At 49.7% G+C, this 60,948-nt stretch overlaps 4 protein-coding genes across 20 annotated transcripts; 2 read left to right on the top strand and 2 right to left on the bottom strand.

Annotated features, from left to right (window-relative positions):
- Nucleotides 1-448: 448 nt before the first annotated feature.
- ECE2 (endothelin converting enzyme 2) lies at nt 449-32,662 on the bottom strand. Of its 7 annotated transcripts, XM_036875360.2 has the most exons (20): nt 32,406-32,662; nt 27,579-27,862; nt 14,156-14,242; nt 13,670-13,805; nt 13,245-13,460; nt 12,661-12,785; nt 12,397-12,543; nt 12,179-12,244; nt 8,442-8,630; nt 7,644-7,786; nt 7,147-7,261; nt 5,731-5,841; nt 4,577-4,675; nt 4,400-4,477; nt 3,817-3,920; nt 3,511-3,621; nt 3,318-3,385; nt 2,984-3,174; nt 2,775-2,870; nt 1,082-2,054 (listed from the first exon to the last, which is right to left on the bottom strand). In XM_036875360.2, exons 1-20 carry the CDS (start codon nt 32,599-32,601, stop codon nt 1,878-1,880), a joined length of 2,739 nt encoding a protein of 912 aa, XP_036731255.2. In that variant the 5' UTR covers nt 32,602-32,662; the 3' UTR covers nt 1,082-1,877. The 7 variants fall into 7 exon arrangements, with proteins under 7 accessions (XP_036731249.2, XP_036731248.2, XP_036731250.2 ...); XM_036875354.2 differs by lacking the exons at nt 27,579-27,862; nt 32,406-32,662 and adding an exon at nt 14,521-14,598 and having other exon boundaries at nt 449-2,054; nt 14,015-14,242; XM_036875353.2 differs by lacking the exons at nt 14,156-14,242; nt 27,579-27,862; nt 32,406-32,662 and adding exons at nt 14,015-14,124; nt 14,521-14,592 and having other exon boundaries at nt 460-2,054.
- CAMK2N2 (calcium/calmodulin dependent protein kinase II inhibitor 2) lies at nt 23,836-25,237 on the top strand. Its single transcript, XM_036875365.2, has 2 exons — nt 23,836-24,223; nt 25,119-25,237. Exons 1-2 carry the CDS (start codon nt 24,055-24,057, stop codon nt 25,187-25,189), a joined length of 240 nt encoding a protein of 79 aa, XP_036731260.1. The 5' UTR covers nt 23,836-24,054; the 3' UTR covers nt 25,190-25,237.
- Nucleotides 32,663-32,784: 122 nt separating the features above from the next.
- ALG3 (ALG3 alpha-1,3- mannosyltransferase) lies at nt 32,785-38,424 on the top strand. Of its 5 annotated transcripts, XM_057500603.1 has the most exons (10): nt 32,849-32,864; nt 32,968-33,068; nt 35,253-35,352; nt 35,434-35,581; nt 35,687-35,847; nt 36,339-36,459; nt 36,858-37,063; nt 37,220-37,297; nt 37,892-38,035; nt 38,174-38,424. In XM_057500603.1, exons 3-10 carry the CDS (start codon nt 35,279-35,281, stop codon nt 38,334-38,336), a joined length of 1,095 nt encoding a protein of 364 aa, XP_057356586.1. In that variant the 5' UTR covers nt 32,849-32,864; nt 32,968-33,068; nt 35,253-35,278; the 3' UTR covers nt 38,337-38,424. The 5 variants fall into 5 exon arrangements, with proteins under 5 accessions (XP_057356581.1, XP_057356586.1, XP_057356574.1 ...); XM_057500598.1 differs by having other exon boundaries at nt 32,785-33,068; XM_057500588.1 differs by lacking the exons at nt 32,849-32,864; nt 32,968-33,068 and adding an exon at nt 33,125-33,571.
- A 142-nt stretch (nt 38,425-38,566) lies between these two features.
- Nucleotides 38,567-50,562, bottom strand: VWA5B2 (von Willebrand factor A domain containing 5B2). Of its 7 annotated transcripts, none has more exons than XM_057500557.1 (21): nt 50,287-50,562; nt 49,802-50,044; nt 49,259-49,404; nt 48,992-49,162; nt 46,889-47,108; nt 46,551-46,708; nt 45,911-46,042; nt 45,550-45,674; nt 45,004-45,159; nt 44,508-44,618; nt 44,219-44,427; nt 44,011-44,122; nt 43,317-43,502; nt 42,294-42,477; nt 41,902-42,218; nt 41,210-41,399; nt 40,754-41,110; nt 39,901-40,038; nt 39,723-39,806; nt 39,406-39,644; nt 38,567-39,319 (listed from the first exon to the last, which is right to left on the bottom strand). In XM_057500557.1, the coding sequence occupies exons 1-21, from the start codon at nt 50,484-50,486 to the stop codon at nt 38,771-38,773; spliced, it is 4,227 nt and encodes a 1,408-aa protein (XP_057356540.1). In that variant the 5' UTR covers nt 50,487-50,562; the 3' UTR covers nt 38,567-38,770. The 7 variants fall into 7 exon arrangements, with proteins under 7 accessions (XP_057356540.1, XP_036731243.2, XP_036731237.2 ...); XM_036875348.2 differs by having other exon boundaries at nt 41,902-42,215; nt 50,287-50,560; XM_036875342.2 differs by having other exon boundaries at nt 41,902-42,477.
- Between the last annotated feature and the right edge of the window lie 10,386 nt (nt 50,563-60,948).

Below are 60,948 nucleotides of genomic sequence, written 5' to 3'. Positions count from 1 at the left end.
TCACTGCCAAAGCTTCACTCTCACCCTTCCAAACTCAACAAACCCACCCCTCCTCACACCTTGGGGAACACTGAGTTTTAAAGAGAACTGAGAAGACTTTTCCACTGTGCTGTTCTGATTCTCATTTTACAGATAAAGAAACTGAGGCTCATTGGAGGTTAGGGAACAGGCCTAAGTGCTTACAGCTATCAGAGTGTCCATTTCAGTCTCTTTGACTGCAGTGAAGTGCTTAGGATTAGATCAATAAAATCAAACAAGAGCACTTATAAAATATGGTTGCTCTGAGGATTAGATGAGCTCATGAAGGTAAAAGTGCCAACAAAAGAGTCACCTAAGAGAAGGAACCATCTTATTCATCTTTGCATCACCAGTGCCTGGCACATTATTGGTTATCAATGCACCTAAAAAATAATCTATGAATGGATAAATTAATAAATGAATGAGTGACTAAAGAAATAAGCCACCTAGCAGAGGGGCCTAGAACACAAGAGGTATTCAGTAAATGCTTCTTTTCCCTCCCTCACTCTGGAGGGTGATGGTCACATTTGCAATTTCTGGTAGGCCTCGATGAGTGTGTGTAGGTGGGATGGGTGACTCTTAGCCCTTGAGGCCATGGGGAAACACACATCTTCTTACTCATAAGCAGAGGCCAGTGGTCCAAGCTCCAGGGAGTGGTGTGCTACCTTGGCCAGGGCTCCCTCCTTTGCAGGGTAAGGGCCACCCATCCTACAAGCCAACCCCAGCCAACCCTGGCCCAACTGTTCCCCAGAATTGGTATTAGGATTGGATGCACACACCAGTGGGGGGCAGCAGCAAATCCCTCTGACAGCCAGAGATGGGGATATGGCTACCAGTGAGCTGAGGGTGTACTTGCCCAGCCAGTCTCAACTTCATTCCATTCCTCCATCCTGTCTCTCTTTCTCTGTCTTCTAGAGGCTTCAAATCTCTGTCCCTGTGTCTAATGAGCAAATGAGTGTCTAGAAGAGTGTCTGGTATATAATAGGTGCTCAATAAATATTGGTGGAATGAATAAATGAGTAAGTGAAAAGGACTGAAGGAAGAGTCAGGCTGGCTAATGCATGTCTATTTATTGGCACAGGATCCTATAGGGCCAAGACCACTCCGCCCCCCCACCCTCTTCCCTGTAAAAATAAACTCTGTCCTTCCCTCTCCCTGCTCCATCTGCTTTCCTGTTTAGTCCAGTAAGAATCAGTCACCCCCTAAGACTTGTACCTCAAACACAGGAACTAGTATCCCCTAACATACACACTTTTCCTCTGAGCCCAGGAAACCAGAAGGCAGCAGGAAGGCTTGTAAAAGCCCTCAGGCCTCCACTAAGAGCGAGCGCAGTAGGCCTGGCATGAGGGTTGGCAGGAGTATTGGAAGCAGCAGCACAAGGAGACGGGGTGGGGGCAAGCCCCTCAGGGAGGGGCTGAGAGGAGCTGAGTCCACTCCCAAGTGGGCACCAAGTGAGCCTCAGGGAGAAGCGTGGGAGGCACATCACCTGGGTCCCGCATGGTCAGAGCGCATCAGGCACAGCAGGCCCTGTGGCCACCAAGCTGAGTGAGCTTGGGACAAGAGGAAGACTCCTTCCTGTAGGAGCGGGTGCCCCCATCCAGGCTGCCTCCAGGCAGGGTGACACAACAGGATGTCACAGTGAATGGTGAGGGCTCTGCTGGAGGCAGGGGCACCCCCCAAAGCAGAGGCACAATGTGGTAGTTGAGGAAGGACGATTGGGACTTATGTCACCTGTGGTGTAGAGGGGCTGGACCCAGCCCAGCTGGCATGTGCCCTCTCCAAACCTTGGAGCAAAGAGCCTTGCTGGGTGAGCTGCCCCAAGGGCTGGAGACAGCCAGCCACTTTCCCCTGATCCAGGTCTACCAAACCTCACACAGCTGCCCTGGGTTCATGGGGGAGCCGACAGGGCAGCCAAAGTGCCTCAAGAAGTCCCGGGAGTTGGAGAGGGTGCCCAGCACGCGGAACCGGGCGGGGCTATGGGGGTCGGTGACCAGTCCCTCATGAGAGCTCTCGGGTGTGCGGACTGAGCACCACACCTGTGGGCCAGGACAGACATGGAGACATATGGTGTCTAGTGCAGGCAGGGCCACAGACTTGGCTGCAGCTGAGCCATCCCAGGGATACAAACCACCGCTGACCCAGCCGTTCAGTCTTTCAAGAGGCCTCAGGAATAAGGATGGTGCTCAGCCCCACATCTCATCCCAACCTTTGCTATCAGCACCCAGGGAGGGGATGTGCCCTCCCCTCCCAAATTCTTTGAAGGTCTTTCAAAGCCGCCCTGGACACTGGGTTGCTCAGGATGGACGTGTCTGAGGGGAAGAAGCACAGCCCCCAGTGGCCACCTGCTGTGGTGCAAAGTGCCTTGAGGAGGTGCTGTCTGGGTGCTTGCTCTGTCACTTAATTTATTCCTGGGTAGCCCTGAATGACGACCCACTTGGTCCTGGAGCTTTAGTTTCCTCCTCCACTGCCACCTCAGGAGTGTGGTGAGGAGCAATCCTACTCCCTGCCCCTCCCCCCCTTAAGCTAGGCAGCCCTGCCCTTTGAGATCTGCAGAAGCCTCCTGAAGAGCTGTCCTTCCTCAGGCCTCCAAATGGACTCTCAGGAGCCCTAGCCAAGAGGCTCTAGGCACAGACCACTTTCTTCCCCTCATCTTCAGTCCCATTTCCCAGGCCCTTTCCTACATGCTCCACACTTGTAACGACACACCCACGAGGGGATGGGAGAGAAAGACCTCAGGCCTCCCAGGAGGGCAATACCTGGGCAAATCCCACAAAGAAGAGCTGATGATTGGTGAGCCCCACGGCTGGCAGCTGCTGCTCCTCCCCATGCTTTCTCAGCCATGTTTTGTAAGCCTAGAGTTGAGCACAGAGGCAGCAAGTTCTTCAGGGCCTGCTCACCATGTCTACCCAGAACCCTTCCACCCCTGGGGTAGGTGGGCCACTGGAGGGCCAGCTGGGCCACTTACATTGTAGGCAGCCTTGAGCCCCCCGTTGTCAGCAATGTTCTCCCCCAGTGTCTGGCGGCCGTTGAGCCTCTCCCCGTTGACCTGGTACTGGCTGTACTGCTCTTCCATGCAGGCTGTGTGATTCTGGAAGGCTGCCAGGGACTCATTCTGCCACCACGGCCGCAGGTTTCCTTCCTTGTCATATTCTCGCCCTGAGGAGAACTAACTTTTGCACCCCATTGACAACAGCCCTCCACCAGCCCCAGGGTCCCTATGGCCTGCTCTCAACATCCCAAGACCTCACAGGAGTCACTGGAAATTCTAGGCTGGAGGGTACAACTCCATGGGCTTCTACCTTGGTCATCAAAGGCGTGTGTCAACTCGTGGCCCATCACCACACCAATGCCACCAAAGTTCAGGGCCCTGGTAGGTGAGAAATGCTGAGTGAGGACATGGTGGGGGGACTTCTGGACCCCACCTACAGCCCTGCACCCAGCTCCCCAACAGGCCCAGGTCCCAGCACCCAGCTGCCCCTGCCTCAGACACACTTGGGGTGGTTGCGGGTGTAGAAGGGGGCCTGCAGGATGCCAGCAGGGAAGACGATTTCATTCTTGGTTGGAAGGTAGTAGGCATTCACTGTCTGCGGGGTCATGCTCCACCTGGGAGAGAGGAAGGGTGAGGCTGAGACTCCTGACTCCTCTGAGGCCCCTGCCAGCCCAGCAGCCTTCACCTCTCTCCTGCGGGGACCTTGCGCCTCTGGTTTGGGATCAGTCTTGCCACCCCTTTCCCTCAAGCCCTGGAAACTTCCCCCACCTCTCCTGTTGCCCCAGGTATCTAGAGCCCCCCATTCTCACTGGTCCCGGCTGGGAGGCTTGCGTAGCTGGTCAGCCATCACCTTAGCAGAGAAGTTGTACAAATTCAACATGTTCTGGAAGAAGGAATCTTCAGAGACTTCATACTGTGGAAATGGTAGGAAGTAGAAAGCAAGAGAACATGTTGGGGAAGAGAACAGTCCCAGTTTGGCCACCAATTATCACCTTTATGAGCCTCAGTTCCCTCAGCTGTAAAGTGGGAGTGAAATATCTAGGAAGTAAGAACCACCAACACTTACAGAGCACTTAGGTTGCAGATGTACTACTGCCTGCTTTTATTCTCACAACAGCCCTTCAAGGTATGTACTAACAAGACTCCCATTTTACAGTTAAGTCGGGGTAGAAACAAGATCTGACTCAGATCCGACTACAAATCTCTCATTAACACTGCTGTCTGGCCCGCAGCCTGGCGCAGAGCCAGCACTTGAGCGATGTCATTGCCTGCACTTGCTTCCGAAGGAAACCAACACCTCCTTCCCTCCCAGTGCTTGAGCCCAAATTACCAAGCCCAGAAAACAGCAGCTCACAGAGCTGCAGTTCAGCAGTGGGGAGAAAAAGTACTCACCCCATCATAAACATCATCCAGCTCTTTGGGCTCCAGAATGAAGTCCGGGAAACCAATCATATCATAGATGGAGTCTGCCTGAAGAGATCAGGTTGAGTTTCCCTCCCCAGGCTCCCTCCAGAACGGTATCCTCCATCCCTACCTCAAGATGGCGCCCCAGCCCTGGCCACGGCTCACTTTCTCCTTGGCTGCCCGGCGGGTCTTCTCATCCATCCAAACCAGCTGTCCCAAGGCCTCCTCAAAGGCAGTCCTGATCTCGCTGATCATCCCCTCTGCCTGGGAGGGAGGGAACACAAGTCAGCTTCCGCACATTCCTGCAACCTTTCTCCCCGTTCACCCTAGTGCCCATCCCTATCCTTCCCGGAACATGTGGGAGTGAGTGCCCAGACTCTTGAAATAAGGCTGAACACCTGGGGAGGACGAGAAGGAAACACAATTTATGGAGGTAGTGGGATGGCAGGCGGCCTTTTTCCTAGTTAATAAAAATTTTTAATTGAAAATAAGTTAATGAATTAATATTATAACTTAATATAGTGCATTGATTTCTTTTTTTTAATTAAAGTATCATTGATATACAACCTTATGAAGGTTTCACATGAGCAACATTGTGGTTTCAACATTCAACCCTATTAAGTCCTCCCCTCTCTTATTGCAGTCACCTTCAGAGTAGTAAGATGATACAGAGTCATTATTTGTCTTCTCCGTGCTGTACTTATAGTGCATTGATTTCTATCTGATTATGGAAGGAAGCCTTTAATAGCAGAAAATTTGGAAAATTGAGGAGAGTTGAAAAAGAAAATAGACCACTTATAATCCCATCACTCAGAGACAACTTCTTTTAACACAGTGTCTGTCCCTGCCCAATATACATACATAATAGGGGATTATGTTGTGCAACATATATATCTTGTAACCTACTTTTGTTTCACTTAGCGATATATCATCAGTTTTAAGGCTGCCTCATAATCCATCCTAACCACAATTTTTTTACAGTCCCCTATGATTAGACATTGAAGCTTCTTTCATTTCCCCTATTATAAATCACACTGCTATAAAAATCCTTATAGATGTTTAAGCACATTTATGATCATCCCCTAATAAAAATATATATATTATTTTCCTAATTATATAGGTAACGTAAACTCATTGTAGAAAATTTGGAAAACATAGAGAACTTTAAAGGACAAAAAATGAACCACATATCTCTAAAGTGATCACTGTTAATTTGTTGATGAATTTCCTTTCAGTTTTTTCCCCATACATGTACACACATACATGAACAGTGGATTTTAACTACAAGGGGTAGTGTTCAAAGAACCTTTAAGACTCACAATTTGCTTGCTTTGCTGGTCAAATGTGGCCTTCACAAAGAGGGCGCCCAAAGCGAAGCCAAGGGCATCATCTGTGCTGGAGATGCAGGTCTGCCACCTTGGTATGCAGGACTGTAAGGACAAAGAGCAAGGTCTCCCAGAGATGGTTCTGTCCTCTGGTCTGAGGGCCTTTCTCTGGCTCAGCTCTGAACGATGAAGGCCTGGGTGCCATCTCTCCCTCGGACTCAAGGAAAATAAAGGGCAGTATGGAAAAGTGCTGGCCACTGCACTGAAACTTCTGGAGGCATGTGTGCACTGCCCACTCTGTTCTCAGCACTCTCCTCCTCTTAAGTCTCTAAGATGCCTATTGGGGTCCAGAAGTTTCTTTGCTCAGCTCCACACCTCAGTCTTATATCCAATCAGTCCCCATGCCAGAAACCGGGGAGTCACTGCTTCCTGGAGCTCCCTCCACCGACATTCTGTCTCTCACCAGTTTCTACTATCTCTACTTAATCATCTCCCCTGTCTACCCTCTCTGCCTTACAACACTGTCATCTCTTGCCTGGAGATCGCAGTTACTCCTAACAAGACACTGACTCCTTTCTCATTCCCCTGCCCATGCCACTCCCCTCCATCTTCCATTTAGCTGCCAGGAAGATCATCCAATACATAAATCTAACCTCTGCTTAAAAACATCCCATGGTTTCCCCATCCCTGAGAGAACCAAGGCCAGACTTCTTCACCCAGCATTCAGGCCCCTTCAGGGATTGCCCCAGATCCTACTTGCCACCCTCAGCGTCTCAGCTGCCCTGTTCTTAAGCCTATACCAGCACACGTGCAAACCCATCACGCTTCTCCTGGCCTCTGGGAACTTGTACCTGTTCCTTCTGCCTGGAATGCCCTTCTCTCTTGCTTTCTTGGTATACTAATTCTTCAAATGTTACCCCTTCATTGAAGCCTTTCCTGATGTTTCCCCATTCCCCCAGAAAGAATGTACTGTCTCCACCTCTGTTCTATAGCACCCAATGTGAGCATTATCACCCCAAAATATGTTTGTTTATCTGTCCACTACCCCCACTTAATGTGGCATCTTAAAACTAAGAACTGCATTTATTCATCTTCTGCTTCACCATCATTATCAAAGCTGAGTGCCTATCCATACCATACACTGGATAGGTGCTCCCTTACATTTACTCAGTCCTCAAGACAATCCTGCAAGATATCCTGTTTTACAAACCAGTAAATGAAGAGCCAGAGGCTGTGTGACATGCCCAAGGTCCCAGAAGCTAAGAAATGGAGTAGTTGAGATTGGAACCCAAGTTAGCTTGATTCCTAATCTTGTGCTCCATGCTGTACCATGAGGCAAATGGTGCTTGACACACAGTAGGTGTGAAGTATCAGCTAGACTGGATCAGAAGCGGGGCAGAGTCAACCCACCTTCTTGGTGCCATAGAGTGTCTCCAGCAGCTTCTCTTGTGCAGACTCAAAGCGGTGGTCCAGGCTTGAGGTTGTCTTCTGCACCAGGTTCCAGATCAGGTAATTGTTCAGGATGCTGGCATCCAGACCAGAACATAAGGAAAAGACAGTTGGGGTGCCATTTCCACCCCAAACCAGCTCCAAAATGTGCAGGCAGCAGGCGTCTTAACAGGCATATGTGGGAGTTGTCCCAGAATCCCTCTTTGTTACCCTGGGACCACACCCCAGCTTGTAGAAATCAGGCTAGAGCAAAGTATGGGAACAGAGATCACGAGTGGGCTCCCTGAAGCCCTGGCCTAGGGGAATAGCCTGCAGACATTTTGTTTGATATTTGGAAGGCTCAGGGCCTTGCCAAATGCTGGTCTATGTCTGGCTGTTCCTGTCACCTCTGCCTGGTCCCTATCTGGGACCTGCACAGAGCCCTGAACCCAACCCCAACACTGGGGCTCCCTTCCAACCTTGGCGCCGTGTGGCTGATGAGCTCGGACACCTGCTGCAAGTAATCTGTCCCATACACCACCACAGGCTCAGAGTCATGCAGCTCCAATGGTGACAACGAGAAAGACAGGAACTCCAGCCAGTCCATGGAGGGTGCCAGGGCCTGTGAGCAAAAACGTCTCAAGCCTCCCTGCTTGCCCACCTGGCTTCCAGTAGACACCCACAACCCACAATTGATATGCTGGAGCCTGGGAGCCCTTCCACTGCCATGGCTACGTCTACTAGCTACTTGATAGCCACTTCTGCAATAATCCTTTTCCAGGCCTGAGTGCTCCTGAAGCCGAGGGCCCAGTCACTTGTTATACAGGGAAAACAACTGTGTGTGATATTCAGCTGGGGCACAGATACTCAAATGTTTTCATAACAGTTGATAAAATACCACTCCCCTGACACCACTGAAGGTCCCTAAATACCTTCTTTACCCAAATTTTCCATAAGCCAGCAACTAAAGGGTTGACACCTGGCACAATGAGAACCCTCTAGATGCGGATACATCATACAGTTGTTATAGATTTTTAACAAAGTCCCTCTACACATCCCCAGGCAATATGAAAGGGATGGCCCAGTGAGAGGTAGTAAAAAATGGACACCACTTTTCTTTCCAGGATAGTAACAATGTAGCTGGGAAGCTCAGAAAAGCAAGGAAATGAGAAAAGGCCTCATTTGGCGTGGAAGGAAAAGGATGGCATAAAAGGAAGCTGGGGTGCTCATGCTGGGGTTGGCCCCTCCCAGCTGTCACTATTTCCTGCCTGCCCCACCTGCAGCTCTGAGATGCTCATTTTGTGATAGATCTTCTCCTCATCCCGCCGCTGGTCCTGGGGCACTGTGATGTTGGCCAGTTGTATCTCCAGCTCTAGCACCTGCTGCATCTGCTCACGTGTGGAGGCTGGCTGTCCACCCAGCAGCACCCCTAGCTCCTCCATGTAGTCCAGGTAGGCGTTAAGTACCTGTCAAGGGCCCCAGTCATCCTCAGAGCCCAGCAACAAGTCCTGCCCAAAGCTGAGAGAGACCACTCTGGCCACCCCCTCTGCTCACCATCTCTTCTCCTGACCCTCCTCACAGAAGCATTCTTGGGCAATCGTGTTTCATTTCTGTCAGACTGTTTACCACTAGTTGTTAGAAACATTTTTATTTCTTTGTGCACTTGTTTATCATCAATTTACAAAAGGAGAAGGTAAGTTCCAGGACCACGCTGTTCCAAGTCACAGCAGCTTGCTCGTTGCTGTATCCCGAAGGCCTGGAACAGTGCCTGGCACAGAGTAAGTGCCCTGTAAATATTTGTCCAGTGCATGGATCTTTTTCCCATACTGCTCTGCCTTCTCATTGCCTAAAGCCCTTCTAGTTTTCCCAGCCCAGCAGTGACCATGTGCCTTCACTTAACAGCTGAGTGGACCCACAGAGCATTTGGTCCACAGTAGCTTTAATTTCCTTCTACCTCCCATCCTACCAAGCCTCAAACTTGCTGCTTTCTCTGTGGCTCACCTCTGGTCTCTAAGGGGAGGAAAAGTACAGAAATGAAATCCTTAGTGACCACATGCATCAGACTCTCTAGGGGGCTTTATATATAATGTGTCTTTTCCCCTCACAGGAACTTTATAAAGTGGGCATTAGATGAGGAAACAAGTGTGGAAAGGTTACATGACTTGACTCATACCACAAACTAGCAGATGGCAGTGTCCGAATGTGAGCCAGGCCTAATGACTCCAGGGCCACAGCCCCAGCACTACCTGGGCTGAGTACAAACTCATATTGCTTCAGCCCCTGCTGGCACTCGAGCTGCATGAGGTAGGGCCTGTTTGGCTCTTGTACACTGTAGGTGCTCAGCAAATATGTGTTGAATGAAGGGATGAAAACCTGCAAATAGCCCCTCAGCACTGCTCAGCACCAGTTCCCTGTAGCCCTCCTCCCAGGGACCACTCCTCACTGTTTCCCTGAAGCCCCACCCTGGGCTCCCATAATTGCCAAAGGCCAGCTCTTCTTCCACTCTACTGAGAGGTTTTAGATCTCTTAATATCCATTCTGTGTACTTCATATTTTCTCTTTTTGCCCTCCTCCACTTTTCTTTGCTGCTAGTGTTGGAAGAAGTTTGAGTACCAATCCCCATCATTTCTGTTCCTAAGGGAGACAGTTAAGCTTAACGAGTCTTCTTGCTCCCACACTCTTGCCCAACTCACTTACCCCTTTCTCTCCTTACCTCTAACTTAAGACTTACTTTCAAGAGCCCTGCACTACCCCTATTTATCCTATTTAAACCTTGTGTGCTACAGATTCCCCTAGATGCTGGCACAGGAGACTTCCTACCCAACAACACGGAACTCACTCAGAGTTGAATTGAGGCTTTCTCCTGCCATTTCCCAAGTGTTGGACCCTGTGGTTCTCTCCTTCATTCTCTAAATTCTCTCCTCCCCAACTCAGATAATATTAAAACCACATCTCTAAGGATCACTCCCTACTTTTGAGTTTCATTTTGAATTCTTTTGCGATAAATGCTAACCTTGATCCACAATGTTCATGCATAATATGAATCTACATACCTGTCCAGAAGGACTTGACCCACTCTCTTCTCCTATTCCTATTCCCCTCTCTGGTCCATTAACAGGTCATCTGCCTTCTTACCTCAGAGCCTTTGCATAAGCTCTTCCCTTTGCCTGAACCCTCTCCTTCACCACAGCCTACCCTTGCCCTAGGACTATGCTGGTTCCTACCACACACAGTCAGAACACCATGCTTCTAACAGTCTCAGCAGCTCTACACAGGATAATTGCACTGAGCCATTTCATGTCTTCTCCCCAACTTAGACAATGGCAGTGTCTTGTTCACCACAGGCCAAGAAAAGGGCCTGGCTGGGGCATGGTTGGTGTTTGAAAATGAATAAAAGAAGGACAAATGACTCCCCTGGTTATTCTATGCCATGACAGTCTCTCATGCCAGCTCTCTCCTGCTGACCTTAATATAGAGAATCGCCTTCTTTCACTTCTCTATTCTTCCCTTTTCTCTCACTTCTCCTAAGCCCTTGACTAGGTTTCTGAGGAGATGCCCTTCAAGCCCTTGGCTCCCTCCAGCCTCATCTTCTCTCCAGGACTGCACCCAGCTTCCACAGCTGCCTGCTGACCTCCCTATAAAGATGGTGCCCGGGTCCCTCAAACTCATACATCTCCAATGAGTGGCTTCTCCTCCCTGAGTTCTGCCACATGCAGGAACTTAAGCTCACATCCTGCCTCCCAAGTAAGCAACCTAGGAGGTAGATGTATGATCCCCATTTGCAGATGAAGAAACAGCCTCAGAGAGCTTAATCAACTTGTACCAAGCTGCACAGATGGGATTAAAACCAAGATCTGACTCCAAAGTCTGCCCTTTTCCTGTGACATACCAGTCTCTTCTTCCACAGTGTGCTCTCAGCAGGGTCCTCCTCCAAGCACTCCTGATTCCCTAAGGGTCCCACCATTCCACCATCATTCAGGCACACAGCCTCAGCTGCCTTTATATCTTCCTCCTACACCTCTCTTCTAACATCCAGTCACCAATAGGTCATGATTTGGGCTTGATGATGTCTCTTGCATCCTTCCCCTCCCAACATTCCCTCTTCACTTCCTGTACTTGGGTCCTTACAGACTCAGAGCCTGGGGTACTGCAGAGACTCTTAACTCATCTCCAGGCTCCCTCTCTTGCATCTCCTTTTCACACCCTAGCCAAACTGGCTTCCCAAAGCACTGCTCACTAGGTCATTCCCTCCCTGCTGTGAAGCATGCAGTGGCTCTCTGAGGCCTGTGCAGTAAACTCTGCATGGTTCCAGGTCTCCTCCATAACTAGTCTCTACTCACCTTTCCAGCCTGTCATCTGCTTTGAGCTCTACATTTTGCTGATCTGAATCTCTTCCCACCGTCCAAAGTAAAGCTTATCTTTTCCTGCTTCAACACTTTTGTTTAAATTCTTGTCTTTGCACAGCATGCCCACACCACTCCTAGATTTCTACAGGGCCCAACTTAAATGAAGTCTTATTAGGAAACCTTCTCTGGCTACCTGAGTCTCTCCTGAGTCTTAGAGACCCTCTTTTGGGCCTCGTTCTCAGCTATCCAGGCCCATCTATGCTGTCTCAGAAATCTGCCACTGCAGTGGGCACACAGTAAGTGCCTATAAAATGTCTTCCTGGAAAAGTAAGAGGAAGGAAAGAAAGAAGGGAAGAAGGGAGGGAGGAAGGAAAGGGAAATAAGTGAAAGAAAGGAGGTACGGAAGCCAAGAAGGAAGGAGAAAGGGAGGGAGGAAGGAAGGAAGGAAAGAAGGAAGGAAGGAAGGAACGAAGGAACGAACCAACAAAAGAACCAACGAAAGAGGGAAGGAAGGAAGGGAGGGAGGGAGGGAGGGAGGGTAGTCAGCTCATTAGGCAACAGGATAGGCTCACCTTCCCCACTCTGACCCTGAACAAAGGGAAAAGTAAACAGAGATCAGCCCAGCTCAACATGGGGGTGGGGGCAGGTGTTCTGAGGGTGCTCCTTACTTTCTCATTGGCAGTCCTGTTTAGGTAGTAATCTCGAGAGGGTAGAAAGAGCCCAGACTGGTCCACCTGAAACAGAAAGGTAAGGAGGTGAGCCCTCCACACAGGCACCTGGACTCTTGTGCAGGAGGTGCTGTCCCAGCCTGCCTGTCATAGGGGTGGGGAATCTGGGCTCAGCAAAGAGGCCATGAGTCCCTCCCGACACTTCCCCAGCCCTGTACCTGGATAACATTGCTATTGGAACTTTTAGAGTCAGCACTGATGTAGACAGTGAAGAAGGGAGTGGCCCTGTAGGTCCCTGCTACTGCCTTCAGCACCTCCATGAAGTTGTCCTGGTCCCAGGGTCCGGTAATGTTCCAACCACCGATCTGAGTAGAGACCATGGTGGAACCTATGGCTCAGGACCCCCCAAAGCTTTCTGGGGCTACATCCTCTCCCAAGGCCTGTCCTATTCCCCCTACCTGCAGCCCACCCAGAGCCCCTACCTTGTCAATGAGGTCTTGTAGGGGCTGGGCTCCCAGCTCCTCAATGCGTTCCACCTGCAGGCAGGAGAGGTAGAAGCGCTGTGTCTTCCGCTCAGCTTCACTGCTGGAGTTGAAAGTGGTGTTTTCTGTGGGGTACAACACAGATCTGGATGGTAACATGCTAACTGCTGCTGAGAGGTGTCCCGGGCCCTTACTTGTTCCCTCTCATTGCCTTCTCAAGGGCAGTCCTCCTAAAGTACACCCAGGAAGACTACTTGTCACAGCAAAGCAAGGCTTTCCCTCCCCTGCCTGAGACCCTCAAAGATCGCTAAGCACTACAGACTCCCTGATGCCTACCACACCTCAACAGTGCTACAGAGTGAAGAGAGGAGTCCTTTCATTATACTCAGAGATCTGGCCCTCTCAAACCCATCTCCACCTCTCTGGAGCCCCCTGCTCTCTGCATCCCCTACCCCAGGAGTGTTCACAGTCGCCTACTTGCTCATTCAGTTGTGGACATTTGTGGAGTGCCTACTAAGTGCCAGGCTCTGTGCTGGGCGTGAGGCATGTACTTGCCACAGCACCTCCCTGACAGGCCCACTCACCAAGCAGGTGCTTCAGTACAGCCTGGTTCTGGTCCCAGAGGCTGTTGAAGGTGTTCCAGCGAGAACGCCCATCAGGCAGGGGGTTCCTCCGAATCCAGCCTCCACAGGAGAACTGGTAAAAATCCTCACAGGGGCTCACTCCACGGTCCAGGGACTCCAGGATTTTTCCAGCCACTCGAATGCAGGCCTCTGTGAGGCAGGTACTGTGGGATGGGTCTGTGGCAAGGGACATGGCCAAGGGGAAGAGGGGACTATCAGTCAGCCTGAAAGAGGCAAAAGTTTTGGGAAGCGCCATGACAACCGGTAAGTTGGAAAGAGAAAGGAAAGCTGGAAGACTCTCCCCAGCCAGAGAAAATCTTAGTGGCCCTTCACCCTCCAGAACCCCCACAGTTAGGAGGTCTGGTGACAGGTGTGGGCCCACCTACCTCTGTGGTACTGAACCCCCAGAGCCACAAAGCAGCCTAGAAGCAGTGCAGCCATCAGTAGAGAGACACCTGCCAAGATCAGCTCCATCTGGGTGTGCGAGCCCAAGAACTGTCTTTTTCTCTTCTGGAATCCCACCTGGGGAACACAGGGTGGCAGCGATTTAGCAAGTGGCAGGTGGGGATCCAAGATCAAGGAAATCCTGCCGGAGATGAGGGCATAGGCAGTTTCCAGAGCAATGGAGCAAAGATGCTGCAAGGGTTAATTTTGGGCGCAGGGGCCATGAGACAGGCTGAGTTGCGCGCTGAGCCTGTTTTGTGCAACGTCATGGCTTAGAATCGCCTCACCATAGTCCTAGCGCAGAGGCCAGAGACCAAGCGGAGGTGGGGACAGATGACTCTCCAGGGCAGCCCAGAGCTCCTGGGTGTGCCAGTCGTCGTCATGCCAGGGCTGGGGCCTGGTGAGAAAGAAAGAACCCCCTTGCCCACCTCCACGGCGTCTGGGGAGGCCCCGCCCTCTACGGGGGTCTCAGGTGCGTCTTCATCCCGCAGCGTGGCCCGTTTGTACTCCACCATCTGCCAGACAGTCGGGGGCGCCAGCCGAGGTCAGGCAGAGAGGGCTGTTGGCCCACGGCCCTGCCCCAATGCCCCTCGCTAACCGGGCCCCTCCTGCCTGCAGTGAGGGCCCCTTCCCTCCTGCCCAGCTCTCCGGCCTAGGGTGCCGCCACCCTCCGCCCTCAAGCACGCAGCCCCTTCTCCCAGAGCGGTAGGCCCTGCCCAACGCCGCCTGCCCCCTCTCCCTCACACCCCTCCACCTGCCCCCCTCCCCACCAAAGCCCGGGGCCCCCACTCACGTTGTCGCCGCCGCTGCCCAACTCCTGCAGCGCGACGTTCATGGTGGAGTCGGGGCAGGCAGCCCCTCAGGGCTCCGGTCCGGCCCCGCCGCCGCCAGCCATCACAGCCGCTGCCACAGCCCCTCGCTCCGCCACAGCCGCCGCCGCTTGCCCCGGCCCCCCTCCTCCGCGGCGCCGCGCCCGAGGAGGGGGTAAAGTTGGGGGGAGGAGCGCGCCCGCCTCTCCCTGCCGTCCGCCGTGCGCCCAGACCAAGCCCGGAGCCCGCCCTGCTGAGCTGAGAGTCCCCTGCCACCCCAGCCGAGCGAGCCGCCTTCCAGAAACGCCGGGGACCCTTTCTCCTCTCCATAGTCAGCGCCCTATACCAGTAACATCCTCTTGCAAACCACCCTTTGACCCAGGCCCAAACCCTGCTGATATTTCTTGGCCCAGTTCCCCAAATTGCAGGCCCTCCCCATCCCTTTTAAATACCTCTGAGAAATTATGTTCACAGGGGGAGCATCTGTCCGCACAACACTCTTCAGCCCCACATACAGAGCGGCACACTGGAGTTGACCCTCATACAGGGTGTTCACGATACCTAACGCAGGAAGCAGCGTCCCAAGGTACAGAGGCAGGCACTCAACCCAACACTGTCCATACATACGCAAAACACAGAATGTACACCCTGAACACTCACACACATACACAAGGCAAAGAGCCAACACATAAACTACAATGTTGTTCTGTAGACACACACAACACACATAAACAGCACACACGCAGCCCATACTCTGACTCCACTCCCACATGTTGCTTCAAGACTATGCTTTTCTACTCCCCAAGATAATTGTTGTCATCAGATCATCTCACAAAGGGAAGATTCCAGATGGTGACAAGTTGGCTGGGAAAAAAACAGCCATGCACAGATATTTAAAGAAAAGGCATGCTAACACTTCTAACTTAAGGAAAGCAAACCATTTTATTTGGGAAGTTTACAAGAAAAAAACCTCCAAGCAATATTTAACTGAAAGGCGGTAGTGTAGCATCTATGTATCTGCCATCTGTCTTCCATATTGTTATTCCTTAATCAGGCCTGGTGGTGTGGCAGTCTGCTGCACTAAGGAGTGCCTAGTGGGGTTTTTTTTTTGCCACCATTTATTAAAAATTGCCTAATTCTCTTCCATCCTCCCCAACAGACTACACAAATTTGACCTGAGAAGGTCTGGAATGGTGGCAAATCCATAATCCATTTCTTGATTCTCACCTCAGTTTTCAGACAGCTTGCTGAAACTGTTTCTACCATGCACTGCTCTTGTGGCTAAGAAAGAGTGGATGGATAATGAATGGATCAGGCTGAGAAATGTTGGATTGCTTTCTTCAGTATTTTCTTTTTTTCTTTCTTTATTTTTTATTTATTTTTTGGGTATCATTTTAAATGAACAACTTTGTGGTTACTAGATTCCCCCCATTATCAAGTCCCCACCACATACCCCATTACAGTTATTGTCCATCAGCGTAATAAGATGCTATAGAATCACTACTTGTCTTCTCTGTGTTGTTGTACAGCCCTCCCTGTGCCCCCACCCACATTATGTGTGCTAATCATAATGCCCCTTTTTCCCCTTATCCCTCCCTTCCCACCCATCCTCCCCAGTCCCTTTCCCTTTGGTAACTGTTAGTCCATTCTTGGGTTCTGTGAGTCTGCTGCTGCTTTGTTCCTTCAGTTTTTTCTTTGTTCTTATACTCCACATATTAGTGAAATCATTTATTTGTCTTTCTCTGCCTGGCTTATTTCACCGAGCATAATATCCTCTTAGCTCCATCCATGTTGTTGCAAATGGTAGCATTTGTTTTCTTCTTATGGCTGAATAATATTCCATTGTGTATATGTACCACATCTTTATCCATTCATCTACTGATGGACACTTAGGTTGCTTCCATTTCTTGGCTATTGTAAATAGGGCTGCGATAAACATAGGGGTGCATATGTCTTTTTCAAACTGGGCTCCTGCATTCTTAGGGTCAATTCCTAGAAGTGGAATTCCTGGGTCAAATGGTATTTGTATTTTGAGTTTTTTGAGGAACCTCCATACTGCTTTCCACAATGGTTGAACTAATTTAAATTCCTACCAGCAGTGTGGGAGGGTTCCCTTTTCTCCACATCCTCTCCAACGTTTGTTGTTGTTTGTCTTTTGGATGTTTGTCTTTTGGATGTTAATTCCATCACACCATCCTAACTGGTGTGAGGTGATATCTCATTGTGGTTTTAATTTGGATTTCTTTGATGATTAGCAATGTGGAGCATCTTTTCATGTGCCTGTGTTGGCCATCTGAATTTCTTCTTTGGAGAAGTGTCTGTTTAGATCCTCTGCCCATTTTTCAGTTGGATTATTGCTTTTTGTTTGTTGAGGTGCATGAGCTCTTTGTATATTTTGGATGTCAACCCCTTATCAGATATGTCATTTATGAATATATTCTCCCATACTGTGGGATGCCTTTTTGTTCACTAATGGTGCCCTTTGCTGTACAGAAGCTTTTTAGTTTGATATTGTCCCACTTGTTCATTTTTGCTTTTGTTTCCCTTGCCAAGGGAGATATGTTCATGAAGAAGTTGCTCATGTTTATGTCCAAGAGAGTTTTGCCTATGTTTTTTTCTAAGAGTTTTATGGTTTCATGACTCACATTCAGGTCTTTGATCCATTTTGAATTTACTTTTATGTATGGGGTAAGACAATGATCCAGTTTCATTCTCTTACATGTAGCTGTCCAGTTTTGCCGACACCGGCTGTTGAAGAGGCTGTCATTTCCCCATTGTATATCTATGGATCCTTTATTGTATATTAATTGACCATATATGTTTGGATTAATATCTGCTTCTTCAGTATTTTCCACCCCAAAAGTGCATGTTCTCAAATAGGAGACAACACAGGGTCATAGTTAGGATGAAAGATTCTGGATTCTGACTCAATTCCCTCACTTGTAAAGTTGAAATAAAAATAGTATCCATGACTAATCTATTTTATAATTTGAAGTTTGTACCTCTTTATTCCCTTTCACTTATTTCACCCATTTCTACCCCACCCCCACCATGGCAACCACCAGGAAGTACAACATAAGGAAGATAGCCAGTAATATTGTAATTTCTTTGTATGTTTCTTATTGTGGTAAGCATTTAGTAATGTATATAATTGTTGAAATGCTATGTTGTGCATCTTAAACAAATATAATACTGTACATCAACTATATTTCAATAAAAAGAAAGAAGAATAGTACCTATTTCAAAGCATGCTTGTGAGAATTAAATGAAACAATAATTATAAGTGCTTAGGACAGTGTCCGGCACATAATGGGCATTCAATGTGTCCACTGCTATTATTATTATTATTATATATATTTTTTAATCCTATAGGTAGAAATAAGCCTGAAGGAAGTAAAGGGAGCCTGAAGGAAGCCTGCTCTATATTCCAGATGGCAGAGTAGGCAGATGGGTTCTAGGTTAGTGAGGGATTCCCTGAGCAAGGAACTTTCACATCCAGCCCTACTAGGATCTGCAGCAACCAGGCCTTGGGATATCCACATGGGACAAGTCGCTGGAATGTTCCTGTTCACTTTGACAACAATGTGCCATTACAGCACTCATCTCTTCTTTCCCCTGCAAAGCTGGATGAAGGGAAACATGGCAGCAGAGTCAGTCTTGTCTTATGGGAAATTCCATCATGACATGTTCAAGAGAGTGTAACCAAAGCTACTGTATAAGGACTTCCTGGCAACAGGCTCATTAAAAATAGTCCCATGGCTGCTACAATGTTGTGTTGGAAATAGCAAGCTTATCCAGCACTTCACTGTGTGCCAGCTGTTTGTTCTAGGTGCTTTACATCTATGTACTCAGTTACCCTCATGGCACTTAGGAAGCCATTTCACAGATGAGGAACCCGAGGCATAGAGAGGCCAAGAGTCACAGAGCCACTAAGTAGCAGAGCAGGGATTCAAATATAGCCAGTATGGCTCCTTTCTGGAGAGCAGTTTGGCAATATGAATCAAAAAGGGGATATAATTCCTCCCAACATTAGTTGCTAGTCTTCTGCCACATACTCTCTGGAAGAATAAGGGGAAACATCAGTTTTTAAGACAGGCAGGTCTAGTCTCAAATCTGAGCTCAATTTTTTATTAGCTTTATGATCTTTATCAAGTTACTTGAAAGGTCTGATCCTTAGTTTTCTTCATCTGTAAAATGGGAACAATCATTTCAGAGAATTGCTGTGAGAATTAAATGCAGTTGCATATGAAAATGCCTGGTACCTAGTTTCACAGCAGTCTCAGTTTCACTAATTTTGATCTAAATGGACATTTCCTTTCCAAGCCTCTTTCATAGCCCAGATCATTTACTAGGGTCATAACTATTTCTGACTACATGTTAAGTATCCTAGTATAAGAGGCTTAGAGGCTGCTCCATTCTATAATTGTGTTTTCCTTCCTCTGTGTTTATCACCTTTGACTCTTTTTACTCTCTCATTCTATTGTTCTTCTGTCTCTTGTCTCATCTTTTCCTACAGGAGTAATTTTTCTTTTGGTTGTTTTTATTCCCCCCTCACCTGATTGTGAATCAAGAGGGAATGGACAATGGTTTATGTGTTAAATTTACAAGGGCAATGTAGTCATGAAGATAACAAGAAACATTAATGTCCAGTGTTGACAAAGATAGGGAATATGGGCACTCACATATTGCTAGTGGCTTATAAATTAATACAATCTTTTGGTGAATCAAAAGGTATGTGTATATATACTCTTTGACCCAGAAGGTCTAATTTTAGGAAATTGTTCCAGGAAATAATCATTTTCCATAGGGTGTTTGTATCAATTAGCTTTTGCTGCATAACCAACCTCTCTTGCAAACTTCATAGATTAAAAGAGCAAAGCATTTTTTAGCTGTGGGTTGGCTGAGTGTTTCCTCAGTCTGGGTCAGCTCAGTAGGAGCTGAATGGTCTAGCTGAATGGCCTCATTTACATGTCTGGACCTCAGCTAGGATGACTGGGTCCTCTGTCTCCACACAGTCTCTATTCCTCCAGTAGAGTAGCCCAGGCTTCTACATATATGGTATAGGATTCCCAGCAACAAAAAATGGGGCAAGACCCCAGTACAAAACCACTTTACAAGCTCTGTTTGCATCACATTTGCTAATGTCTCTATGGGGCACAACAAGTCAGATGGTCAAGTCCAAATTCAGGGATGAAGATATAGACTTTACTTCTTGATTGAGGAGCTACAAAATATTGATAGCTACAACATTTGTCCATCACAGCACTGTCTGTAATCACAACAACAAAGGGTGTTGGTAGTAGTGGAATTCAATGCCTGAGTAGAGGACTTGGAATGCAACATTCATACAATGCATCATCTACAAATTGTGGAAAAGAAGAGTAATGCTATTGGAAATGTTCTTAAATAGAGTTGTAGAAGAGAAAAAGGACTACAAAATCTGTTTGTGAAGCAAAAAAATATAAAAGCACAAGTCAAAATTGGAAGGACATGGAACAAAATGTTAATATGAATATATCTAATGATGAGATTATTTTTAACTTCTTCCTTATGCTTTTGTGTATAATAATAGCTAACAATCTATTGCCCAGAATTTACCTAAGCACTTTATAAAGGTTAACTTATTCAATCCTTTCAATGACCAAGTAAGATAGGGTTTACCAGTATCCTTGTCCACATTTTACAGATAAGGAACCTAAGACACAGGGAAAATTAATAACATCCCCAAAGTTACACATCAGGTAGAAGGCAGATCCTTGATTTGAATCTAAACTCCATGCTTTTAACTACTATTCTCCTAAGTCAATCGATTTGTCTGGGGCCAGAGTGTGATGTTTGGTAAATGGGCTATATCATTGGTCTGAAACTTATTAAAAAAATTAAAACCTTTCTATATAAAAGCAATATACTCCAGAAGTATATAGAGTAAAAAATAAAATTCATTCTGCTGGAGTCCCAGTATCTTCCTCAGAGATAACCATTATTAGCAATTTGCTATGTATCCTTCTAGATCTTTCTTTTATATGCATATTACATACTATGTGTGTGCACATGTGTGCATATGTGTATGCATATATGTGTGTATACTTTCTTCACATATGTGAAATCATACTCTACATTTGTTATTTGGTGACATTTTGGTAGTTCTTAGAGATCTCATCATGTCAATCCACACAGATCTACCTCATTCTTTTTGTGATTTATCAGCCTCTGCTAAATAGAATGAGTCCCAGAAATACCCTCATGGTGTGGGCTACCTTCAAGCGGACAGGGTGAGAGCAAAGGGCCCCCAGAGAGAGTTTAAGAAAGGAGAAACATGGTCATGAGAAATGTAAAAAGATGAGTCAAAAATATTTCTAACAGGATATGTTTGTTTCCTAGGATTGCTATAACTAAGTACCACAAATTGTGTGGCTTAAGACAACAGACCCTTATTCTCCCACAGTTCTAAAGGCAAAAAGTCCAAAATCAAGATATTTGCAGAGCCATACTCCCTTGGAAGGCTCTAGGGAAAAATACTTCTTCGCTTTTTCCAGTTGCCTGTGGCTTTCAGCAATCCTTGTTATTTGGCTTATAGCTGCCTCATTCCTATCTGCTTCCTTACATGGCCTCTGTCCCTGTGTTTATGTGTCTTGTGCATCTGTCCTAATCTTATAAAGACACTGGTTACTGGATTTAGGGTCCACCTTAATCCAGTATGACCTCATTTGATTTAGCTAATAACACCTTACATTATGAGGTTCCAGGTAGACATGAATTTTAGGGAGGATAAAAGTGCCATTATATTATTCAATTGTCAAAAGGCATATTATCCTGTTTGAACTTATGGACCAAGTCCACTAGCTTTTAAGGGACTTTCAACTGAGAAATTCAATGCACTGTCACAAAACTCCAAAGAAACTTTATTTCATTTTAGCTGTGAACATGAATCTTCATCTCATAGGCCAAAATGCAGAACATCAGAATTTTACGCAGAGGATCATAATTTAAAGAACTTCCCCACGATTTTACAACATAGTGAAGCTTATAGATCTCTATATTTCACAATTTTGTACTTAGGACTTTTGCTTTAATCATGATCCAGCATGCACAGCAGAGATGGGACTAAGGTTATTTAAGGAGCTAACCGAATGAATTCCAAGTTGTATAGTTATTCCTCCAAATTCCCTCATTCTGGGGGGAGAAAGAATTATTTCAATTCCCCACCTACTACTCTCATCTCATCCTTGGCAAGTACCCTCATGGCCCCATTAGCACTTTGGGGCATATGGTATTACCTCCTGAGACAACCCATTTCACCACAGGGCAACAGTTTCATCTACAAAACTGTCCTTAAGGTAGGTTTTATCATCTCTATGCTTCAGATTAAAACAAGAAGTCTCAGAGAGGTATGCATAATATGCAAATATATGAGATTGGAAGGATATGTATCAAGGTTTTGTGAGATTTCCCGTATTTTCCTAAAATGTTTTGAATACAATGAATAAACTTTCAAAAACTACAATTATGGGGCCTTCAGCTCAAGGTCACACAAAAGGTGGCAGAGCCAGGATTGGAACCCATTCCTGGCCAACCTCCAGTAGGAGTGTAACTTTCTGGACTCTCTTTCAGTGATCCTGAGCTCCAACCTCTCTTGTTCCAGATTCCAGGGCTCCTCTCAGTCCAGCTGGGCCTCCACGTCCAGTTTTGGCCCATCCCAGAGACTAGTAGGACACCGCAGAAGAGGGTTGGTAAGGATGGACCGCAAGTCTGGTGCCTTGAGCGAGGCTTGCATTGAGGCACTACCCTTTCCCCTCCATCCTGGTCCATGGTTCCTCCACCACTGCATTAGCTTCTATATCCCGGAACTAACACTTTGTGAGGAGTTGGAAGGAGACCCGACACCAGGCAGCCTCACTATGCGGTGATTTGGTGGGTAGGAGATAAAGTGCTTCAAGTAAGTGGAAACCCCTCCGCTTCCAGTTGGGACTGAACTTACGGGGTGATTATTACCCTTATCAGCGCTGTCGTCACTTGTCGCCTAGTGTGATACAACCCCCGCCCCCTTCCCAGGTTGGTGATTGCGCCAGAGCCCCCCCACTCTCTAACCAGCGGGTGACGCCGCGGCTGACGGCAGCTGGGGGAGGGGAAGAAGTAGTAGTGTGTCCCCGTAGGAACTCAGAGAACGGTGCTCGGAGGCAAGAATTATCACGTGATCATCCGCAACGCTGGCAAGGGGCGCCGTCTGCCCCTCCTTCTCTACCTCCGAACACACGCGGGCGCGCGCCGCGTCCTAAGGTGCTCCGGGCTACCCCGCGACACCGGCAGCCACAGCGCCCCCCGCGACGCCACATTCGTTCTTTTTACATAGCTTGCGCAGCGCGGACCTCCGGGCAGGGAGAACCGCGGGGCACCGCAGATGCTTTAAGCCGGAGTTTCCGCTCCAGCAGCAGGGCTGGGGTTGGAAGGGGTCCTACCCTGGTGGGCGCGCGTCGGCCCAGTTACTTAGACCTTTCCTAGAAGAGACCGAGATACAGAGACTCAGGATATAGAAACACAATGGCACGTAGGTAAAGGAGTCAAACACGGAGACAGATGCAGAAGGGCAGACACTTAAGAGAGACATAGAAACCGTGGCACAAGGAGATGTGCGTACAGAAAAGACAGACACTTGGAGGTAGACTGACGTACAGATTGGCAGAGACAGAAACAGAAAGCAGTCAGGGAAACACTGACGAACAGTTTTAAGAGCTGGAGAGCAACCCGATACAACAGCGCGCCAACAGCAGGACCTTCAGCGGGCCTGAGTTATTCTCACATGCAGCGGGTTCGGTCAGTCCTACACACCTCAACCGGTACCAGACCCTCTCTCCGCAGCATTTCCGGTGCACCCCCCCACTCTTGGAACGTCGGCTCAGATCCTGCCTTTCGGCCCCGACCAGCCCCCAGTGCCCAGTCCCAGTTGCTCGCCTCTTGTAGCTCCGTGCCAGACTCTCCTTCCACCCCGCGGTGCTGGGCTCGCTCTCGCCTCCCCCTCCCTGAGTCTCGCATCTTCCCGCCAGATCCTGAACCCATTGGCCCATACTATTTGCCCAGCCCGCACTCCCGCCGGCGGACAGGACCCTCCCACTGCCGCTTCCTACCCTACCCCGAGAGCCTGGCGCGCTCCCGCTACCCCCACACCCCTGACCCGCCTCCCCTCTCTCCCCAGGCCGGTGCCCGCCCCACCTCCACCGCGCCCCGCCCGCCGCGCTCTGCGGCAGTCGGGCGCTCATCGTCATTCCGCTCTCGCCGCCGCCGCCACCCCCGCGCCCGCCCCCAAGCGCACCGCCTCCGCCCCGGTCCCTGTCACCGCCGCCGCCGCCTGTCCAGCGGCCCGGGAGGCGGAGGCGCGGGGGAGGAGGCCCCGCTTGGCTCCGCAGCCCCGGATGCTGCATGACTTCATCTTTCCGCCGGCTTCCCTGCTGAACTAGGGCCGGTCCGGCAGCTAGCGCGCCGCCCGAGCCCCGCCGCAGTCCCGCGCCCACCCCGCGCCCGCCATGTCCGAGATCCTGCCCTACAGTGAGGACAAGATGGGCCGCTTCACCGCCGACCCCGAGGGCTCCGACCTCTCCTTCAGCTGCCGCCTGCAGGACACCAACTCCTTCTTCGCGGGCAATCAAGCCAAGCGACCCCCCAAGCTGGGCCAGATCGGCCGAGCCAAGAGAGGTATGCGGCTGGGGCCCGGAGTAGCCGCTTGACCCAGAAATCCTCCACTGGGCGCCCCTCGGCTGCAGTTCCCCGCCAAGCGCGCTCAGCTCTTGCCGCAGACCAGCGCAGCCAGTCGTTCGCTGGCCGGTGCTTGCTGGGGGCTGGAGGTGACCCCGCTGCAGTGTTGTGTCCCCCTCTTCCCCTCTCCCGGGAGCGCAGTGGCCCGGATTCGATGCTCGCCACCTCTGGAAGTAGAGCCCTGGCACCCGGGCGAGGGGGAGGGGACCGCCCAGGCATTTGGGGCCGCCTGAAAGTGGGAACGTGGGACAACCAGTCGCTTCTTCAGAATCAAACGTTGAATTGGTAGACGCTACGGAAGAACCTTCGGGTGGGGAGGGACGTCCGATTGGAAAGAGAGCAGGGGGAGCCGGGGTTCGGTTGTCCTGATTGTTTGCATGGGGAGGGGAGCTGTTGATACCAGCACTGGGAAAAGGGCTCAAGCTGCAAGAGGGTTAGCTGGGTTGGGGAAAAGGCTGGACAAGCTGGAGATTGTGACTGAGGAGGGGGTTCTGTTGTGAGGTGAGGGTTGAAGAGAGGTAACCGCATAAGCAGAAGGTCCCAGATTAGCTCGGATGGAGGAGAGCTCAGGTGGCGGGAGGGTTTGGACTGGGACGATGAACGGCTGGAGCCTTTGGAAGAAGGGGGCGTTCTTCCACAGGGAGGGGCGGGGAAGGGTCTGTGGGAGCTGGGTTTAGCAGTGGCTTGAGTCAGCATCAGGAGGGCACTGTAGCACGGGGATCCGAGGGGCGTCGCTGGGCCACCAGCAGTAGCTGAGGGGGGTGCGAGGACCCGGGGCCCTTTCTCGCTGCCGCCCCCCGAGGCCGCGCGGCTGACGCGGTTTCTCCCTGCGCAGTGGTGATCGAGGATGACCGGATAGACGACGTGCTGAAAGGGATGGGGGAGAAGCCACCGTCCGGAGTGTAGACGCGCCGGCTCGCGCGGCAGGCTCCGGGCCCAGCCCCGCAGCGGCCACGAGCGCGGGCCGGCGATGCGGCTGTCGGCGCCCCCCCCCCGGCCCAGGCGCCCGCGGGCGGGGGCTGCAGGGCCGCGCAGCCTCCGGGTGAGAGTCGCTGCCGCCGCCGCCAGACACCCCGGAGCTGTCCGCTTCAGCACCACGGCGGCGGCGGTAGCGGCGGCGCGGACCCGCCCGGAGCCCGCCGCCGCGCTCATGCACTTTAGAACTTCGGGCCGCAGCCCGACCCCACGCACCGGAACGGACACGGAGATCCGCGGCCCTCAGCCCCCGGCCCGCCCCCTCCCGCACGGCTCCCTGCCCCGCCCCTCTCCGGCCGTTCTGGTCTGCAGAGCCGGCAGCCTGCAGGTGTCGGACCGCGCACGCAGCCAGGGATGTTTGGCTGCGTATTTTGCATGAGCTTCCCACCCACCTGAGCCCGCTCCTCACCTCCACCCGTCTGGCGTGACCCCAGCCTCAGCCTCTTTCTAAGGGACTTCCTCAGCACATTTGTATTTTTATATCCGATTATTTGTTTACTGGCGCCTCTCATGGTTCGTGCCCTCCCCACATGGTCTCGGCCACACTCTTCTGCGCCTGGCAGATAGGACGGGTGTTGAGGCTGGGATGGGACAAGTCCCTAACATGGTAACCAACCACATGGCCAGTCTGCCCAGGCCTGACCCCCGGCAGCTCTCTGGCAAACCCCTTCTCTCAAGATATCACCTTCCAAGGGCCAGGTCTGATTTTACCTTGGACCCCTTTGTCCTGCCTCTGGGAACCCAAATGGGGACTGCTCTGCACCTCTGGATGACACCTGTGGCCCTGGAGATGTTCTCAACCCAGGGGTGCCCTTTGTAAATGTTCCTCCATCCTCACTGTACCAGGAGTGTGTGAATAAACACAGACCTCCCTGTGTGTGTGTGTGTGTGGCCGCTGCTTTGGTCTGCCCAGAGCCAGGCCAAAGTGGCTCCAATACCTTTTGGGGAAGGGGGCAGGTACTCCGGTGCATGTTGCTGGCAGGGAAGGGTTGCCAAGTAAACACAGACTGGCCAGCCTGGCCATGAACATCGTTATCAATGTAGCCTCCTTGAGTAAATACACACCCTAAGCAGGATAATCACCAGAGTTGGTGAAACTGGGGTCAGAAGCAAAAAGCCATTTTGATTTAAAGTGTGCAGCCTCCTGTGTATAAATCTGGGTTGTGGGGGGAACTGGTCCCAGTGTAGTGGTGTTGATCAGTAACAGGCCCCAGGATGCAGGTCGCTGAGTGTGGTTGACCTGCTGAAGGGTTATGCTGAGTTTTGACCCTGGAAATGAATCACTGTTGATTCAGTATGGTGAGGGAAGAAGTTAAGGAAGCCAGAAACTAGGGATCTGGGATCTAGTTTGAGCTGGCCTGTATTGTTTCATGTGGGATTGCTCCTATCAGCTCTGTGTTGGGCATGAGGTTCCTGGGATGTGAGCACCTTGGACCCAGCCCTAATCCCTGAGTCAGGAATTCCAACTACTTGAGAAGCCCAGGGCAAAAGGCAGAGAGGGCTGGAGGACCACGCTTCTGGCCTCACAGTTGAATGGCACCGAGAAAGTCCTCATGATCTGAGTCCTGGAGGAAGCAAGGTGAGGTGGGAGGTCTGGGGGGTGAGAGGATTTGGGCCCCAAGGGCATGCTGGGCCACACTGAGCTCTTTGCCCTTCTGCATGAGGTAGAGATGGAAGTGGAAACCGCTGCCATAGGTTGCATGCCTCAGAGACCAGCCATAACAGGCTTGGGCATAGTGTCTGGTCCGAAAGTGGGGGGCAGCAGAGGTCAGTGAGATGAAGCGGCCCCCAGTGACCAGCACCCGGCTCACCTGCAAGGCAGACAGAGAAGCCATTGGTGAGGAGTGCATTTCTAGGTTCTCAAAGGTTGGTATTGCCCCAGTTACCCTCCCAGGTACTACTCTACATCCAGTAGTTCAGGCAAAGAGCAGTTCTTTGCCCCTGGTCATTCCATAGGGATAGGGCTATAATTCTAGACAGGTAGGAGCATGGGAGTGATGTCAGGTACAAGAGGCACTGCTTTCCTGCCAACGGCTCACCCTCCCAATCTGCATTACCTGTCTAGAACTTGGCGGCTACTTCATCCCTATGGCAACCCAGTAGCCAATCATCAGCCCCTGTGAACCTGACCACTCCAGCCCCTTATAATCTTGACCCATCTTAAGCCTCTCCTTCCTTCAGGTAACCACAATCCTGAGGGTGACCAACCACCTGCTTCAAATCATGCCTCCTTCTGGCTTCTCAATTCTTTCAATCTCCTGAAACCTCAACCTCTCATCCCTACCTTCTGGTCTGCCCTCCTCTCTCAGAGTTCCCTCACCTCACTCAGCACCTGGTCCACAGTGTGGATGCCTTCAGAAGACACGGTCCAGGGATCTTGTTCTCCAGCCAAAAGAGCATCCAGTGTGCCCTTCTCAAGTACCACATTGAAGGAGCCACTGGGGAAGTCCAGTGCCCGCACATCCATGGTCTCCCAGCGCAGCTTGGGCACGTGGGCATAGCGAGTTCTCATGGCAGCCACCACTACTGATGAGTAGTCCACACTGGTCACATCAGGAAAGCCCCCAAGGAACAGCTCGTAGCTCAGGGCACTGTTCCCACAGCCTGGGATGTGGGGTGGCAAAATGGCTAGGTTAGCTTTGGTTCTCCCCTCTCCAGTTATCCATCCACTCTTGGCCCATTTTCTCTCAGTTCAAACCCTTCTGTACTGAGGAAGAAGTGCTATGGTATAGAAAAGACCATGAGCCTTGGAATCACACAAGCCTGGGTACATGCCTGGCTCTATCATTCCTAGCTGTGTGGACTAGGGCAAGTTGTTTATATACTAGGAATTTGGATTTCCTATTCAGAAAAGTGAAGATAACAATACCTAGCCTACTTGCGAGATGGAGAATAGCTGAAGGAGCTCTGAATTTAGGAGTTCAAAGATCTGAGTTCTGATATTCCTAGTCACATGGCAAGGCATGTGCCATGGCAAGTCATTCAATTCTAAGCCTCAGTTTCCTCAAACTCAGAGTGGGAATAACATTGGCATCAAGAGGACCAAAATTATGAGGATAATACTAGTATTATTCTAATCCCTAGCTTCTCTGAGAACCTCTGACAGTGTCAGCCCTGGGAAGATTCATGTTAGGGGTTATTATCCTACTTTGGTTTCCAAGGCAGACTTAACAAGTGAAGGGGAAATTAGGTGGGGACACAGTAGAGCTGATCCCTTGTAATTCCTTGATGTCTATATTGAGCACTACATATTGGGTTCTGCTGATGAATAACCCCTTTAAGGGGCTCAGGCTTTAGTGGGAGAAACAGATGTGCAATCAGGCAATTGCCATGTAATGGGAGGAGTGTTTTAGTAGGGACAGGCTGTGAGAACACATAGGATGGCCCCTGTCCCCACCTCCAGCAGGTTGGCCAAAGGTTTCAGGGAACCTGACAACAAATCAGAATCTTGAAAAATCCTAACACTCTGGTGGGAGGTGCCTGGAAAGCAGTCCAGAAGAGGGCAGGGTATGGAGAGAGAACTGGTGGCAATTAGAGGAGTGGATGTGGACTCATGGTCCAGTGGGCATGACTTTTTTCAAAGATCTGTTGGCCTCTCCCAGAACCTCTTGTTGTTGGTCTCAGCCTGAGAATGGGGCTGGACAACAGCTCTAGTGGCCCCACTTGGGGATCTCCAGTTCTTGGAATTAGATTACCTTTAATCCCCATTCACCTCCCTAATTGGATCACAAGATCAACTGTTGGGATAGCCCTAATCTAGCAGGGTTTGGCTCAGAGGCTGCAGGCTGGTCCTCAGGCCCTGTGGCTCAGGGAGACTATTATCTCACCTGGGGAAACCAAATACATGCTCCCTCTCACTGGAATAACAAGCTCTGGTAAATACACCACGTGGGATGGGAGGTGAGGGTGGTTGACCAGGAGACCCTAACTCAGTTTGGGCTGAAATCCCATTGGATTTGCTGATCCACAATCCTTTCACCACCCTACACCAGACTTCATATGCCTGGAGAGCTCTGCTCACTGTGGAAAAACCCAAATTTCCTTCCTCTGCTCTCCTTTGTACAAGAATGGCATCTTCCAAGAGACCTTTACTAAGGATAAAGGGAGAACAAAACCTGACCACAGAGCCAGTCATGCTGATAAAGCAGTGGTTTCTGATCATGCTGCCTCAGTGACTTGGGGCTAGCAACTAAGATTGGGCTTGGGAAGGTCACTACATACCTGTGCAGGGCCTTAGGGAAGCAGAGCCCTGGAGAACCCAGCTGGATCCAAGAAGCCATTACATGGGAGCCTGGAGCTATGTGGTTGCTAGCCCAATATCATGAGAATAAGGTATAAGCCAGAATACAAACTCATTTACCACAAGAAAAACAGCCACCATGGGGACTCGACAGTCAGTCCTCTGGTCAGTCCCTTCTTTCTTCTATAGGAAGTAAAAATTGAAGCTAGATTATGAGCACAAGATTCCTACAGAGCATGGAGTCTCTCCTACAGAGAGAACTCAGACACATGTAATAATGGCAAAGCTGGGACAACCATATGCATTTATCTGCTGTGAGGATATTCTAGCCACAGAAATCAGACACACAAGTCCTCAGGCTGGGCACTCTGTTCCTCTGAAAAGTCCTGGGTAAACTGCTTCTCTGACTCCTATTTTCAATAATAAGAATCATAGCTAACATTCATTGAACACTGAGTACTATGCAAGCACTTTATAAGAATTATCTCAATTTAGTTTCATAGTAGCTCCACACAGAAGATACTATTATTACCATTGTTTTTCTAGATGGAGAAATTGCAGCTGCCCTCAGTTGTGGATAAGGAATTTTCCCAAGGTCATATGGTCAGTGGTAGGGCCAGAATTTGGATACAGGCCTCACACCAGAACTAGAGCTCTTAAACCACTATGCTAAACTATCTCCCAGTTTTCAAGAGTCCCACTCACCTTTGGTCATGACATTTTGTCTTTATATTAATATGACCATTAGACCACAATTCTCAGTTAAGTCATTTTATCAGTTTCAACAGTGTGGTGCAGCAGGAGAAATAAAGCTCTGGAGTCAGATGCTACCTTTCTTTCACCTTCCTTGTTGCATGACAGTAGTGGACACTATCAGTGCTCTGACCAGATCACTTGGAGTGTCCCAAGGTTTTGGCATGTGTTTGCTTCTGACAGTTTGCTTCTGTGACTCTACAGGCTGAAACTATCCTCAGGGAAATTTCACCTGTGATCACAATCCTGCTTAGCCTCTTCATCTTCCCTTTCCCTCATTCTCTTACCAGTTTCTCTTGGGAGCACTTCTCTAATAGATAACTGGGATATGAACCCTCATTTTAGGATTTGCTTCTGGGGAACCCAACCTGACACAATGACCTAGAGCAGAGGTCACCAAATCCAGCTTATTGTTATTGTTGTAAATAAAGTTTTACTGGAACACAGCTATTCTCATTCACTTATGTATTGACTGTGGCTGCTTTTTCACTATGACAGCAGTATTGAGTAATTGCAACAAATTATAGAGCCCACAAAGTCTTAAATATTTACTCTTTGGCCATTTTCAGAAAAAGTTTACTGACCCTAATCTAGAATAAATTTCACAATACTTATCACTCACCTCTAGGGGTTGTCATGAGGATTAAATAAATTAGAAAGGTTCCCTAGCACCTACCAGGTGGTCAACTTAGGTTTTTTGAGGTGGAATGTAACATAGGGTACTCTCCAAGATGTGGGTCTTGTTCTTAGAGCTTGGGCATTTTTTCTTTCTGATTTTACACTTTCCTCCTTTCTATACAGAAAAGGATAACTTTCAGTCAGATTTTTTTTAAGGTAGTGTTACTCTGCCAATCACCAGCATGAGAGTCAAGCTGTGGGCTTTTTGAAACTACATATTCCTGAGACCCACTTTAGACTGTACCTAGATTAGAATCTCAGAGTGGGGTCAAGTTTCCAGGTGATTTTGATGGACACTAAAGTTTGAAAAACTCAGATCTATGGTAGAAGAGGTTTGGGGGAACACAGAGAAAACCTTGAATATACATGGGGCTTTTTATTTTGCCAGGCATTGTTCTAGGTATCTTTCATATTCACTCAATCATTTAAAAAACCCAATAAATCAGTACTCTTGTTTTTCTAAGGTTAGGAAATGGAGGCACAAAAATGTTTAAGTATTTTGTCCAGTATTCCACAGCTAAGATTCCAACATAATTAACTGCCTCCAGGGTCCAAATTCTTAAGCACTAAGTTACACTTCCTTTCTAATCCCCAGAATGGTCTATTTCTCAAACTGAGTTGGACACACACATGTGTTAGATTATTTATACCTTACATGTGTGCTGTGTTACAGATGTCTCTTTTATACATATAAAATATTTCACTTGAACATATGCATGCTTTTACAAATACCAAAATAAAAACTATAATTGGAAGAGAATCTGTCGCTCAAACTAATCTTACTAGAGCCCGCAAGGCTGGCAGAGGGAGAGAACCCAGAGAGGGCAGCTGGACCTCTCGGAGCCAAACCTTGCGTCCCCACACTTCTTGTTTGGGTAATCACACCAATCTAGGTTGCGATCTCCCCTACGGCCTCAGAGGACGCTGTCCTCACCCACACTGCCAAGGGGCATAGGACCAAGTTTGAGTTAGGGTGCGAAGAGTAACAATTCTTTCTACGTGCCAATGGCTTCCGGCGCCCAGGGGCGCAAAGAGAAAAGTGCTAGGCATTGTCCCCCAGGTTCCTGCATGTATATTATCCGACATAAGCTCGCAGTCCATTTCCAAGAAGTGCACCTGAAGCTCAGAACAGGTTCTTGACTTACCCTAAGTCACAGTCAACTAGCGTTCAGACTTGGAACTAGGTCCTTTGAGCTCTCCAGTGCTCAAGGCTGCCTCTCAAGGGTCCGGAACGGGATCGTGGGTCACCTACCAAGCTCACACTCAGAGAGACTGTCTTTCTCCAGGGGGTCCCCGGACTAAGACTTTCTTGGCTCCTGTGGCTCTGGCTAAACACTGCCAAGATTCTTCAGGTATTGAGTCTTAACTCCCAACTGGGGCGTTCTCCGAGATGGGCAGACAGACACGGGAAAAGCGGATAGCGCAAGGCCGGTCCCACCAGATCCAGCAGGGCCGGGCAGCGCCGGGACTACCCACCTAGCACCAGGATACGGTCCTCGGGCCGCAGCTCCGGCTCTAGGAGGGCACGGAAGGAGGAGAAGTCGCCGAACCATTCGTAGGGGTCAGAATCAGCCGCGTCCAGGTAGCGTTGGTCCCAGTACTGGACCTCACGGTACCCGCAGTTCTGCTTTGGTAACTCTGGCTGGGGTAACAGGGTACCTGGAGAAGCCATGACTGCAACGGCCGCGCTGTCAGGGCAGAATGCCTCCACCTTTGGGGCTTTATGCCCCTATGCAGCCAATCGGGGTAGTGGCATGTAGGAGGCGTGGTCTTTGTGTCTCCGCCCACCATCTGCAGTTGCTCAACATAAACACGTGGAACTTCCGTCCTCTACTAAGCGTCCTTCTAAGAATCCTCCGGTGGGGAAAACTGTATCGTCCAGACCCTGAATCCTCTGGCTGTACTGCTCAGACACTTCTGATTGCCGCGCTCATGGTGTCAGACTCAACTCGGCTCATCACTTCCCCCTTTCATATTTTCAGTTTGGCTCCTTCCACTACGAAATCTTAAAACTAACGAAAGATTAATTTCTTCCCAGTTTTGAACACCCAGACGGCTCTGAAAGGAGGCGGGACGGGCGCGGACGCAGGTCTTGCCCTCCAGGAGAGAATGGCATGAAACATACTTCATACAAATGAAGTAAGATGCTGGGCGGGCGGAGGCAGAGCACCGGCAGGAAAGTAGCTGTTCTAGGCAAACGTTCTATCCCTATTAGCGTCTGTGTGTCCAAGACTTACTGTGGAGTAAGTCTATTCCTGCTCGTAGGGAGTGTGCAGTATATCAGGTAGGCAGATGTGAAAGAAGTAAATTTAGAGGAGTAAGTAAGGACCCTGGTAACTGTTCGGCGCTCAGTACGCTGGATTGTCTGACGAGGGGGGCGGAACTTAAAGTGCCGATGTGTCGGGCTTCCGGGATAGCGGGCTCCCACCAGCGACGCACCGTCAAGATGGCGGCCGGCCTGCGGAAACGAGGCCGGGCTGGTCCCGCCGTTCGGGCAGCAGGACTCTGCGGGCAGTGGCTGCGGCGTGCCTGGCAAGAGAGGCGTCTGCTGCTGCTAGAGCCTCGCTACACGCTGCTGGTGGCCGCCTGCCTCTGCCTGGCGGAGGTGGGCATCACCTTCTGGGTCATTCACAGGGTGGCATGTGAGTGCGCCGAGGGGTAGGGAGGGTCGGGAAGGGGACCCGAACCCCCTACCCAAACTGGGACCCAGATTTCCAGATGAAACCCAGACCCCAGATCCATTCAGTCATCAGTTGAAGACCCATATCTTTTACCCAAGTTCCAAGCCTACTCTGCAGAAAACCCAATCAGATATTAATCCTTCCCCAGTGACCGAAGGGAAGACCCCAGAGATCGGCAGTCTGCCCCAAACATACATCCTGCCAGGCTAAGAAGGTAAATCAGCCTGGAGGTCAGAAGACTTGGGTCCGAGATGATGTACTGCTGCTGCTGTTTGACTCTGGGGCTTTAGACACATCACTCCCCTTGCTGGGTCTCAATTTTTTTCGACTGTTCAATTCTGAGGTCTTAAAAGTCTTCTCAACAATGGCATTTTGTGACCTCTTGAGTCCATTTGGCATTTTTGGTGGCTGCCTTCCAGACTGCTTTCTAGATACGGCTTAAGGCTTTCTTAGAGATATTAATTCAACACATATTTGTTAAGTGCTTATTATGTGCCTAACAGTGTGTTAGGTGCTGGGGACACTGGTGAAAACGATGGACACATTGAAGTACGAAATGTGCGTGGGACTAGACAAAGATAAATTAGCAAAAAATTATAACATCATATTCATCGTGATGGTATTAAGACAGGATGCTATAAAGGACACAGGAGGTCACTTAAGCTAGACTTGAAGAGTCAGGGAAGACTTCCTAGGGTCCCCCTTGAAAGGTAAGAGCTAGCCAGTTGAGGAAAGAGAAAAGGGAGGAGGAAGACCACTCTAGGCAGAGATGGTCCTGTAACAAAAACCCAGTCCAAAGAGGCCGATTCCTTTGAGGAACTGAAAATTTTTTAGAGCTAGAACATAGAAATGAAGTGAGGGTGATAGTGAGAGATGAGATTGCAGAAATTGAAACTAGACTAAAGGGGTCTAAGCCATGCTAAGGAGATAGTTGTCATGGTGGTTAAGAATTTAGGACTCAATAAATTCCCATCTCAACTTTACCCTATCTAGCTCACTGATCTTTAGCTACTTGTTAATTCATAGATTCCTCTTCTAAGAATGGGAATAATAGAGTTTGATCTTTATCTTAAGGACCTTGGGGAATCGTTGAAGGTTTTCAAGTAGAAAATCTGATAAGATTTCTATTATCAGAAGAGCTGTCCGGGTGCAGGGTGGAAAATATATTATGGTGGGGTGAAAGTAAAAGCTGGGAGCCTAATTAGAAAGCTAGTGCTTCACTGAGGCTAGAGATTATGTTAGACCCAAATTTGAGTATGTAATAGCAGAGAAGGATGAGATAGGAAAGATACTTTGGATGAAGAATAGGCAGGACTTGGTGACTGGCAGTTGGAAATGAGAAGGAAGTATCAAAGATGTTACCTATGTCTGTGACTTGGGCAGCTGGGAGATTCATGGTGTTATTCATGGAACCCAGGAAGGGGAGCAGATTTGGAATGGAAGATTATTAGTTCAGTTACAGACATGTTAAGTTTGAGATGCCTGTGTTCATCCAGAGAATGCAGATAGGCAGTTAGATAAGGTTTTGTGGTGGAAGTCTTGGGCATGAGCTGAAACTCTGCTTTGATGGGCTGGAGGTGTGGGTGGGAGGGCAGACAAATTCTGAACTTGGAAGTAACCACACTGTCCTGTTATTTTCCAGATACAGAGATTGACTGGAAGGCCTACATGGCTGAGGTAGAGGGCGTCATCAATGGCACCTATGACTATACCCAACTGCAGGGTGATACTGGACCACTTGTGTGAGTGGGATGAGGAAGTTCAACAAGGACATAGTAGGCTGGGTAGCCTGACCCAAACTCACATTCCTTCTCATCTTTCAGATACCCAGCTGGCTTTGTGTACATCTTTATGGGGCTATACTATGCTACTGACCGGGGTACTGACATCCGCATGGCCCAGCATATCTTTGCTGTACTCTACCTGGCCACCTTGCTGCTTGTCTTCTTGATCTACCACCAGACCTGCAAGGTGAGTCCCTGCTACCAGGACCAGGGAGCCCTAATTTGGAAGGTCTGGGAAGTGGGGATGGCTCAGGGTTTATGAGCTGACCTTGTTCCCCACTGTGCCTCTCAGGTACCTCCCTTTGTCTTCTTCTTCATGTGCTGCGCCTCTTACCGCGTCCACTCCATCTTTGTGCTGCGGCTCTTCAATGACCCAGTGGCCATGGCACTGCTCTTCCTCAGTATCAATCTCCTGCTGGCCCAGCGTTGGGGCTGGGGCTGCTGCTGTTTCAGGTCAGCACCCCTCCCTTCAGGCCCCCTCTCACTCTGTATTTCCATCGCTTTCTCCCCAGTTTTCTCCAGCAGAGGGAATAAGGGAGTGGCCAGACACTGTGGGTCAGTCAGGGCTCTGTCGGTAGGTCCAGGAGTTCTAGAAAGCATCCAGCCCCTCACTCCCACCATCTTCCCATCCTCTTCCCATCCTCTCTTCCCTCCGGACATCATCTGTTATTGAAGTTGATCCTGGCACATTCTAAATACTCCATATATATTTATTGGCTTAGTCTGAGCATAGAGACTAGGTATCTATACCCACCCCACCCTCCAGCCTCCTTCCAGGCTGTTTTGCCCTCCCTCCAGCACTTCTGAGTGTGGGCCCATCCTGGAACTTGCGGGTGGGGAGGAGAGGAGTTGCTGTGGTGATGTGCAAAGGGGAGGTACACCTTTGGGTGGAGTGCACAGCCCTGAAGCTAATCTTCATCCTTCTTCTCCCCTACCCACCCCAGCCTGGCAGTCTCTGTGAAGATGAACGTGCTACTCTTCGCCCCTGGGTTACTATTCCTTCTCCTCATGCAGTTTGGCCTCCGTGGGGCCCTCCCCAAGCTGGGCATCTGTGCTCTCCTTCAGGTACCTTCTCTCACCCTTTCCCTTTTCTAATAAAGGGGAAGCCACTCTGTCTGACCTTCCATCCTGAGACTTTCTCAAAGCCAAGAGACAGGATTTTGGAGTTGATTCTGGGCTGGGTATCCATTACCTCTGGGCTTTGGTTTCTTTAGCTGTAAAGTAAGGGTGCTGGACTAGATGGTTCCTGTCTAGCCCTGCCCTTTTATGACTTTGGTGAATCCAAACTTAAACCACTGTTACTATCTGCTGCCTCAGCTTCTTTGGCCCCTGGCTCTGATTTGGGTTTGGGGTGGGGATGGGCTAGCTTCCTGCTAGGAATTAGAGAATCTGTGAGACCTACACCCCCCTCAGTGATTAGCATGAAGCCTGGGCAGCTCTGCTGACATCACCCCCATCCTCAGGTGGTGCTGGGGCTGCCCTTCCTACTGGAGAACCCTATCGGCTACCTGTCCCGCTCCTTTGACCTTGGCCGCCAGTTTCTCTTCTGCTGGACAGTGAACTGGCGCTTCCTCCCTGAGGCCCTCTTTCTCCACCGTGCCTTCCACCTGGCACTACTAGCTGCCCACCTTACTCTACTCTTGCTCTTTGCCCTCTGCAGGTGGCACAGGTGAGAAAGGGGAGCAGTGCCATGGGCAGAGCTGGGGGAAGGAATGAAAGACTAGGCCATAGGGGCTGCTTGGGAGAGATGTTGAGCTCCTGTGGTTAAGTCTAGAGCTTGGCCTATGATGGGGGCTTGATAAATGTTTAAATGGCTTCTCCCCAGGACGGGGGAAAGTATCCTGTTGCTGCTGAAGGATCCTTCCAAAAGGAAAGTTCCACCCCAGCCCCTCACACCCAATCATATCCTTTAAATTATGGGATGGTAAGTCTTGACCTCTCCAGGTGCAGGTGGGCCCTGGATGGGTGGTGACCTAGGGAAGGACAAAGGAGGAGGTACCAGTAATAACTACAGGGCCCATTCATGTACTGAAGCCACTCTCTTCACCATTGTACATCAAACACAGTGCTTAGCACTTTGCATAGTAAAGTGCATTTTAGTCTTCTAAATACAATTGAGCTACCATTCTGAGTGCTCATCCTCTGCCTGGTGCTATCTTAAGAGATTTACATACATTCTGACCCTTAAAGCTTACAAGAGACCCTGAGATAGGGAGGTATGTTCATTATCCAGTGTTTATAGATGGCAAAATTAGGACCTTAAGAGATTAAGTAATTACCAAGGTCATACAGCTAGTAAGTGATGGATTCAAACTCACTAGGCCTTACAGCCCTAGGTATTAATGTCTCCACACTGGATTGAGGAGCAGGTCCAGAGAGGTTAAGATACTTGTCTAAAGGTAGGCATCTAGGAATGGCACAGCCAGGGGGCTGTCTGACCAAAAAACTTTTGCCCTTCTGCTTTGGAACCTCCCCTTGGCCTTGACCACCGCATACAGATCATTTCTACCCTCTTCACCTCCAACTTCATTGGCATCTGCTTCAGCCGCTCCCTCCACTACCAGTTCTACGTCTGGTATTTCCACACACTGCCCTACCTCCTGTGGGCCACACCTGCACGCTGGCTCACACACCTGCTCAGGTACTGGCTGGGACAGTGGGAAAGTGGGAAGGGCTAGAGAGCTCCTTGTCCTGAGGCTGACCATGGAGGGGCTGAGGGTGGGCTGAAGGGCTAGGCCTAGAAACTGGACAAAACCTGGAGCTTATTTCTCACCTCCAGATTGTTGGTGCTGGGGCTCATTGAGCTCTCCTGGAACACATACCCATCCACGTCCTGCAGCTCTGTTGCCCTCCACGTATGCCATGCTGTCATCCTGCTACAGCTCTGGCTGGGCCCCCAGCCTTTCCCCAAGAGCATCCAGCACAGCAAGAAAGTGCACTGAGATCCACCTCTTTTCCCATTCAGTTCATTTGCAGGATCCTGGATGGGGATAGATCCTGAACCCTTCCCAATAAACCTTATCAAGTCTGCTTTTGTGCAGCCTGGAAGTGTCTGGACCAAGCTGTGAGGGGCGTGCATGCAGCAGATAAAGAACTCATTCAGGCAATCCTAAGAGGCACTTTATTGCATAGGATTTGGGGACTGTGGCTCTCTCCCCTTCCACTGCAAGGGCTAGGAGGAGAAGGGACATAGGGTGGGAGGAGTGGGAGAGAGCACAGGCAGGCACTTTCAGTGAGGACAGGATTCTCGGAAGGGGATGAGAAGCACTGGGGTCAGGCTGACACCAACCTACTCCTTTCCAGTACTGAGAAGCTAGTCCTGGGTGGCAGTGACTTGAGTGTGCTGTGGGGCTCCAGCCTAAGCAACTGGTGGTGCTTACACGTTTGCTGGGCTATAGCACAGCAGGTGTAGCTGCAGATTTTGGTCCCAGTGGCGTAACAGCAGGAAGAGACCCCGGGCTGCAGCCTTGAGGGCGGCCAGATCAAGGCCATCGGGCAGGTGCTGGGCCTGTAGCCAGCAGTCAGCCTTAGCTGCCGCCAGTTCCCACTCTCCAAAGGCAGCAGCACAGCGGTGCTCCAGCCACGCCAGCGCCACAGCTGTGGCCCAGGTCCGGCCCCGCAAATCAGCGCTGGTTGGCCCATCCCCCCGCTCTGAGGCCTCCGTGTCTGAACCCCGCCCACTGTCCACCTGGCCCAGACCCTCAGAACCCGAGCTGTGAGATGGACTGCAGGAGGCCATGGTGCTGTTGCCCTGGCCAACACCCTGGCCCAGAAGTGCCCAGGGAGATGAGGCTGAGGTGGGGCTGAGGCTGGCACGATGCACAGCAAAGGGTGAGGCTCGGCACAGACGCTCCTGTGGGATGTGCACTGCTGCACAAAAGGGTGCATCCAGACAGAAGGAGCCAGGTGCCTCCTGCAGCCGCACCTGAGGAGAGAGGAGGTGGGGGGAGAAGTGAGCTGAGACAGCGCCCTGGCTCTGGCAGTGCCACCCTCCACCTCCCGAGTCCTCACCAAGGGCAGGTAGTCATGGTTGCTGCCTTCACTGTTGCTGTCATTGGCCCGGCCTGGGTTACGGAGTCTGTGGCGCTCTGGACCTCTGGCTGCGCCACTGCCCAGGCTGAGCCTAGAGGGAGGCTGCAGGGGCAGGCAATGAGGATTTCTGGTGGGGGCTGCAAGATTCCCTGTAGCAGACTTGGAGTTGCTATTTTGGTCCAGGTTCCAGACACCTGCCAGAGAGCCTGCCTGAAGTCCTGTAACGGAGCCAGTCAGTGCCATTGGTGGTCCCCAAGCCTATTGCTCCCAACCCTTCCCCCAAATTTGAGTGTTACCTTTAGAGTGGACAACTGTGGGCAGAGCCACTGTATCTAAATGGCCCTGAGAGGCAGGAAGGGTGCTTGGGGGCTCGACTGGCTCTGCAGGGGCATATGAGACAGGGAGGTGTGTCTGGGAGGGTGGCCGATGTGGTGAGGGCCAGCACCTGAGAGGTCCACCCAGGAAGGACCCTACCTGAGCTCCGCACCTGCAGGGCGGAGGGCAAGACTTCCCTAGTGGTAGCATCCACAGCTACAGGGTAGGTGAAGCAGGAGGGGGCAGAGCTGACCTTGCTTGTCTGAAGGGCTCGGAGCCAGGACCTCCGGGCACGGCCTGTGAAACCAAGGAGCAGCATGCTGAACAGGAGGCGGTGCACTACCACCACCCACAATCTACAGAGGACTTTACAGAAAAAAATTTCAGTGCTCCCCACAGCTTCTCCACTTCTGTCCACTGAACAGAGTAGGGTTCCTTCTCAGGGAGAGCTTACATTCCCCAGCTTTGACAAGAAGTGGCTGAACCCTCCACCATAGCGGGGCTAGGCCCCCTGGCTACACAGAAACTGAACATCCTGGACGCCACCCAAAGGATGCACTGACTGGTGCCTTTTCCACTCACTCAGTTCAGACTGTCCAGTCAAACTTTTCTGCAGTGGAGGAAATGTGCCATAGGTGCACGCTCCAATGCAGTAGTCACTAATCATGTGTGACTATTAAGCATTTGGAGTGTGGTTACTGCAACGATTTGATTTTAACAGTCTTTCTGCATGACCAATTTGTTTTTATGTTATGGGCACTGAATCACTGGAAGATCATTCTCTCTGTGTTTGCTGCTAGGGACTTTGCCAGTTTTAGGTTCCCTGCTTGCAAAGGCAAATAATCTCATAGTGCATCTTTAATATAACATCATCCCCAACTTTTTTATTTCCCTTTTTTCTATTGCCCTGCTTAATATTTTTTTCTTCTCAATGTGGGAGAATCACTTCAAGTTGTTTGTGAGCAAGGTGACGTATAGGGTGATCATACAGACCTATACCTCTGCCACTCACCCTGGTCAGCCATGGTCTCTGTCCCTCTTCGGAGAGCCAGCTGCTCATTGTCCCGGACCACAGAGGCTGCTGTCAGCCGATGGAGTGCTTGGTCCCAAGCACCTTCTCTTTCAGTGGGTGATAGAGGCAATGAGCCATCTTCCTCAGACCCCCAGAGTGTCTCTAGCCCAACGCCCACCTCCCAGCACATAGGCTGCTCCCCACACAGGGCCCGGATCACCACATGGCAGTGTGGAGCCTGGGGAGGTGGTGGCACTGCTGGAGGGGCTAACTCCCCATTGGGGGGCACAGCCGTGAACAAGAAGGGTGGTTCCATTAACATGTCCCAATCCATGGGGGCTGGGGAGAGCAGGTTTCCTGGGGAGAGAAAAGGGCAAGGGCAGGAGCAGTGTGGTACCTGGGCCCCTCCCCAAGGCCTCCTTGGTGTTAGAACTCAGGCCCCCATCCAACCCTTACCTGAGTCGTCCAGGCCCTGTCCCCGCTGCTGCCCTGACTCAGGGCCTGGCCCATCTGGTGCTGTACCAAGAGAAGGGTGCTGGGAGTGGCCAGGGACTGGGTATACCCGGCCTGGGGGCGATGAGAGGCTTCGGCCAGCCAAAGCTGCTCTGCGTTGACGACCCAGCACCTCAGCACTCAAGGCTCCAGTCTGCATGTGAGAAGTGGGGTCCATTGGTCAAGGAATACAGAGCTCCTGGCCATCATACATACATACATACACAATTGCCCATATGCCCCTTTGAAACCTTGGATGGCTGCTTTCCACCCTTTGGAGGATAGCCAACTCCTTATGGCCTCTGGCCTCTTCCTAGTGTCATCTTGCTCCATGCCCTATTTCTCACTTGAGGTTGTTGCTTGTTTGTGTTTTTGTTCCTGTCTTCTCCCTCTTCGCCTGGCTAACTTCTACTTATTCTTCCAGATGTGGCTCTTGCTTTCTTGACTCCCTCACACAGGTTTAGTCACCCGGACTTAGAGCCCCCATAATACCATGTCCCTAGCTCATCACTGTGTGTTGCATGGTATCATCATTATAGATTTACACATCTATCTCTTCAGCTAGACTTAATAGTAACCACTGCTTGATTTATGGCATACAGCAAGTGGTCAGCATTTCCTAGGTACATGGTAGATGGGTGTGAACTGAATCTCACCTTGACTGGAGCCAGTGGGGGTGGAGGCAGGGGGCAGGAGCGGGAGCCTGCAGGTTCTCCCCAGGCCAGGCTGCGGCAGCCCTGCTGAGAAGGGAGATCCAGGGGAATACTGCCCTTGGAAGACCCAGGGCCCTGGGAGCCAGGGGACTCGCTGCTCCCTGTAGAACCTGGACCTGGCTCAGGGCTGGCAGAGCAGTGGGTGAGCACATACTGCTCGCGGATGTATGAGGACTGAAAGATGCGGTGCCATATGGCTGTGTCAGAGGAGAGGTTGGGTCCAGGATCTGTGACTGGGTCTGTCAGAGCATCAGCACCTGCTGGGAGCAGGAGAATGGATCCCAGTCCTGTTTCCCCCACTGCCCACTCCTCCTCCAACACAGCCACACGTATACCTGGGCACTCATTCTGCTCTGAGTCCCCAGCAGCCCATGGGCTGGACAGCTCCGCTGACATAGTGGTTGTTCCCAGAGGCTCCGAGGTGCCAGTGGGCTCAGTGCCAGGACTGGTGGCAGATGGCGCTTCCTCTGGGGATGGGAACACAGAGCCACCCAAGCTCTGCCAGCCAGGTTCTTGGCCCTAGAGAGGGATAGTCACTGGAAAAAAACCTGATCGCAGTTACACATTACCTCTTTTCAAGCAGGATTTAAAATGGCTCACTGCAAGAAGCTGTAAAGGTAAACCAAAAGTGTAAGCCTAGTGCTAAAGAGTAGCATATGTCATAGGGTCAATAGAGCTGCTGGGGCTGAGCTTCAGGTTTGGCCCTGAGCTTCCTGGAAGCCAGATAAAAAGGCAAATAGTCCATTAGATAGCTCTCATGATCAAAAAGAAGGAGGCATGCTTAGTTCTTCTAGAGAGGAGCTTTTCATAATAAGAATAACTATCATTTCTCAAACTCCTACTCTGTGTCAAATATTCTACCAAGAATGTGAATGTTATCACTTTCAATCACTACAACCCTATGAATAAAATCCATAAGAGGAAATGGGCTCAGAGAGGTTAAGTGACTTGCCCCAAATCAAATAGCCAGTACATAGCAGAGTTGAGATTTGAGATTTCATCTAGACTATGCTCTGTCTGTCCCTGAATGTCACAGGAAATAATCCAGATGGAGCTTTCTGTAGGGGCACCGTGTGAAGTAACAAGCAAGTTTTGAGAAAAACTTCACAGCGAGTGGTGGCACTATTCTCTGTGGCTGTGTGCTTTTGGGAACTTCGGTAAAAAGCCAAAGGCAACACTAGGGGACAACTCAGTGGAAGACCTCATGACAAGGGCAGGCTACAGTCACCTGGGGGGGTCCAGGGTGCTCTCTGGGGAGGCCTGCAGGGTAGCAGGACAGCAGCACAGGGAAAGGGAGAAGGGTTTTGAAGAGATGCAGGGGCTTCAGGCCTCCCTCCCACACCCCAGCCCAGGCCTACCCCTGGGGGACGTGGCCGGAAGCCATCCACCCTGAAGAGTGAGCAGTAACCGAGCAGCTGGTCCCCAGGGTAGAGTGCTGGGATCTCCCGGGGAGTCAGCAGTGCCTCCACCGCATCAGGCACAAACCAGTCCACAGAGATGTCACTCAAAGCGGGCTCCAGGGCCTTGCGCAGAGCCTGCACCAGCTGGGAGGAGTGGCCAGAGGGAGGACATGGGAGAGAAAGATGTGCTGCACAGAGGACAGAGCAGGAAGGTCCCCCTTTGCTGATGCCATGTGCCCCGCCCCTGGGCCGAGGGGAGGAGGATGAAGCTGAGGTCCAGAGAAGGAATAGGGGTAGGAGTAAGCAAGGGGACTGAGTGCTCAGTCCTCAGGACTTGGTCTGCCTGCTGGCCTGAGCTGTGCCACATAGGTGAGGCAAGACTTTTTAAGAATATGGCTTGGTACCAGGACAAAACTGAGAATAAGATTGCGGGGTAGTCAGAAGCTATGTGAGCCACACCTTTGGCCTCCTACATCACCCACAGCAGCTTCTCCCCTGATTGGCATCTAGGGAGAGGAGTGATCGGAGTAGGGGAGAAGTCCTGGTCTGGGTGCTCCCACGACCTAACACGGTTCTGTTTCAGACGCAGTGTAACTTGGGAGAAGGAGCAGGGTGTTGCAGGAGTAGGAAACAGGGCCAGGCTCAAGCTTACCATGGGCTGCAGTCTCTCCCCAGGCCTCAGGAAGTAGGCCTGGCCCCTACTGAGGGCAGACAGACCCTGGAGCAGCTGGGGGCAGGCAGGCCCTAGCCCAAAGGAGAAGCACCTGGTGAGGGAAGGGAAGAAGCTGTGACCTTCGAGAGCCTCAGTGGAGTAGGGGGTGGGGGTCCATCTCAGGCAGCTGGCTCTGCTTGTCCCATACCTGGCTGCCCCCCTGTGCCACCTCATGAGATCCAGAGTTTGGTGGGTAACAGTGGCCATGGGTGAGGCAGCAGTGAGCAGGAACAGCTGCCGGGGGTGGGCCTTATGCTGGGGCTGCCCCATGGCCCAGTCCAGAGCAGCCAGCACGTCTGGCGGACTGCCTGCAGCTGGCAGGGTCTCAACACTCTCACAGATCTGCTGCATGGTGTCCTGGAGAGAGAAGGCACGGGCTGAGCCGTACTGGGATGAGGCATCTCCACTAGGCCCCCAAATCCCTGGACCAGACTCACATCATTGCAAGGCTGGCTCTCTGAGAAGAGGGGCTGCACAGATGTGCCAAACATGGCCAGGTTGATGAGCGTCTGGGGTGGGAGTGACTTCACAGCCAAAACTATGGCATCCTGGGGAAGGACGGGGAGGGCAGCATGAGGCAGGCCTGGGGGACACCAGATGGCCTGCCTTCTCCAGACCCTGTGTGAAATGAGGGGCTGGCTGAGGAGAGGCTCTGTGTGAGACTGTGTGTGAGAAAGACCATGAGTGAGACCCTGGAGTGAGAGGGAGACTGAGTGTGCGTGAGAGACGTTTGCATATGTGACTCTGGAGGTGTATCTGGAACCTTGGGTTTAGGATTAAGTGCAACTGAATGTAGCATTACATATGAGAGAGGCTTTTGGACTCTGGGAGAGATGTATGTGAGTATGAGGAATAAAGAGGGGTGTGTGTGTCTGTTTTTGAGAGGCTGTCCCCAGCCCACCTCAGGCCTGCCCACACCATGTCCCCACAGGCCTTGTGTGCTACACTGCTGCCATCCAACAGGAAGAGGAGCTCCCGTGTAGCTGTGCCCAGGTGTCCAGGCTTGGAGCTCAGGTCTGGGCAGAAGCTCAGCACCAGCACAGGGTTCAGCAGGATGTCCTTGTGGAAGCGTCGCTGCAGGAACCACACCTGAGATGGGAGCCCCAGTCATCCTGGGCCAGGCTTTGTGCATCTCCAACCTGGGCCAGCAGCAGGACCTAGCCTTGGGGATCTTTTCTATCTAATTCACCCAGAGGGGGCACCTTTGTATCATCATTTACATAAAGGCAAAGGCAGAGGGGCTGGCCTCTGCCTATGTCAGTCCTACTCCCCATCATCAGAGATACAATCCAGGGATACTTGGGTGGGCCCTCCTGTGACAATACTCATCAGCCTTCTAGGATGGTGGTGGCAGCTACTGAGAGGTCCTGTTGAGAGCACAGGCCCCCACCCATCCCACCAGAAGGCTGATCACCTGCTCCTCATGCATAAATGCAGCCAGCAGTGAGACAGGGTGGCCAGAACCCCAGGCAGCCATACCTGCTGGTCTCCATCATTGTCCCTTCGCTGCAACCTCTGGAAATCCCGGCGGGCCCTCACCTGGGCCTCGTATTCTGCTGAACTCAGACTTCCAGCCTCCAGCATCAGGTGGGGCTGGTGGGGTTCTAAAGAGGAAGGGGACACAGCTCCATCAGGAAATTCCCTGTCTCTGGACCCAACTGTTCAATCCCACTGTCTGGGGAGGACCCTGCAGTTCTCACCTCCCTATATCACTGGGCCCACCCTCACAGATGACTCAAGTCTCTTTAGCTTGGGGCCCAGAAATCTGTTCTTGAAAAATCCTACCCAGGTTGTCCTGAAGCAGGTCAGAGCTGACCCACTGTGTGCCCCATTCTCTCACCACTTGGGTGCAGCAGGATCTCCAAGACCCGGTCACAGCGGTGGCCCTCTGCTAGTGTGACGCAGATGGTGGCTGCAGAGCTTGCATGAGGGGGTGCGTCTGCCCTCAAAGCATGAGAGGGGCTTTCTAGGCCTGAGGGACATAGAGGCAGGGAAGAGTGATGATTGCCCACCCCAAGTCAGTACCAACAGCACAAATATCACCTACCCAGACAACAGTGTGTGGCAAGGAACGTGACTGATTCAGCTCAGCTCTCAGAGCCTGATCTATAGGGTCAGATGGACCTGGGGGGATTTGCCTGCTTTCATGGGCTAGGAGGCTGATTCCCAGCTCTGTTCCTGGCTGGTTAGAGTTATACATCATTGTGATATAGCATCCTTCTCCACCTCTTGCACAAGGAACTCCACTTTATCACTTGGACCAGTCTCATAAGCATCTCTCTTCCCAGTGGTGAGTGGAGTGGGATATAAGTAAGTTACACTGACAAACCTAGGGGGTAGTGTGTGTAGACGTGGTCAGGAGTATTCCCACTGTGAGACAGGCAGTTCCTAAGGCTTAGGTCCCTGTCTTGTTTTTTCCTGTGTTCCTGCCAGCCCTGAGCTTTAAATGATTTCCCAGCTATGCTGGGAGGGGCACCCACCTGCCAGCAGGCATGGCCCAGTCACCAGCATCTCGAAGGAGAAGGTGTATGGGGCGGGGCAGCGGGCAGGGCCTGAGAACACATCCTGAGGGGCAGCTGGCTCCTCCCAGGCCAGCCCTTCCTCCTGAGAGCTGCCCACCCCGAAGCAGCTGGTGGGGCTGGAAGGGAGCATGAGGAGGGTCACTGGGCCACTACCAAGGCCCCTAACCCCCCTGGCTGACTGGCTCCAGACCTTCCCCACTCTTCCCATCTCCCAGAGCACCCTGCCAAAGCCCCCTCACCCGTACTAGACCCAGAGAAGCCGAGGGAGGGACGAAGAGAATCACCATAGGCCCAACCTGTCGTCACAGAGCCCCGGAGGCCTGGGGGGCCCCGGTGGGCCTGGTGGGGCCAGTGGGGTGAGCACAGAGGGCAGAGCCACGCGCAGTACCCCATCAGGCCTTGAGGGTAACTCCCGGCTGCTGCGCAGGGTCACTGTCATGGTGCCAGCTGCAGCGATGAGGCCAGTGGGCAGCACCAGTGTGGACCGGGCCTGGGCCAGATCCAGCACAAGATGACCTATGATGAGTGAGAAAAGGAGTCAGAGGAGGATGGTAGCTGAGAATACAGGGGAAAATAAGTATGGGAACATACACTGAGTCAGGTCACCCTGGACAAGGCGGACTTTGTGAGGTTGGAAGGACACTAGCTAATGTGTTGGTGAAGCAGGATGGAGGCATGAGATGAATGATCACAGAAGGAGAGACAGATTGGTGGTAGTTGGATCTGGCTGTCATCAGGGAATTGACATCACTGCTAAAGGATGGCTGAGGAGGAGAAGAGGCATGTCCATACCACCCCAATCCTAGGGCCCCATACAGTCTGCCCTGCTTCACCTGCCTGTCCCAGCCCATTGAACCCTTGGGCGTCCTCTTCTTAAAGGACCTTTCCTTGTGGACTGACATCTCCTGCCTGGGACCCACCCTATTCACAAATCCCCTACTCGTGAATAGTCATGGCTCTGCACTGCCCACTAGAAGTAGTTCTAGAAATTTCTACTTAAGAGTAGTTTAGGAGCAGTAATATGCTTGGAAGCTGGCTAGAGGATATAAAGCTGCATTTGTTTCCTAAGTACACCATTTTACTTAGATCATAGGTTTTTTGGGGGGACTGGTGGAGTTGTGGGGGTTACTGCTGCTAAAGGAAAAATGGCTGAGTGTGTACAGTGGCAGTCAAGGCCCTGCATGGTCTGGCCCCAGCCTTACTTCACCTCACTTTCCCACAATAATCTTATCTGTCCATTCTTCTGAGAAATATTTGCTGAATAAATGAAGGGAAGAAAAGGATGGAAGGAAAGAAGGTAAGAAGGGAAAAGGGGGTTTCCATCCCAGCCAGGGGAGGCTTGGGGACAGCCTGATACAGTGGAGAGGGCACAGGCAGCATCAGCTTTAGAATCTCAGCTCTGTGAGATCTAGGTCTGTCCTTTGGTAACTCTCCTGTTTTGAGGAGCCTCAGTTTCCTCATCTATAAAAATGGGGGTCATAATAACTTTATCTCAAAGATTATGGTGAGGAATAAATGAGAATGTATACAAAGCATCCAACATGTAGCAGGTCGTTGCTATTATTTTCATCACCTATAAAAAGGGGAAGGAGAACAGCATTTTTATTACATACCTCTCTGGATTCAAATGAGGTGGTACCAGTGATTGGGCTTTGTCAACTGTAAATCACTATAAACATGAGGTATTCTATTACTATCACTCAATATAAGTTACCTCCTAACTTTTTCCCTTAGACCAGTGCCCCTGTCTTGAGTACCTTTCTCCTCCTCTCCATCACCTCACACACTGCCTTTCAGTCAAATGCTAGCTCCACTTCCTTCTGGAACAATCCTGGGGCCTCAGCCCAGAGCTCACTTTGGCCTCTACCTACCTGCTGGGCTTATTTATGTCAACTCTCAGGAGCACTGGATTCTGTCCCTCTTCTTACCTGGTTGGCAAATCCTATGTGCAGGAATTAAATGAGTGTACAAATAAATAAATGAAAGAATGAAGTGCAAACCACAGAACTTAGCACAGGCAGGGATGGGTTTCCGTCCCCTCACCCAGCACTCACTGAGCCCCTTGGTGCCCCATTTCTCTAGAGATGCTGGGATTTGGAGATGACCAAAACCCCGTCCCAGGCTCAGGTGCTAATGCTCCAGATGGGGAGAGAGAAATGTGAACTGGCTGCTTTGTCTGTCTACCTGGCTGCAAACCTCAATCAAGCATGAGTGAGTCACACTGTCCCAGCACTTGGCGCACATCAGGTGCCCAGTCCACGACTGATTGAATAAGGGGACGGACGAATCAATGAATAAAAAAATCCGTGGCTGGAGAGGGACAAGGAGGAATGGGAAGGAGAGCGGGCAGGAACCGGAGTGCGGCTGGAGGCGGGGCCGGGGGTGCGCCCTGTACTCACCCCGCGCGCAGCGGCGCGGCATTGAGGCCCCCAACGCCGGGCCCAGCGCGGTGCAGCAAGAGGCCTGAGAGCGGCGGCGACTCTGCAGCTGGAAGGAGACGCGACGTCCAGCTGCCTCCGCTTCGAAGCCCGATACCACTTCGGCCTCCGCTAGCGGGTACACGAACACGCCTGGCGCAGTGCGCGGGGAGGGGCGGTTTGCACAGGCGGCGTCGGACCTCGCCCGGCACCCGCTCCCCACCAACCTGCGCCCCGCCCGGGTCTCACCGTCCACAGGCTGTGGTTGCGGGTTGTGGTAGGTGAGCCGGGCCCGCAGGCTGAGGCAGGGGCCGTTGGCGCAGGCCCGGACCCAAGAGTCCGTGAGGGGCAGCGGCGTCCAGCTGGAGGGGCAGTACAGGCCGGGCATCATGCCCCTGGGGGAGGGGGTGCTCGATGAAGGGGTACACAGGGTGAGTCCAGGGCGCCCCATCCCGCCCTCCTGAAAGCCCGTTGGAAGAATCTAACTCAGGCTCTAGGACGCGGACCTGCAGCGGGCGTCAGGCTGAGCAGGGGCCTCGAGGCGGCTGACAGGTGGCCAGGCGTGGGAGGGAGGGCGGGAGAGGGGATGGAAAGATGGGCATCCTCGCCCGTTACCTGGGAAGCCAGGGCAGGGCCCAGCTCCCGGCAGCGCGGGCGCCGCGGGAGCAGAGGGTTTATGATTAACTGGTGCTCTGGGCGCCCAGCAGTCCTGCCGCAGGCTTCTCCAGAGGCGGGGGCGCGGGTCACAGCGGTTCCGTCACCCGCTCCCGGCCCTCACCGCCGCCCCCGTACCTACCGGCCCCTCGGGGCTCCCCGCTGCAGCCAGCTGTCGAAGGCAGCGCGGGTGGAGAGGTGGAAGATGCTCTGGGTGGGGAGCAAGGGTTTAAAGGGCCAGCGTCTTCCTGGGTGCCGCGAGCACAGTGAGGGACAGCAGAGGTAGGATGGGGAGCCGAAGGGTCGTAGTCTTTCTCTCTCTCCCTCGCCTCATCTGCCCCGGGCGCTGAGAGGGGCTGCAGGCAGGAGTGGAGAGTCAAGCTGGGTCGGGAAGAACGAGATAGGGAAGCGACAGGAGGGGGTCCTTCGGAGGCAAGACCGGGAGAGGTGTTGGGACAGGCGATTCTGTGGGATCGCCCAGGGCACCTCTCCCCACCCGGCAGAATTGATCTGGCAGCGGGGAACCGCTGCAGTCGCCGCCGCCCCCACAGCCGAGCTGTCAGGGGATGCTGCGGGCTGGGTCTAGGGACTGTCCTCCTCCCCGCGGACAGCCCCAGCCTCACCGTCGCGTCCTCTGCGGAGTTCTGGGCACCACGATGGCACCAGGATGGATGGTGCCGCCTCCGCGCCCCGGGACGCAGGCAGTCCTTGTACCTGGCGGGCACCAGCTCCGGACTCCAGCTGCAGCCGCTCTGTGTCCGCGCAGGGGCGTCGGCCCGGCGGGTGCTGGTCCCGCCCCCGCTCGGAAAGGCCGCCCCTTCATTCCGCCTCCACCCCGCCCGCCGCTGCGGCGGGGCTGCTGTTCCCCCTACATTCTGGCGCGGTGCCGCCTCCGCGCCAGCCCCGGTCGCTCGAGCCAGACAGGGCACCGCAGTGCAGGGACCGCGTCGCAGCCGCCGCACAGTCCCCATCAATGCGGGATCGACCCTCCGAAGCCCCACCCTTTCCATCCTTCAGCAACTGGGGCATCCTGCAAGTGCAGGAGAGCTGCTCATTCTGCAGCCCCCCAGCACTGCAGTGACCCTAGCTCTCTCAGCATCATCCCATCCCCCGCCCTGGCTAGGCTTTCTATACTGCAGGGACCCTCCCTCATCACTGCAGCGAACCCCAGCGTCCCATAACCATAGGACACCCCCTACCCCATTCCTGCCAAGAAGTCAGCCCCTTTCCTTTATAAAGTGCTCCTTCATCACTGCAGAAACCTCCTCATCCCTGCAGTTATGTTCAGCTTCTGTGATCACTTCAGTGACTACCCACTCCAAGCAGGGATCTCCTATCACTACAGCACCTTCTCCCCACCCCCAAGCAGCTAGCCTTCCCATCACAGCTGTGCCATCTCCTCACTTTTTCTGAAGGGGGAAGGGTGGGCAAGATGGCCCCCTTAGGATATAATTCCCTGGTACCTTCAGTTGCCCACAGTCTTGGAAGTGAGGCCTTCCAGCCTGCAGAGTATTCTACTGGCTGTTGACTGCCCCCATCATAACAGTGACCCCACCCCATCACTGCCTCAGGAGAAAACATTCCTGCTTGTAAAAAAGTCCCTCCTTATTGGCAGAATTTTCTCACAGCTTGACAGTGTTTTGCTGCAAAACATTAGGGAGGTCTATAAAACCTCTCCTAGGATTCCCAAGGGGCGGTCTGGGAGCCCTGGGAAAGTGTCTATGTTTAGGGGTAACCCATGCAAGCTTTCTTGCAGAGGCCACACTTAGAATCTGCAAAGAGATCTTGAGGAGAGGTGGGAGTTGGAGGCAGCCAGTGGAGTGGACTTTCAAGATAGACTCAGGGTTCTGACCCTTCCCCATTTACTCTGTCCTTCTGATTCCAGTTGCTGTCACCATACTGGCCCCAGGAGCACTCTCCTGCCTCCTTAAGCACCTGAACCCTCACCCCCAATCCTTTCCCTTGCTCAAATCACTTAGCAAGGTGGAGATAACCCAGCCTTTTCCCAGTGAACATCATGGATGGAAATTAACAAGGATGATGCAGGAAGTGTAGAGACCAACACGAGGATCCAGCTCACAGGAAGCTCCAGCTGGGTCTCAGCCCTGTTCTTTCCACACCATCTGAGCCATGGTTCCATTGACCCCTCTCCTCCCTTCTCTGCTGAACTCACCCCCAGCCTCATTCTGAGTGAGGGTCCCTCTTACAGGTATAGGGGAGAAACAGTGGTTTGTGAGTGGGCTGACGGGCCCTTCAGGGGATCCAGGTCTCCAGCCAGGACAGCCCTGACCCTGAGGGCTCCATGAAGTCCAGGAAGTGGCCACCTCCCTGTGGGTGTTTTGTACTCTGCCTCTTCTGCAAATGAACCAAGAGCTACAGGCCACCATGAAGCTGCAGGGACCAGTCAAGAGGGCTTAAAGGTAATGGAAAAAGAGGTCCTTGTCTTCAGTCCTGACTAGAACTTGGAAGTAAGACAGTCTTCCAGGAAGACGGTGTCCCAGTCAGAGGCTAGATAACACATTGGTAGAAGCCAAGCTTTTCTAGGAAGCTGCACCAGATCTGAGATCCTTCTGGAAAGGATGGAAAGGCAGGTCAGCAGCTCAAGAGGGCAAGAGACATCTAGCATCCTGCAGGAAGGGGCAGGGCAGTGCAGGTTACATGGCACTAGGGAAAAGGGTGGCTTTGTACAGCAGCAAGAAGTGTCTCTGAGATCCATCTAGGAGGCACTCTGGTGGCGGGCATAGCAGGCAGCTGAGGACAGGAAGGGACAGCACAAACCAGGTTCCAGAGGTGGAGGAGATCCTAAGCAGGGCTGAGGAATGGCATGGAGTGTGAGTGGTCTGCTATGTACCAGGCATAGGGGAAAGGGTAGAGAATATAGAGCTAAAGAAGCATAGCCTCTTTTTTAAAAGGCTCCTACTTTAGTAAAAAAGGCAAATATACAGCTACAGTACATTAGCATGAGTGGTGTGTTATAGATATCAGGAAAGCTTTTAACAGGGAAGTTTTAGGAGGAGCACCTAACCTGGTGGCGGTGGGGAGGTGCCATTTAAGCTGAGTCCTATATGGGAGTTAAGCAGTGAGGGGGAAGATGTTTCAGGCAGAGGGATCAGCTGGTCAAAGGGTGAGAGAGCTAGAGGGAATAAGGAAAGTAGGTGTTTATTTGTTTTTCTCTTAGTTAATATTTGTCAGGCATTTACTATAAGCATTTACTACACTAAGCATGTATTACCTCTTTTAATGGTCAAAATAGCCCAAGAAATAGGTACTATGATGATTTTACAGATGAGAAAACTGAAGCCCTGATGAGGTAGGTAACTTGCTCATCATAAACTCATAAAGTGGCAGAGAGAAGATGTTAAACTCAAACAGTCTGGTGGCACAACCCATGTTTTTAACCCACTACACAATATGGTTTTCTTGATGTTTATTTCTTTTTTATTTTCCCTAAATCTCTCTTTTTTTCAAAAAATTAAAAAATGGTGATATAATTGATATATAAATTACATTACTTTTAGGTGTATAACCTAATGATTTGATATAGGTATATATTATGAAATGATAACCACAATAAGTTAAATTAATGTCCATTCAGAGTTCCTGAATTTCTTAACACACTTCCTTTTCAAAATTCCCATTAGTCTTGGCTGGCCTTAAAAAAAAAGGAACTGCTAGAGAAAGGACTGTTCTCACTGTCATGGCAGGGGGGCCTAGTGACAGGCAGAAGTGGGAGCTGGTGGGGCCCAGGCACGGAAGGAGACAGGAGCGGGTGATCAGGAGCTAGAGCCCTCTTTCTCTTCTTAAGCTGGGTTGAGTCCTAGGCATGCTCCCTCCTCCTACAACAGGGCCTGGCACACAGCAGGTGCCAGACAACTATTGGCTGACGCAGTTGAAGTGATGATGTGAGGAAACACACAGGCTCTGTTAGTGAAATTGACCTTGTTTTCTAATCTCTGTGTGGAGTAGGCAGCTGGGCCACCAAGGTGCCTGTCCAGGACATCTGCTCACCTTGGCCATCTCCAAGCTGGCCTGTACAGTGCTGCTTTTCCAAGAGGGAGGATTCAAACTCACCCCTCAACTCAGGCTAACTCTGCCCAGGTCAGGGCTGGAACATGTTAACGACCTTTACCAAGGGTGGTGGTGCTGGGGGCAGGGGTAAGGGAAACCTGAAGGATTCAGCCTTGGAAAATAACCCTCAGCTAGGTAATCTGTTGGACAACACAGCTGAATTGTCTTCTGTTTGTGGGCTGCCTCCCTGCCTTTGGGGGCAGTGGTCTTGCTCCACCCAGCCTCAAAAGCATCTGCACTCTCAGATTTCAGCTCCAGAAGCATCAGGTTTAGAGAAAGAGAAAAGTTTTGCCTCCTGCCTGTCTCAAGCTTGATTTCCAAAATCCCAGCCCTTGTCTAACAGCCCTGATCGGAAGCTGGCTTAGTTCATTCGTTCATTTATTCACTCAACAAACATTTCTTTTTGTAGCCTACTATGTGCTAGAGCTAAAGCTACAGCAGGAAGCAAGGCAGTGGTGGATCCCACCCCTCATGAAAGACATCAAACAAATCATACACTTAATTTTTAAATTCATTCAAAAATAACTTCAAAATTTATACAAAAATTGCAAGAATAGCATTTTTTTCTACACCCTTTGAAAATATGTTTATATATGCCATGCCTCTTTACCACTAAATACTTCAATGTGTGTTTCTGAAGAACAAGGATACTCTTATTACAGAAACACAGAATAGTTGTCAAATTCAACAAACTTAACATTGAATCAATGCTACTATCAAAACTATGGTCAAATCCCAATTTAATTACTTGTTGGAAAAATGCCCTTCATAGATATCCCCCTCCCCCCTATCCAATCCAGGATCACACATTGCATATAGTTGATAGTTCTCTTTATAGTCTTCTCTTATCAGAAATACATTTCTCATTCTTTTTGTCTTTCACAATACTGACATTTTTGAAGAGTGCTAGGCAGTCATTTTCTAGTTTGGGTTTGGCAGCTGTTTGCTCATGATTAGATTTAGGATATTCATTTTTGGCAGGAATACCACTAAAGTTGTGGTGTATCCTTCTCACTTTGGGATATATTACATCAGGATGTGCATAGCAGTTACTGTTAGTGGTGATGTTAACTTCGGTCATTTGATTAAGGGCTCTCGAGAGAAACAAACCAATAGGAGATGTATCTCTATCTCTATCATCTATGTATATTTCTGTGTTTATTTATTATAAGAAATCAGCTTGCCCAATTACAGAGGCTAGAAAGTTCAAATTTGCAGTGTAGGCCAGCAGGCTGGAGACCCAGAAGAGCTGATGGTACAGATAAAATCTGAAGGCGGTGTGCTGGAGAATCCCCTCTTGCTGGAGAGTCAGTCTTTTTGTTCTATTCAGGCTTCCAACTGATTGAATGAGGCCCACCCACATTATGGAGGGCAGTCTACTTACTTACAGTTGGCCAATTTAATTGTTAATCTCATCCAAATCCATCCTCCAAGTTGGCACATGAAATGAACTATCACGATTAACATCTGCCAAGCTTTTCTACTGTAATGCTACTGTTTTTTTTAATTAAATAAGTACTTCTGTAGGGAGATAGTTTGACTATGTAACTATCCTGATCTTCATTATAATGTTATCTACAACTTTTAACATCCATTAATGTCCCAATAAACATTTTATGTCAGTTTTATTGAGATATAATTTACATACAACAACATTCACAATTTTTTATTATGGTAAAGTATAGAATATATAAATAAAATTTACCATTAGTGATATTTAGAACATTCACAATATTGTACAACCATCAGTACAATCTAATTGTACTGGCCCTAAAAGGAAACCCCATGCTCATTAAATAGTCACTCTCCATTCTCCTCTGCTCTCCATCCCTGGAAACTCCTAATATGTTTTCTGTCTCCACAGACTCCCTATTACAGATATTCGATATAAACAGAATCATATAATACATGGCCTTTTGTGTCTGGCTTCTTTCACTTAGTATAATGTTTTCAAGGTTGTGTTGTAGAGGATATATCCATACTTCATTCCTTTAATGGCTGAATAATATTCCATTGTATAGCTAGTCACATATGGTTCATCCATTCATCAGTTGATAGACATTTGGCCTTTTTCCACCTTTCGGCTGTTGTGGATAGAGCTGCAATTAACATTTGTGTACAAGTTTTTGTTTGAATACCTATTTTCAGTTCTTTTTGGTAACTCCCAGAGGTGAATTTGATATATCATATGGTAATTCTATGTTTAACTTATTGAGGTTTTTCATACATAGTAAATAATTCCAACCAGCAATCTACAAGTGTCTCAATTTCTCCACATCCTTGCCAACACAAATCAAAATCTCAATTTATTGTTTTCTCCTTTTACAGACCATGCTTTTGGTGTCATGTTAAGAACTCTTCACCAAGCCCTAGATCCCAAAGATTTTCTCCTATTAGCTTCTAAACACTTTATAGTTTTACAATTTAAATGTTTGACCCACTTGAAATAATCTTTATATGAAGGTTTAGGTCAAGGATTCTTTATCGTTGTTGGTTTTTTGGGGGGTTTTTTTGCCTGTGGATATCTGATTGCTCCAGCATCATTTGTTAAAAAGACTATCCTTCCACCAATGAATTTTTTCTGCACCTTTGTCAAAAATCAGTTGGCTGTACTTGTTTGGGACTGTTTCTTGGTTCTCTGTCCTGCTCCATCAGTGTGCATGTCTGTGTCTCTGCCCACACCAAAAATCCTGATTACTGTATATATATATATATGTCATGTAATTGTATAGACTGATTCCTCCTACTTTGTTATTTTCCAAATTGTTTTAGTTATTCTAATTTCTTTGTTTTTCCATATAAATTTTAGAATAACCTTGTCTATATCTACAAAACATTTTTCTGGGACAGTGATAGTAATTGCATTAAACCTGTATATCAACTTAGGGAAAAGTGACATCTTTATTATATTGACTCTTCCAATCCCAAATGTGGTATGTTTGTCCATTGTTGGATTTATTTCTTTATCTATTTGTATGTAATTATGATAATGATTCAAGAAAGTACATGTTTTTATGCAATTATCATGATAAGGGAACTTGGCCTGCTCTTGAGGGGTAGGGTCAGAGATAGCTACTCTGAGCACTGAGATCTGAAGGAATAAGAACTAGCTAGGCAGAGAGGATAGGGGAGAAGGTTTCCCCAGAGGGAACAGTGTGTGTACAGGCCCTGGGCTGGGAGAAAACTTAGAGCCTTACAGGGAATAAGGGAGAGTTTATGTGGCTGGTGACCTGAAAGCAAAGGGGAGAGTGAAGCAAGGTAGTCTGGAGGGGTGTGGGTAAAATTGCAATATTTCCAGGATCTCTCGCCTGGCCTTAGTGAATCTCCATATCAATAGGTGTTTCTAAGGGGTGGCGAGAAGTAGACATCTCCAGGTGATTACAAGGGTGAGGGGAGCGAGGGTATATCTGGACTGGAGAGGTTTGGTGGGGTCCTCATTTGCAGCCTGGTTGTGAGAGACACAGGTGAGCAAAAGTGGACGACTGCTTGTAAGCAATAAACAGGTTTCTCCCACTTTATTTCTCCCTTTGATTTCAGCTTCAAATGTTATTTGCCCCAGGCTGGGAACATATGTTCCCCCCAGAGTTACAAGGGGTCTGTAGTTATTGGATTATCTAAGGCTTTAGAACCTTGCTAAGGGTTTTCAGATTTTCTTAAAAACTAGACGAAAGCCATTAGAGGGGCTTTAAGTTAGGAAATAATGCATCATGCAGGGCTTATTTCAATTTAATTAACCAATAAATTAATTATCTATAACTTTATTTTATCTTAATTGTGGTTAAATATACATAACAAAATTTTCCACCTTTTTTGTCTCCCTACCTCTATTTTTTGTTGTTGTTCTTAAAATTATGTTTGGAGTTGACAAAATAATATATTAGTTTCAGGTGTTCAAACCACCTTAACCACTTTTAAGTACACAGTTCTGTGGCATTAAGTACATTCACATTGTTGTGCCTTAGTTATTTATTTTTTTATCTTTTTATTTTATATTACTAAAAAAATTTTTTTTGGTACTATTAATCTACAATTACATGAGCAACATTATGTTTACTAGACTCCCCCCAACATCAAGTCCCCACCACATACCCCATTACAGTCACTGTCCATCAGCGTAGTAAGATGCTATAGAGTCACTACTTGTCTTCTCTGTGTTGTACAGCCCTCCTCATGCCCTCACCCACATTATGTGTGCTAATCATAATGCCCCTTTTTCCCCTTATCCCTCCCTTCCCACCCATCCTCCCCAGTCCCTTTCCCTTTCGTAGCTATTAGTCCATTCTTGGGTTCTGTGAGCCTGCTGCTGTTTTTTCCCTTCAGTTTTTTTCTTTGTTCTTATACTCTACATATGAGTGAAATCATTTGATACTCGTCTTTTTCCGCCTGGCTTATTTCACTGAGCATAACACCCTCTAGCTCCATCCATGTTGCTGCAAATTGTAGGATTTGTTTTCTTCTTATGGCTGAATAATATTCCATTGTGTATATGTACCACATCTTCTTGATCCATTCATCTACTGATGGACACTTAGGTTGCTTCCATTTCTTGGCTATTGCAAATAGTGCTGCAATAAACACAAGGGTGCATATGTCTTTATCAAACTGGGCTCTGCATTCTTAGGGTAAATTCCTAGGAGTGGAATTCCTGCGTCAAATGGTATTTCTATTTTGAGCTTTTTGAGGAACCTCCATACTGCTTTCCACAATGGTTGAACTAGCTTACATTCCCACCAGCAGTGTAGGAGGGTTCCCCTTTCTCCACATCCTCACCAACATTTGTTATTGTTTGTCTTTTGGGTGGCGGCCATCCTAACTGGTGTGAGGTGGTATCTCATTATAGTTTTAATTTGCATTTCTCTGCTGATTAGCGATGTGGAGCATCTTTTCATGTGCCTGTTGGCCATCTGAATTTCTTCTTTGGAGAATTGTCTGTTCAGATCCTCTGCCCATTTTTTAATTGAATTGTTTGCTTTTTGTTTGTTGAGGTGTGTGAGCTCCTTATATATTTTGGATGTCAACCCTTTATCGGATATGTCATTTATGAATATACTCTCCCATACTGTAGGATGCCTTTTTGTTCTATTGATAGTGTCCTTTGCTGTACAAAAGCTTTTCAGCTTGATATAGTCCCACTTGTTCATTTTTTATTTTGTTTCACCTGCCCGTGGAGATATGTTCATGAAGAAGTTGCTTATGTTTATGTCCAAGAGATTTTTAAAAAAATTTTGGTATCACTAATCTACAATTACATGAGGAACATTATGTTTACTATGCCCCCACCTTCACCAAGTCCCCTCCACAAACCCCATTACAGTCACTGTCCATCAGTGTAGTAAGATGCTGTAGAGTCACTACCTGTCATCTCTGTGTTGCACATCCCTCCCCGTGCCTCCCCCACATTATACATGCTAATCGTAAGGCCCCCTTTCTTTCCCTCACCCCCACCTTATCCCTCCCTTCCCACCCATCCTCCCCAGTCCCTTTCCCTTTGGTAACTGTTAGTCCATTCTTGGGTTCTGTGAGTCTGCTGCTGTTTTGTTCCTTCAGTTTTTTCTTTGTTCTTATACTCCACCTATTAGTGAAATCATTTGATACTCGTCTTTTTCCGCCTGGCTTATTTCACTGAGCATAGTACTGTCTAGCTCCATCCATGCTGTTGCAAATGGTAGCATTTGTTTTCTTCTTATGGCTGAATAATATTCCATTGTGTTTATGTACCACATCTTCTTTATCCATTCATCTACTGATGGACACTTAGGTTGCTTCCATTTCTTGGCTATTGTAAATAGTGCTGGGATAAACATAGGAGTGCATATGTCTTTTTCAAACTGGGCTCCTGCATTCTTAGGGTAAATTCCTAGAAGTGGAATTCCCGGGTCAAATGGTATTTCTATTTTGAGCTTTTTGAGGAACCTCCATACTGCTTTCCACAATGGTTGAACTAGCTTACATTCCCACCAGCAGTGTAGGAGGGTTCCCCTTTCTCCACAGCCTCGCCAACATTTGTTGTTGTTTGTCTTTTGGATGGTGGCCATCCTAACTGGTGTGAGGTGGTATCTCATTATAGTTTTAATTTGCATTTCTATGATGACTAGTGATGTGGAGCATCTTTTCATGTGTCTGTTGGCCATCTGAATTTCTTCTTTGGAGAAGAGTCTGTTCAGATCCTCTGCCCATTTTTTAATTGGATTGTTTGCTTTTTGTTTGTTGAGGTGCATGAGCTCTTTATATATTTTGGGTGTCAACCCTTTATCGGATCTGTCATTTATGAATATATTCTCCCATACTGTAGGATGTCTTTTTGTTCTATTGATGGTGTCCTTTGCTGTACAGAAGATTTTCAGCTTGATATAGTCCCACTTGTTCATTTGTGCTTTTGTTTCCCTTGCCCAGGGAGATATGTTCATGAAGAAGTCACTCATGTTTATGTCCAAGAGATTTTTGCCTGTTCTTTTCTAAGAATTTTATGGTTTCATGACTTACATTCAGGTATTTGATCCATTTTGAATTTACTTTTGTGAATGGGGTTGGACAATGATCCAGTTTCATTCTCTTACATGTAGCTGTCCAGTTTTGCCAACACCAGCTGTTGAAAAGGCTGTCATTTCCCCATTGTATGTCCATGGTTCCTTTATCATATATTAATTGACCATATATGTTTGGGTTAATATCTGGACTCTATTCTGTTCCACTGGTCCGTGTGTTTGTTCTTGTGCCAGTACCAAATTGTCTTGATTACTGTGGCTTTGTAGTAGAGCTTGAAGTTGGGAAGTGAGATCCCCCCTGCTTTATTCTTCCTTCTCAGGATTGCTTTGGCTAGTCGGGGTCTTTTGTGGTTCCATATGAATTTTAGAACTATTTGTTCCAGTTCTTTGAAGAATGCTGTTGGTATTTTGATAGGGATTGCATTGAATCTGTATATTGCTTTAGGCAGGATTGCCGTTTTGGCAATATTAATTCTTCCTAGCCAAGAGCATGGGATGAATTTCCATTTGTTAGTGTCTTCTTTAATTTCTCTTAAGAGTGTCTTGTAGTTTTCAGGGTATAGGTCTTTCACTTCCTTGGTTAGGTTTATTTGTAGGTATTTTATTCTTTTTGATGCAATTATGAATGGGATTGTTTTCCTAATTTCTCTTTCTGCTAGTTTGTTGTTAGTGTAAAGGAGTGCAACAGATTTCTGTGTATTAATTTTGTATCCTGCAATTTTGCTGAATTCA

The sequence above is a fragment of the Manis pentadactyla genome, chromosome 1 (genome assembly GCF_030020395.1).
Source record: "Manis pentadactyla isolate mManPen7 chromosome 1, mManPen7.hap1, whole genome shotgun sequence".
Classification (NCBI taxonomy): domain Eukaryota; kingdom Metazoa; phylum Chordata; class Mammalia; order Pholidota; family Manidae; genus Manis; species Manis pentadactyla.
The sequence above is the reverse complement of the archived record's forward strand: the minus strand, read 5'-3'. Positions and strand labels throughout refer to the sequence as shown.

Bases quoted from the DNA above. Each gene is read 5' to 3' on its own strand.
- VWA5B2 (XM_036875342.2), bottom strand. From the start codon at position 50,486: ATGAAGGGGCGGCCTTTCCGAGCGGGGGCGGGACCAGCACCCGCCGGG. The intron at 44,619-45,003 runs GCCTGTGGGGAC...GTCCTTCCCCAG, and splicing joins GCAGCAGTGTAGCACACAAG to GATGCCATAGTTTTGGCTGT. The intron at 40,039-40,753 runs GTGAGTGGCAGA...TTGGTTTCACAG, and splicing joins AGAGACCATGGCTGACCAGG to GCCGTGCCCGGAGGTCCTGG.
- CAMK2N2 (XM_036875365.2), top strand. From the start codon at position 24,055: ATGTCCGAGATCCTGCCCTACAGTGAGGACAAGATGGGCCGCTTCACC. The intron at 24,224-25,118 runs GTATGCGGCTGG...CTCCCTGCGCAG, and splicing joins GATCGGCCGAGCCAAGAGAG to TGGTGATCGAGGATGACCGG.
- ECE2 (XM_036875360.2), bottom strand. From the start codon at position 32,601: ATGGCTTCTCCAGGTACCCTGTTACCCCAGCCAGAGTTACCAAAGCAG. The intron at 14,243-27,578 runs GTGAGGGAACTC...ACTGTCTGGCAG, and splicing joins TGGACCAGGTGCTGAGTGAG to ATGGTGGAGTACAAACGGGC. The intron at 5,842-7,146 runs GTGGGTTGACTC...TTGTCCTTACAG, and splicing joins CACTCTATGGCACCAAGAAG to TCCTGCATACCAAGGTGGCA.
- ALG3 (XM_057500588.1), top strand. From the start codon at position 33,325: ATGTGTCGGGCTTCCGGGATAGCGGGCTCCCACCAGCGACGCACCGTC. The intron at 37,064-37,219 runs GTGAGAAAGGGG...GCTTCTCCCCAG, and splicing joins GCCCTCTGCAGGTGGCACAG to GACGGGGGAAAGTATCCTGT. The intron at 38,036-38,173 runs GTACTGGCTGGG...TCTCACCTCCAG, and splicing joins TGGCTCACACACCTGCTCAG to ATTGTTGGTGCTGGGGCTCA.